The sequence below is a fragment of the Dermacentor andersoni genome, chromosome 7, assembly GCF_023375885.2.
Source record: "Dermacentor andersoni chromosome 7, qqDerAnde1_hic_scaffold, whole genome shotgun sequence".
In the NCBI taxonomy this organism is placed as follows: Eukaryota; Metazoa; Arthropoda; class Arachnida; order Ixodida; family Ixodidae; genus Dermacentor; species Dermacentor andersoni.
The window spans coordinates 142,870,293-142,942,381 of record NC_092820.1 but is presented as its reverse complement, the minus strand read 5'-3'; the positions used below and the strand labels follow the sequence as shown (position 1 = coordinate 142,942,381).

The 72,089-nt window shown below is 47.7% G+C and overlaps 1 protein-coding gene across 1 annotated transcript; it reads left to right on the top strand.

Annotated features, from left to right (window-relative positions):
* The first annotated feature begins 13,624 nt into the window (after positions 1–13,624).
* LOC129385526 (uncharacterized) lies at positions 13,625–66,679 on the top strand. The gene is made up of 4 exons (XM_055072161.2): positions 13,625–15,414; positions 17,643–17,748; positions 21,921–22,004; positions 66,413–66,679. Exons 1-4 carry the CDS (start codon positions 15,254–15,256, stop codon positions 66,677–66,679), a joined length of 618 nt encoding a protein of 205 aa, XP_054928136.1. The 5' UTR covers positions 13,625–15,253.
* The last annotated feature ends 5,410 nt before the right edge of the window (positions 66,680–72,089 follow it).

The window sequence follows — 72,089 nt, the reverse complement described above, 5'->3', positions numbered from 1 at the left end:
TAACAGTGGAACTCCACTCCCCCTTCCCCTTGAGACAATGGAAAAACTGTCTTCGGAGGAGCTCTTCTGCGAAGTAATACTGTGTGGACAAGGAAATCGACGCATAAGGCTGACCCCCAAGTTCCTCTTTTCGAATGAGCTACAGCTTATGTATAACGCCGACTTTCATTATTCACTCACAGTTCTACGCGTTTTGGTCAACTCCTATGACTATGAAAAGGAAACACTTTTTACATGTATCATAGATACCAATTACTCCTCCATCCAACACTTTTACTCGGAGAAGTGCCTCTAATTCTGCCTGAAAACGCAATCACGTATTTAGGCACAACAAAGGCCTACGCGAACTGTAGCATAGTTCAGCGGGATAGTCAGTCCTTCACTTTACGTCCCCGCCAAGAACTTTTTTCATTATAACCTTAATAAAACTTCTGTTGGCGCACCCCAGTCCCCTTGGTTGCCACGCCACAAAAAATTCAAGTGTGGTTTTCTTTTACTTATCACTACGTCAAAACAGTTCTATGAAAACAGACTTCAGCTTTGCACGACTATATCGAACGTGGACAGTGCAAGCGGATCCAATGTTGGAGAAGAGACGGAAAAGCTGTGTTCTCATTGTACGCTGGTTTTAGTGGTTTAATTGTTTCCTTCACCTACTTGTTCCACAACAGTCCAGCAAAAAATAATGCGTCATGTAATACCTGAGAACAAATAATTTTCTACAGATTTAGTTATTAGAAGGCTGCATTTGCACAAAGATTTTGGGCTGGTCAAGTCGCCTGCGCGCAACTTTTCACCCAGAACCCCACCATAGAATTCGTTTTATGGGAAACAAAGACATTCATTCATTCATTCATTCATGAGTATGGGTCGGGGCAAGCTTAGTTGGAGATGAATAGAGTAGTTGAGAAAATCATAATAGCTGCGCCAGATTTCTTTGAAAGCAATATTATTGAAAAAATGTCTCGTATTTAAAGGTATACTCAGCGGCTATCTTATAGCAAAACGAATCGTATTGATAGCCCTCGTAGATTAGAGTTTTGACGGTATTGTACGACAGATTTGAACCTATGCCAGATGCGGTAAAAAAAAAGCGAAAATCCTCGGTTCAACATGTCAGCACGTGCAGACGCAGTCGAAACGTTTCTGTGTTAGCGGCGCTCTCAATTTGTCTTAAACGCAGAGATGATCCAAACCTGCAGTCTTACGACTTCCCGAAGTCTCCGAGCTTTCCCGCCGTAACGAACGGTTGGAGCACCCGTCCTCTACAAGGTGACCTTTCGGTCCCTGACATCACATAGGCGGCCGGACGGACGTTCCAGTGCCGATACCTACTACATCGACTGAGACGCGCGATGCAACTGTGTACACGTCGTATCAGCGCTGACAGCCGCTACTCGAACGTGCCACGCGACCACGCCTGGCTTCTATAAAACATCCTGCCAAGGTATATCCAGTGCGCGTCGATTTGAAAGTGAAATTTCTTCCGCCGCGCGCTTCAACTTCCGACGCCGCAACGGGTATCGCCCCTTTTGTATCGAACCGGAGTGACAAATGCGGCCTTGTTCTGACGCCTTTTGACTTTTTCCTTTGTCGTTCTTCATATCCCCCTTTTCTCCCTGTTCTTTTCTCATCTTTCGTTTCTTTTTTTTTTCTGCCCGTGTCTGTTTACATATTCGGCGTGCTGCCGTTTCTACGCCCCCTGCGTCCCGTATGGAGTCGGCCCGACAGTTAGTAATAACAACAAAGTGCTCCGGCGCGTAGACTTTTGCAGGCCCTTCGGTAAGACACTGCCCCTTGTCTATTTTTTCTCCTTTCCCATTTCTTCTTTCTCTCTCTCTCAACTCTACATACGGCGTGTCCGGAGTACGGAAGTGCAGCTGGAGGGAGACGTTGGGGGTTGGGTGGGGGTGGGGAGGAGGGAGGGCAGGCTAAGCTCGCCCTTTCCCCGCTGTCTGGTGTTTGCGCGGATACATGTTACGCGCGGGCCCGCACTTCAGGGATTCCTCCTCCTCTTCCATCACCAAGGCTGGTTCCCGTGCCCTCCCCCACTTTCATGATGCACTCTTGCCACGCATGAGGGCCACCACGTCCCCCCTTCGCCCCCTCACGACCCCCCGCCCCATACCCCTGCTTCTTGGGCACCCTCCGGACTTCCCCCCCGCCCTCCTGCACGTTATTTCGTTTTTTTCTTTTCTTGATTTCTTGTGTTTTTGTTCCCTATACCAAAGAAGCTGAGAAACTCTCCCACCACGCACTGTCTTAGCGCCCAGCCCGAGCAACGGTTTTTCGATGATACCCGCGAGCGCACTTTCTCCTCCGCCGTGGGTTCGATGAGAAAGCCGGCGACCGACGGGAACCGGGGCTGGGGTCCGACGGCGTGTTTCGAAGACTGCGCGACGGCGAAGACGTCGGTCGTGAGCTCGGAGTGCTTCGTCCTTTCCGTCGCGGTGCTCGTGAACGTGACCGGTGTGCGCGCGAGAGGAATTATGTGTGTGCCGCCCGTGGATTGCGTTTGGCCGGAACGGAATTGAAGAAGCTGTCCTTGGAGAGGTGAGACGCGGACTGGCGGTGCGTCCTCACTACAGTGATTACTCACAGACGCGCGTGCTTTGCTTTCGAGTGGTTTCTGGTGTAGGTAGACGGGCAGTACGTGGTGCGCTTTCGAATTACTGCACGCAGTACGCGTGCAGCTATACGCAGTGCTGCTTGGTGGTTCGTGGTTTTCTGATGATGCTATAACTCACGAGTGGGTTGGTTAACCAAATTATATGGTTTAGTAAGAAGTTACGTAATTATAAAGAAATTAAACAAAGCCAGAAAGACGCAAGAAGAGGAAGTGTGGCACTGAATGGTTCTTGTACAGGAGCTACCAGCAGTAGGCGCAGGGCAGGTGGCGCAACGTTTGGGACCGATAATCATGGAGCAAATGGGTTAGGTAATTCACGAGTAGTTTTCAATGAACGTCTTTGACAATTTCTAAAAAAAAAAAAAAAAAATCTTACGTGCTATCTAATACGGTCACCACAGCAAGACTGTTCTGTGCGAATATGGAGAGACCTTATATACAAGAAAGACAGCAAGCTGGCGCGGCCCTTTACGCTGTAGGGCGAACGTGTTAGTACTACACTTGAGAGAAAGGGTTCAGCAAAAGCTACGTGTTAAGACGTCATTTGGCTTGTTGTCTTGTTGTTGTTGTTTCCTCTGCGGAAGTGTGGGTCCGCTAATTTCGTCCCTTTTCCTTCGTCGTATTGTCTCGCAGTAAACTGAATTACGTGGGGAATGGATGGTAGAAAGGATTTTGAGAGAATACGGACGATGGCTTCGTGCCAGAAGATGACATCGTAGTTTTTTATACGCACTGTGAGGCTGTAGAGGTCAATTGAAAGCGAGGCGCACTTCCAAACAGACAGTGCGGTCCAGTTCATTGATTTGCGCAGCAATCGCCAAAAGCCCGAGAAACACGCAGCCAATTTGGCCGCCCTACCCAAGATGACGTATTTGTCGATGGTTCTAGCTTGTCAAGGAGGTTGCCACTGACTGACGGGACTTCGGCGTTCGATTGCACCTACGCGCCCACAAACTTACGCACAACGGCCTATATATAGGATAAAGGATACTTGAGAGACGATGTTATATGGACAAATTATTCGGAGAGGTCGCACAAACGCAGGCACGCAGGAACACGTAGTAATTATCAGAACACCATAGGTGTGTAAGCCAAGACACCTGTGAAAATCACTCGCTCATACAGACGCACCAACGCACACACGAATAATTGATAGAAGAACGAAAATATTTAAGCGAAGTCAATGTGTGAATCTAAAGAACGTTTGTTGCCTTCGGTGTGCCCGAATGATAACATTTTTCACTTCTAGCCCGATGAATACGACTATTGCGAAAATTTTTAGCGCCAACTGTCGAATCGAATCGAATCGGAACGCTTGTGTTGAAAAACATTAAAAAATATATAACACGTTATTTTGATGAAAGCATACTGAAGTTCGCTGGAGAAAATTACGTCTACATCGACGTAAGAAACCTGCAGGCAGGCTAGGGAAGAAGCATTCTCGACCGGGTAGCTAAACTGCAAAATATCGTAAAAAATTATAAACACATGCTCGATCCGGGTATTCTCTCAGAATCCTGCGCCTCTCAAGGTCGGCCCACGGTTTTCGTGAGAAACGGATTAACAATACGCGTTTGAGGTGGCCTTACAATGTATTTCTTTCTTTTTCATCGCCCAGAAGGAGTCATTCAACAACCATTCACACGCCATAGCATTCGTGCGCGAGCGAATATTGAAAAAAAAAAAGTCTAATATAAAACTGGCGTGTCGAATACCACTGGGACTAATGGCCCCGTGTTCGAAAACCCGGTTATTCGCGCGAACTTACAGTCCATAATCGTTTTCTTGAAACCAAGAGTGACGACATGTCTTCTGTTGGATGCTAAACGAATATTCGAAACGTAAGGAGGTGAAGCCGAACGCGAAAAGAATGGGAAACAATTTGAAACGATTTCGTTTTTGAATCGCGGGTGCCGCCATCTTGGAGTGCAATGGGAACATTATCGCAGTTTCGTGCGGAACGACGTCAAGTTAAAGTATCCGTGAAATGGCCAACGAACGTGTACGATAATCTACGTGCATGATAATAAGTTACAATGCCGTGTCTTAAGGTACTGTGGGTGAGCAGTTAGTATCAGCCACCCTCTGAGGGCTGATGTGCAGCACCTCCATAAGATAGTATGTGAGATCTTTTTTAAAACACTGTGAAAAAGCTGCCCCGTCTGACCATTAAGTAGACTATAAATCCTCTGTAAATAGCCTGTCTGAACAAAATTAGTGTGTAAGACTATTTATGGAAGTGATTAGCCAGTGCTAACCGTCCATGATGGCGGATCTCCAACGCCTCCATAAAATAGCTTTGTAATTTGTTTTGATGGAGCCGTTAAATATCTGTCATTACAAGCTAATGATCTGGATAATCATGCCTAATGAAGAAAAACGGTATTATAATTTATTATTGTTATTCATGAAAATGGCCGCACAAATGTGATGAGCGTTTCAAGTATTCTGGAACGCCATGGCAGTCGGTCCACACAATACTGTGCGAATATTCGTGCTACAGTACAACCCGCATGGTGACCGAGAACCGAAAACGAACACGGCGAAAAGGACAAGTCGGTGGGAAGGCAGTGATGTCTAGCTGGATTCTGTATAGGCCGTGCGCTAACCAACTATAAGTTCTGATTTTGATTAGCCTTATGTCGGCGTCTCCTCAAGAAATGGTATCCTAGCATTGTGTATCCTTGACGATGATCGTACTCGCACGGGTCTTCCGCGTCGCTGGCACGTGGAGCAGGTCCCTTGGTTGTCGGAGAGCTTCGCGAAACCGCTTCACTCCCGCCGACGTCAACCACACGCACACAAGGAAACGGAATTCGTGAGGAACAGGTAAAAAGAAAAGGAAAAGACGAAAGTAGGCTGAATCAAGTGAAACGCGGAGACAAGAACGAAAATAAAAGTGTCACCGAGAGGACTCCGAACTCGGTGACATAGTAAGCCCTCGAGGAGACGGAGTCCCGTCTCGTTGGGCTCGGGAGGTTGAGGGTGGGTGCGTTCGTCGCCGCGGCGGCTAAGTGGGCGAGCAGTAACAATGACATCTTTATGGGACCGGCGATACCCGTAAGTCTACACCGCGGCCTTCTCCAAACATCGGTTGACATTTGCAAGGCCCTGGCGGCGGCCCTCTGCCTGGACCGCGACACGACGGGACGGGCAGCGAGTCTCGCCAGGCCGCTGCAGCGTTGAAACGAGATAGGGTCTCGACCTTCTATAAGTTGCTTCGCGAGGCGCCCGACAGGCGCGATAGTTTGGTTGTTTGGCGTTTTTCTAACACGGTTTTCGAACTCCTCGTTGCCTTCTTTCTTTTCTTTTTTGTTTTTGTGTCATGTCACTACGATTCCGAGACAAGGACTCCCTTGTTTGCTTCAATCGCAAAACGGTTGCCATCTTACCTGAACGATTTTGCGTGCGCGCGCAGAAGAACAGTATGCAACTAGACAGAAGGAAGGTTTCTGGAAACCGGACGGCGATGATGGATGGAAAATACGGAGCGGGAGTAGTTAGTGCGACTCATTTGCTGGTAGAGGTTAGCCAGGTTTCCCGAGGTTGATTGATTGTAGCAGCTTTATCTGTCCTCTTGTCACCCACAAAATCGGTCGTGGCGCGGGAAAGAATGACGTTCGTAGTGCGTAGATTACGAAATGTTCTGAATATTAGCGTTCTGGAAACGGCTCATCGAGGATGTGTTTAATTCTAGATGCATTTCATTGCCTCGAGAAGGAGCGTTCTCTGCTGTTTAATGGCCTGCAGTATATGGATGCAATCACTGATGCCGTGTTCTTTTGAGAAGTGTATCGTCGGCCGACTTAGTGCAGTAACGTCCCATACATGCCTATGGCGTATGTTTCATAACACCAATCTATTCAGTTAAAAGCAAGAAGTTCGCAACGGCGCCTTCGTCAGAAAAAAAAGCAAGGATTTCTTCTTGTGGTGTCCCGCGTGATGCAAAGGCTTATAGCCGATACTTTAGCTGACTTCTACATTAGACGATATTAGTATATGCATATTTATCATACACATTGAAGTTCCACTGAACTAACACTGAACTTTCAATAATCGGCCCTCCTAACCGTTACATTGGACCATGTGTTCAGACCGGTTAATGGAACGAGGTCTGCAGAAATTACACCCGTATAACCCAGGAGGTGAATGCGAAGTCAGCACGGTACTCTGACTAAGAAGCTTCGTGGTGTAAAAACGATCTTTCTGGGCGTTTTAGCTAACGAAAGGGGTCAAGGTCAGAAGTGACAAGGCTGCGGCCCGTTTGTGGTATGACTCCTGCACGGTAATCGTCTAGTTGCCTTTGACTATGGGCGTCGTAATTCTTGCGTTGCTAAAATTATCTGGTGCAAAAGAAGTTGCGCATAAACACCGTGTTCATTTTTCTTTTTTCTGAATGTGCGGCGATCCGCCGGAAAATGACATGTTTAGAAGGCTTCGAAGAAAATTAGTGGGTGGCTTGGTCTGTTATTTTCTTTTTCGCTGCAGCTGCAGTTCAAGCTTTTTTTATCATGTTGCTCTCACCAGAACTGCGCGTTCAATATGTGGCGACATATTAATCACTGGGTACAGTAGGAACGTTAAGCTCACGGCTAAAGTCACTTTCTTTTTTACCCGTTACTTCTACAATTTTTCTCGGGCGGGATAATAAGATTTGCTTGAGAACCATGCCCAGCCGAGGTCTTGGGTATGCTTGCTGGCTAGGTTGATTACATACAATAAGGCATAGTGTACAATACGGCAGAAGAATAGAGTCTTTAAGCTCCAGTGAACATTACTTGCTTTTACATTGACATCTGTAAGATGTCAAGATGTCTTCAAGAGAGCAGAAACCTCTGCACGAACCATGCCAACTCAGCGGTTTAGGTATGGTTACGGCCTGGAAATCACCTCGCAATCCCCCTACAAATGTGGCTGCAAAGAATCGCTTCCACTGCTGTCACTAAGTGCCCAACCATGAGTCACCGCAGAAGATATAGATTGTGGCTAGGCTGCAGTAACATATCTCATCCGTGGCTTCTACACGATGTCGTATGCGATAAACACCCACGAGTGGCCATTTCTCGGCATGACGGCGATTGTGCCTCTAGGCCAGCCTTGCTTCCTCGCCCAAAACTACTATCGGCCTACTCGAATGTAGACCAATAAAAAGCAAAGTAATGTAGGGAAGTCGGGGGTCCGCTTGGATTCGAGGGTGTGCTTTGGCTGCAACTGCCATATGCTTCCAACTGCAGAAAGTTCGATGCCATCAAATGGGATGAGATGCTGATTTCACCAGGACGCAAATAGTAGCGGTAATGTCTGAAACGAAAGTCATCATTAGACGAAAGTGAACGTTCGAGGCGTTCGAGGGTGAAACGTTCGAAGGTGAACGTTCGTAGGTGAACGTTCAAATGTGAACGTTCGAATGTGAACGTTCGAAGGTGAAACGTTCGAGGCATCTCTTGGAACAATTTCAAAGGCCTGTGTACTTTGAGATGTCTTCGACGTACCTACATCACTCAGTGAAGTAGTAAATTGGGTCACGGCGGCATGCGATGACACTCTGGCCGACTGATAATGGGCGAGCATTACATGCAGCATCTCGAAGATATTGCCCGCGCTTTTTGCAGTCGAATTCCTTTTTGCGTAAGACTTGCATTCCATTAAAGTTTTTTTTTTCTTGTCTGACCTTCCGAATTTCGGGGTCGCCGTCGAGGCCTGCCCCTAGATTCGAATTAATACTGTAGATTCCAGCGACAACGACGCGCCGCAGCCCGCTAGAGCTTAAAAGACAGAGTAGAAAGGAAACAAAAAACCCTCGTTCGGCAGTGCCTCGGATGTGCTTTGTGACACGATTTTCGTTCCCTACATGGCGAACGTGCCATTCCCCAGCCCTGCTGCTTCCGGGTTTGTGTCTGCGACTTAAGTTGGGCGTACGTGATTCCTCCACGTCACGCTATAGGTGCGGAGTTCACGGATGATTGGCGTAAGTACGTGGCATGTACAGTCGTGAGCACGCTTAGCGTAAACACGGGAGCGCGTGCCGCCCTGTGCTATCAGCGACGCCTGCCGACGCGAACGCGAAGTTCTGCACATGCGCAGTGCGTTTGCGGCTTGAATATTTTACCACCGCGCGCATCGCGTCATCGGAAAGCGCCTTCGTCGTCTGCTATGTTGCGTGCCGGCTGCCGCACGTTTTATGATAAAGATCACGCCACCATCCAGCATGCTATGAGCAAATATATAAATGGAGACGGTGTTTCTGAACGTTCCACAGGTGACGGCATACTGCCATGGCTAGGTTTCCCGAGGAGCAGAGGCGTGAAACTGTGCATCCTGCATATAAGGGGTGCACCCAACGTCAAATCGGAACATCGGTTAACAGGCCATTGAAGACCGTGAATAGAATAATTCAGGCTTTTAAGCATGAAGGACGCATCCGCGATACGACGCAGGATGAAGATGAAGAGGATACGACGGAGGATAAAGATGTGTTAATCATCAAAGTGATAGTCCAGGATCCTTTCCTAGAGTGCTGACTCCATTTAGTTATTTACACGTTTTGTTGTTAGTAATTGTTGCGGCAAGCAGGGCGAAAGCTGGAACCCACGCGAACGCTCTTAAATAAGGACGAAGTGACAAAGAACGAACGGTGGTAGCTTCAGAAGCAGGCAAGAGATGGTGTAAGGTAGTAACATTGTTTTAAAACGTAATTCAATGGGCGCTAATTTGGTATAGAAGACACGCAAAGTCTAAGCTAAAAGTAAATCGAAGGCCGGTACTGCCGCACAGACCTAGCCAGCTCTTGTTTCATTGATCGTAACTGGCAGATCGCGGTAAGCCGGACGATAGCAGCCGAGGCAAAATATAGCAGACGACGACGGCGCGCTGCGATGATGCAATGCGCGCGATGGTAAAACAGCAACGCCGCAAAAATGCTGCGCATGTGCAGAACTTCGCGTTCGCATCGGTAGGCGTCGCTGATAGCACCGTGGGGCACGCGCTCCCGTGTTTACGCTAAGCGTGCTCACGACTGTACGTGTAGCGTCGACAGTCCTTGAGTGCGGCTACGCAACAGGTTGGCGTGTGCGTGACGGGTACAAATTAGGCCCGCGGTGCCTTTTTTTCGTCGTGCGCAGATAGTACAAATGTGGTTCGCGCACCTGTCAGCACTAGAGCACGTGGTGGGCCAAGGCCGTCAGTTTCGGTATTGATGAGCAGTGCCGAGAGAACGCATAGAACTAGGAAAAAAAATTGTGTGTGTAAAGAAACAGACATTAAATGCAGGAAGGAGAATAGCGCCGAATACAAACAAAGACGTGAATCCGGGAGCACAGGTTCATTCAAGAAAGGTAAACACCAAGAGCGGACAACGTACTGACGAATCTACAGTTATTTCTAAAATATTTTTCGTCATAGGTAGGTTTCCTCGGTTTGTCTCCTCCGGTATGAGCAGTGGCTGCCCGCTGCTCTCACGAACTGTTCTAGCACGTAGCCTCTTCATCAGATGCGCATGTTTAAACATAATTGCGGAACTGTTTTCTGTATGTGTCCGTGTCTGCGAAGGGCACTCAAATTCCCAGATTGTTGTCATCTCATGCGTAAACTGTTGTCGTACTTCCACTTACTTCACGCGTGGTTCTAAGCGAAAATAACAATTTCCTCGCGCACGAAGCTACAATCCAGAATGTCGACCTAACCTGCTTCAGATTTCCGTTTGAAGCAGGGAAGATTTGAGTCCGTAAGAACCGAGCAGAAGTAGGTGCATTACGGGAATTAACATCTATGCAGTACAGTCGCCACGTATACCTTTTTATTTTATATATGTATACCTATAGTTCTCCAGAATTCTGCAGGTATGAGAAAGTATGGCGCAGTCAGACAAAAAGAAAAGAAAAAAAAGATGCCGTGTTTGCGTTTAGGCCTCCGTGGGGATGCTCACGAAAGCTTTCTTTTTTAATCCCGCGATGGTCGTTTCTTCAGATAAGACAGGACTGAAATCTATTAAGTGCCACTGTGAGCACCATTCCAGTTTGTCCAAACTATTATATATATTTTGGTAGCAGCAGTAACATTAATCGTTGAATGTTCACTTTTATCCTAATAGTTTTAATATGTGCGCACATTGCTAGCCGCGCCACTATCCAGATGCTCTCACTGAGGACCTGGTTAAGATTTGCTCGCGCAAAGTGCATTTTTTAGTTTTGGTAAAATATTCGAGAGAAAAGCTTGCGTAATTTCTGCTGAGCAAGCTTCATAAAGTGGCCGAGAGCGCAATTTCGGCGTCAATCGCCAATGTAACAATATTTACCATCATTGAAATAATTCACTTTCTAAACTTGGGACCTTCGCGGCAGGTCTTATAATAATTGTATAATTGAATTCCGCCAAAACTGAAAGCAATAGCTTTCTGTAGAAAACATGTGACTAGCGTATCTTTCAAAAAATACGCGATTATAACATGACGTCAAATGGGGGGCGGTGCTGCCCAATTTACTATTTTTTCCACTGTGCAGAAACATGTTACAGCTGTTACTACCACTGCAGTAGCACAGCAGCAGTAGAACACGATTGCATCATTGGCCGCAACTGCTTCAGTAGGCTCGATCCCGACCGCGGCGGTCGCATTTCGGTGGAGTCGGAATGCAATAGATGCTCATGTACCGTGCATTAGGTGCGCGTTAAAGAAACCCAGATGGTTAAAATTAGTCCATAGTCCCCCACTACGGCGCGCCTCGTAGTAAGATTGCGGTTTCGGTACGTAAAACACTCGAATTTAAATTGGCGACTGCTCCAGTAGGTCGTTTCCGGTTGGGATAGTAGCAGTAGCAGTTAGCACACTACAGCCACCGCCGCCATCACCGCACGACGAAGACAACACCAGCAGCAGCAACAACGTATCAATTCATGATTTTTTTCCCGTTCCATTTCCGCTGCGCACGGAAGGATTAGCGGTAGGAGATATGGGCAAGCTTCTACCACGAGTCTCGTTACTGGCAGGCCGACGCTATCCGTTAGCTTTCGCTGTACTGCGCAGAACTGGTGAGACCAAATGCAGTTCCCACCCGTAACAGGCATCTACAAAACCCTCTCGCCGTGGTGGCCTCAGAGTCTGATGCCAACGAAGACGTACTGGAACAGAGACAGGCGGGGTGAACTCATCAGTCACGCGTGTCAGCAGTGTGTCGGGGTTTCCGCGCGAGCTGTTCGGTACAGCCCGATTATCCATAGATTGATCTCGACAGCGGTGATGGACGCGTGCTCCTTGGATCAGCGTCGATCAGCTCAATCAAATGCAGTTTTGATCAATTCACCTTTATCTGCCGACGTCCCGAGTTTATCCGTGTGGTGGCCTTTCAGCGTCGTCGATCGTGCTTTTGAGAAGAGCATTTCCCATTGTTCAGTGCTGATTGCCTCAAATGGATTACAAGTGGGAGTGACGTCTTCGTGGCTTTTGCTTGACGTCGCAGCCACACAGGGTTTTCGAGCAAGCTACTACTGTCTTTATTTCTGCCATCGGAAATTGTTTCTAAAGCCGTGCATAAAAATTCTTGCCAAAGTTAACGGTACTTCAATTTTATTTTCTTGCGCGTGGAATATTACCACCAGTGGGTGGCTGTAAGAGAAATTAAATCTGAGCGAGCAGCACAAACCAAAACAGTGCTTGTTTTGTATGTGTGTAATGAAGCGTTATCATCTATATTCTAGTTGACATAGTAGCTCCTTCAAGTATCATGAACTGCCCGGAAAGAACTTGCCACTCGGACAAAAAGCAGATGACTTTAAGCACGTGTTTCTTATTCGCATATAGCAAAGAGTGTGTGTGTTTGTTACAAAACATTAAGCAGCGCTACCCAATTGCGGCGGGAGAAAAGTATTGTCCATAAGCTCTCACAATATCATCATCATTATCATCATCATCATCATCATCGCACCCTGTGTTTAGGTGCACTGAAGGATCAAGGCCTCTCCCAGCGATCTTCAATTGCCCCGGTCTTGCGCTAGCTGAGTCCCAACATGCACCTGCAAAGTTCCTAATTTCGTCACCCCACCTAATTGTCTTCCGTCCTCGACTGCGCTTCCCTTGGCATCCTTCTATAACTCTTTATGATCCACTGTTTATCTATCCTACACATTACATGGCCTGCCCGGCTCTATTTTTTTTCTGTCAATTATAATATATCTCCCCTGCTCTCTCATACATACTACTCTCTCCCTGTCTCTTAAAGTTACGCCTAACATTTTTCGTCCCGTCGCTTTTTGCTCAGTCCTTACTTGTTCTCGAGTTTCTCGGTTAACCTCCAAGTTTCTGCCCCATATGTTAGCAACGATATCGTTACTTCACATTAAAAGAGAAATGTCAAAATGTTTGCCATTTTAACAGATCCTAGGGCATGAGCGAATTTGCTACCCAACGTGCCATATTACAGTCTTCTCACGATTAACAGTGCTCACAGAGGCGATGCCTCAGGCTGTAACCTGTTCAGACTGGCTTCAGCCTGACGCGTCCGAGGCATCTCTTGTTGGACAACTGTTGATCACTTCAAGCCTCCATCTTTCTGTAAACCTCTTTCTGTTTGAATATTTTCAAAAAAAAGTTAAAGAACGACATGCTAGTTAAAACTCTATATTGAAGTGACTACAGCGCTGAAACAGACGAAGGAAGAACTACAGGGACAGATGGAAGTTGCAGGAACAGAAGCAGTGCTTGCGCCTTTTCCCTGTGATTTGTACTTCGCCTCCTTTTTCGCTGTCTTCGATCCAACACGCATATTTTCATCGCCAACTCAAAAATCTGAGAAGTACTCATTTCGAAATAGTTCCAACTGTTGCTGTTTCTTTCTGCGACGCTGTCAGTTTTGTCCGCATCGATCTGACAGGCAGATAAATCTCTGTTGTTCCAACTGCCACTGTTTCCTTCCGCGGCACTGTCCGTTTTGTCCGCACTGATCTGACAGGCAGACGAATCTCCGTTCGGTCAGAAGACATCCGCAGGGCTTTGAGCTCGGGTTCGTCAGCCGCGGACGCTTAGTGGATGAAGGAGGGGCAGGGAGTGTTAACCAGGGGTTGAGGGCACTGAGTTGGGCGCTCCTATTTTTGGGCTCACGGGGCAAAGCCAGGCGGCACACGTGACGGAGCCGCCCAGCACGTGCAAATAAGCACTCGCCAGCACGCACCCCGCCCGCAATGGAGGAAGGGACCCTCTGTGGCCGACCATGTGCGCCAGTCCATATATACGTTATACTAGCTGATGCCTCAACTTCGCCCGGCCCGGCCGAGCGTATTGGGGGGCTCCCCGAAGAAAGGGTCCAAGGGCTGGCTCTCGTCTTTTTCCTGGTGATTTTGCCGGCGTGCGTTTCTACTTTCTTTCGTCGGCCTGTGAGCCCCTACGGCAACCTCCGCTTCCTGCCGGATCAGCACTCCTTCCTTTGCGCGCGTGCTCGAAGCTCGAGCTTCTGTGTACAGTAAGAGTCAACAGTGTGTTTCTCTTCTTTTTTTTTCTTTTTTCGCGTAATCCTCGCGTCTTAATTAGCAAAACACCGTCGCAACGTTCAAGCACGAGAATAGATGCCCTGTCAAAACCTGTCCCGTCGAAGTGCGGAAGTTCAGTGCGGCGTGTTTTATTGCGTTGTATAGTGTTCACGCTGGTACGTTACGTGTCACACAAACTCTCCCAACTTCAAGTTCATGTAGAAAGAATCCTGAGCTCGATGGAAGTTAACGAAGACGAAGGCTCCAGTTGACAAAGATATGGCTGATTGAAAAATTGAGAAATTCAACATTTTGTTGTGTTTTACTCTATCGCGCCAATTACTAGCTTCGAGAGATGAAAACAACTCAAAGCACCCTCGATGAAAGTTCTGCGAAGGCTCAAGCCCGAAATGGCTAAAGCAAATCTCTCTGAAAACAATGATGACTAGCGACACTTCTAACTTCTTACTGTACGTCACAAATGTTTTACTTTGTTTCTTTTTGGCTTTTTCTTTATCTTTATTCTTTGAGAATTCAAAGGTTATTTTGGTGAGAGCAAATGTGAGCAAAGGTGAGAGCAAATGGCAAGCTGTTTTCGTTGCATTTTTCTGTTTTAGATTTCACATCTTCGATACCACACTGATTTTTCAACCTCATATATTGGGAGCTATTTCTTTTTCTTGTTTTTTTTATTTATTATATGTTTGTTTGTTTTTATTTCACAGCTTTGTAATTCGTTTTGATCCTGTATTTCAGATATCTCGCGTTGCATGACACATTAAAACCCATTCTGCTTTTTGGTTATGCAATTATAGGTTATTTGTCTAGCTTAGTTCAAAGTGTATCTTTTTTCATTAAGTATGATGAGTTGGTTTCTATACACATTTATTTACAAGTGTACCACGGCTAACTTGCTGCTGGACTTTGAAGGGGGCCGGAGCCTTGTGAGGCTGCAGTTAGCGGCCTTTCTTTCCGTCATACCTATATTTCTCGTGGAGAAATAAAAGTTCCATTGATTGACCGACTGAATAATTAATTAATAAATAATTACTCGATTATTGATTGATTGATTGATTGATTGATTGATTGATTGATTGATTGATTGATTGATTGATTGATTGATTGATTGATTGATTGGTGCCCTCGCGAACTTTGTCCCCCGTCCTCCAGATGGCGCACTCGCTGACGCCGATCCCGCCGCCGCGGCCCGACTATCCGTGGCGGCCGCCAGTTTACGACGAGAGCGCCCTCTGCCCCTGGGGAGCGGCACCAAACGGCCCTCCTCCCGTCAAGCGACCCTGCTACGCATCAATTCGGCGAGGCCCCACTAGGTAAGCAGCGGGTGGGGGCAGCCGTCGCGGAGTTTCCGTGACAGCCCACAGAAAAAAATACGTTCGAACGATCTGTGCAAAGTACACAGGTTTTTTACGATACAGACAACCGCTTGACGAATTTATAACCCCTTAAAAGTTATATTTTTCCCGAGAAGATTACCGTCATCTATTTTGAGTCACTTGCTTTCTCTAGCGCTGTGCGGCTGATGCTTTCCTGTCAAGGGAGTTATGTCACCCTGTTACGTGAATACGTTCGTAACCTAAATGTTCCTGAATCTCAACGTGACCATAACCTGAACGGAAAACAAAATGTGCTTGAAAGATGACCATTATTCTTTGGGGGCAAGATATGCTCTGAAGGCTGCATTTTTGTTTCTTAAAAGGCAGAATGTCTGCACTCTATATGAACAAAGGCAGTGTGGGCACTTCAAATAAAAGGTGTACAATATTTAACGCTCATGAGCGAATACCCAGGTTCCCCGGATGAGTAACTTCTCCTTGCTTGGGAACAAACGAAGAGACGGTACTTCCAAGGGGAGTACGATATATCTTTTAATGGAGTCAAATATGTGGCAATCAGTTACTCCGTTAAGGAAGCTGCCAGCACTCCGCTTTTTCATAAAGTGCATAAGCAGCCTTCGGTGCTCATGGCCTCGAACTTCTGAAGTACAAGTGCGTGCTGCCATTGTGTGAGTAACCTGCTTGGCTGGGGAAAGAACAATGTAGCAAAAATACTACATACACGTTAGCCACTTCTATCGGCAGATTGTGTGCGTCACGCCGCACGGCCAAAAAGACACGTCTCGAAATCTGTCTGCGTGATTTGTGTAAAAAGTTCGAGTAAACTCATTCTTGTAAGAAAAGAAAGGATGGTACAGTCGAGCATCATGCGTCTTAGAGCCGAAGATTGCTGTCTTTGATAACAAAGCCTGCTAGAAGCAGTCTGACGCTACTTCCAGTAATATCGGCCCCCTTTGGTGATCAAAGTTTATACACAGCATACGACTTTAAAGAATACAAAGATACTGTTAAAAAAATTTGCGTTATCCCCACAAAGGCCAAGCACCATTCCACAGCAAAGAAATATATACAACAACGTTTACGCCATATTTATGGCCACAGAGAGTAGATTCCTACGAAGAAAAAAAAAGAAGAAGCGATCAAATGTTTTATTTATTAATGATGGATGGATGGATGGATGCAAAACTTTAATGAAGGTCCTGAGGTACGCGACCCAGCGCGCTGCGGGCCGCTCCCACGTTGGGACAGTCAGGCCATGCCCGAACGCCGCATCGTGGGCCCTCTGGACAGCCCATGAATTACTTTGGTATTTCTAACTATATATAATCACTTGATTCCACGAGTTATCCTCAACTAAAATTTTGCCTTACACTGTAAAATAATTTGCACCCTTAAAAGTTAAAAAAGGTTTAAATGTGTCTATAACTCCCATCGTTAGGGTATTATCTATATAATGCGCACCCTAAGCGCGTGAGTTATAGACACATTTGCACCTTTTTTCACTTTTAAGGGTTAACTTATTTTACAGTGTAGCGTGTCGAAAACGCTACTATTAGTTCTGCATTAATATTACCGCGTTTAAATTGGCATTTACAGTACAAAGCTCGGATTATCAACTATGAATGCGTTAGCATCGTAGGGTCGACAAATTAAGCGTGTCCCACAAACTGCAATAATGTTATTCCTTTCGACGCTTTACTAGATGCATTTCACGTAACTTCTAGTCTATCTAGTCCGATGCACAATTACAGGGTTATAAAGATGAAGTGGCAATTTTTTAGGATGTTTTTGATTTTGACTCGGAAGAATTTTCGAGAGCTCGAACAAGACGCGCATTGCCAACGCTCACTTGACTTCAACCCTGCGTCAAGCGCAAAAAAACACTTTGTTCGAATGCGTAGCTTGGTTTTCTATCTGAATGTCGTAGAGACTTACTTTCTACATCAGTTGCGCCTGGCATAAAAAACGACGTATTGCCTAATATAAAGAACATTGTGCGATTTAATTTTAAACATTTCTGTCTTGCATTTACCGCAATAGGAAAATCGGAAACTGTCGGAGCGTCCTGCGCAACCATTTGTTCCGCTGCCATGATTGGCTGCAATGCCGAAGGTTACGTAAGCTCATCGAGCACAGTTCTTCTCAATGGGCTTTCAGATTCTTTCCTTTTCTCGAGGTTTATTTCAAAACGAGGAACATCGCAGGTTGCCGGAAGTATACGCCAGCGTTCTACCACCTGCTTTCTGGGAGGATGGCCATCAGCGAGCCGTCGCTTCTCAGCTCCGAGATGCGTGGTGCAAGGCGTGCCAGGTAGGTCGACCTTGATATTTCCTGCCTCTCAAGCCACAACGTCCCCTCTCCAGGCTACAGCGCGGCTTGCCAGGCGTCAGTTAATAGAAGTAGCTCTCGCTGTACCTGTAATAGCAGCTTAGCAGCCATACCAATAGCTATAGTAGTAGTAGTTAGTAGTAGTAATCAGTAGTGGTTAGTAGTAGTAGTTGTAAGTAGTGGCAGTAGTAGTAGTAGTTGTAGTAGCAGTAGTAGTAGTAGTAGTAGTAGTAGTAGTAGTAGTAGTAGCAATAGCATAATTCTTTTAGCGTAGCGCTCCCCAACGTTGAGCTAATGGAGAATTTTAGTGCGTCCGGTATTCCGGCAAGCGCGGGAGGTTTGCCGGATGAGCGGGGGCGGCCAGGTTGGTGGCACCAGCTGGTGGTGGAAAGCTCAACCACACAAAGACAGAGCCCATTACTATATTACTATATCCTGCTTAGCTGCTGGTGCAAATTTTCAGCAGTGGCGCAATCGTGTTCACCATGACGCCGCTGCCGAAAATTTGCAGCAGCAGCGAATCTGAATATAGTAGGTTATTGCAATTCTAGCTCTGTGTTTGTCTGGTTGAGGTCTACACCACCAGACGGCTGCACCGCTCCGGCCACTCACGTTTGCGCCCTCGCAAATCCGGCAATCCGCCCAAGCCGCCCCCGTTTGCCGGAATAGCGGACAGGCTAAAAGTCTCTAATGGTTCTCAGAGAACACGCACCGTAGCGTCCCCAAAATACATTAGATAGATTTAGTACTGCGTACGTTGCGTACGCAACGGCGTTGCGTACATAAGATTGCTACGTTGTGCAAAGCGCGCATGTGTGCAGCGCAACACGAACGGTACGGGATGCGTACGCGGCCGCTGCGTACGCACGCATCCGATTCTTGCGTGCCTACGTAGGGAGTCTTGCGTGCTGCTCTCGTGGTTCTCGTTTGTTTGGGGGAGCGCGAGACGAGGGAGTTTTGCAAAATGGCGGCGTCGAAGGCGAACCAGCGGAAGGCTGTACTTTTCAATGGCCTGCGATTTGGCTTTGCTGCGCAGAAGCCATTCCCGGATCCTGCGCGGTGGGAAAGCATAGAAAAAATAGGAACTTCGTTTTTGAGAAAGTGTTCAGTGTGCACCGTTTGCGCGAAAGGCTCGGCTTCCTGTTCGCGCAGTTCGTCGCAAATGGCCGTGCCAACCTCAGTAAGCGAGTGCGTGGTTTTCATTTTTCTCGATACGATTCGTGTATCGAATCCGTATTAAAAGTAGAGTACCTCAAAGGCCTAAACATGGTTCGACGTAGCATGAACACGCCCACACGTTACGTCACGTTGGCGAGATCAACAGTGTCTTTCTTTCGACCGATGGTTCGACGTACTCGCGGACGCGGCCAACGCGTTACGACGCGCCCGGCGTCTGACAACGCTCGCCCGCTGACGCGCGTAGGCATTTCGCACTACTAAAAGCCCTGACTTGACGCGCGCTCCTACGTTCCGCAAAGCGCTTGCGTGCAGCGTACGTATCGTCATCGCGCAGTACTAAAACTCATAGAGTTTCCTACAAAAATTGCTAGACGGAACTCTGGCACTAGTGTCTAAGGGAGCTGCAATGCGAGTGGTTGTCCCAGCATGGGAATTATGGGAAGTACATGGATTTGCCTAAACTTCGTCCTTTTGGCTTCAAACGGCTTTGTGACTTTGTAAACTAGTCATTTTCAACAGTATATTGCGCAATAAATAATTAAATAAACATGAGTGAAATTGTCCGACGGCAGGATTCGAACACAGGGACTCTAGCACAGAAGCCTGATATTGAAACCATTGAGTCACGGACGCATGTATCGACAAGCGAATGAAACGCCCTTATGAATTTGTCGCGGGCATGCCAGTGCCTTGAGACGCTTGGCGCGTTTCGATTTGGCCACCTGGACAAGCTCAATCGTTGCAATTAATAGCAATTGTACGCGTTCCCGGCGTCTTCTGCACTTCGAAGAATATAGATTGCGCTGAAATATACGACAATAAGATTTATATCGCGTAATATACAAAGCCACAAGAACGTCTGAATCCACAAGCACGAAGATCAGACAAATCCATGTACTTCCCATCATTCCCATGGTAGGACAACGACTGCAGCGCTAGAGTTCCCTCTAGTAATTTTTGTACGAAACTCTATGCTAAAGCTGTCGATTATCTAACACTACTGGAAACAAGCTGATTCCAATGTCACATCGTTCATGTCACCCCAGTTGTCTGTCCCTACGATAAACACCAACACTAGCAAGAAAAAAAAAATCATCGGCAATTTAGTATTTTATCTCTACATTTAAATAAAGGGATAAACTGTTACACTAAAGGTGACAAGAAGAAGGCAATATGCTATGCTAATTCTGCTCCTTGAGTACGTCCCCGCCAATGGCAATGCAGCATTCAGCAGATAGTCGAAGTATTCCCAGAGTAACTGCGGTGGATGTTCAAGGTAGCGTGCCGCAGCTATTTTGTAACTACGGCTCCGAAGCACTCTATCCAGGACAGAAACCGAGATAAACTTTTTCTACACACCGAATCATTTGCGTATATGCGAAAATTCATTCATATGTAACTGTATTTGATTGTAGAGCACGAGGAACACACGCTTTTACATAGTGCAGAGGTGCTAGTATTGCATTGTCTCGGTTGTCACATCATTTTCGACCCCTAAACTTAGCATTTTCATTTGTTGAAAGAAATAATTGCGAACGGTGTGCGCACATTCAAAATTTCGAATAAGAATCGAATAGTCCTTGCTAATCTGTTCCAGAATTCCCTATTCGAAATTGTCGAATACTCGTATCTTTCTGGTATACAGTAAAACATCGCTATAACGAAGTTGAAGGAGGAGCTATGATACGTAATATCCATAACATCATTATATCCATTACATCCTTTTATCCATTATTGCATGTACTGCACTATGAATTTATATATGGATTTCAAGGAAAATTTCTGTTACTTCGTTATATCCGTTATTTTGCTATATCCCGTTTTGTTATAACGAGGTTTGACTGCATACGAGATAAAAGCACTTACAGGAGTCTCGAGCAAGACAGAACGATAGATGTGCTGGCTGTTCCGAATGACCATTTTGCAGGATAGCGGTGGATGTTGTGCAGGGACAGCAGTCTTTGAGCGAAATCATAAGGCACGTAACTTAAGTTCAAAAAGAAAGGGAATTCTTCCAGCCATTCTTATCGAACGACTCGAATGATTCCCTTTCTGGTGGAATTGGCCGTGAATCGGGGTGTGCCTCGGTCCTTCAGCACTGTCCTTCTGGCCACGAAGGCTCGTGGTGCAGCACGTTTATTATACAGAAGAAAACGTAGAGTTATTGTGACACTATGCAACGCTCTATAATACTAGGCCATCGACATTATCCGGAAATGGGTTAGCCAGTGGAGACATCGCCGTGTAACCGAGTAACATCTTCGATTTCCTCGATTGCCTGAGGAAACGATGAACTCAAGGCGAGGCAACCATTTTGGCCTCTGCGTGGTGAAATCTACACACTGTGCCCATTTCTGGATGATTTCTCGGATTTAATTTAAACTTGCCTTGATTCGTTCATGTGCACATGAATGTGAATGAGCAGGAATAGAATTCTTCATCTATTATACAGAAATGTTTCCTTTTTTATTTTGACTTATGTTTGTTTGTTTATGTATCAACGGCGCCAGGTGTTCACATTGCAGCGGGAGGGCGCAGGGGGGGCGGGGGGGGGGGGGAGGTGTTATTAGTAAACAGAAATGCAGGTACAAAAATAACGGGCACAACAGCAGTTGCAAAGTAACAGAACTTGTAACAAAGCGCATAAACAAATATATTAATTTGTAGCACTTTTACCACGGTTCGGAACCAAAAAGCAGTGCAATTGTAACGGCAACAAAGGTCTGCTTAGAAGATTTTCGACAAACCGTAGGAAAAAGAGGCGATAGAAAGCAATCATCATAGCGCGATGGCAAAAAAAAAAAAAAAAAATCTATTACCAGCTTTGTTTGCACGCGTTGCTATAGCCGTTCTCAGCTTGTTTGTCCAGCTTGGGCGCGTTTTATGCCTTTGCAGATACGTACGCGGCACCGCCAGTCGTAAAGCGTGACCTACCGCGATATGACACGGGTTTCTTTATCTCCGCCCATGTATAGGCGCGCCTGTGGAAACTGAAGAAGACGTGCCTGGGCCTGATGACTCAAATACGAGAGGAAATCGTCCAGGGCCGCTTGTCCACGGTGAGTACCGATGTCAGCTCGTTATTTTGGCACCACATATTGGGCTACCGGCCTCTCGCTCCCGGCCTCTCGAGTTCGCTAGAAAGCGCTTAGATGACGAGCTAATGCATGATAATGTGTACTTTTACATAGGATTAGGTGTCGGACGTTCAGTGAATATCGCCTGCGGCCTACCTGCCGGCCTGCCTGCCTGTACAACAGGCCATAGGAGTTGGACTTGGGAATCTTGTGGCTTTCTTAATGAGCTTGGGACTTTGGCGACCAGTGGCTGGGTGTTCTTTAGCAGCATGTTCAAAGAAGGCCGGGAAGAAGGGGAAATGCGGGGTGGGTGCATAAGTTCGTGTCGTTTATTAGAAAGATTGCTTCCAAAGGCGCCATCTGAACCGAAAGTTTTCAGGTTTTAGTTTCGAAACGCTGCTTCACCACCGTGGGCTACTTCGAGTACCTATCTGTTCAAGGTTACCTGACTGGCGTGCGACCGATAAGCGGGAAGATAAACTGCGCCGTCATCAATCGTCTGCAGAAAAAAAAATAACAGAAGGAAGGAAAGGAAGAAACAAAAACGAAATAAAATGAAATAGGTGACGAGACTGAAAAGGTGTAGATTGAAAGCGTACCGTTTCTTTCATCCCCAGATGTGCTTTAGCTGTTGTGCTCATAAACCCGCAGTGGTCGCTTGGTAGCCACGGCGACGCGCTGCTAAGCACGAGGTTGCGGGATCAAATCCCGGCCGCGGCGGGCCGCATTACGATGAGGGTGAAATGCAAGAACAGCCATGTTCCGTGCATTTGTGGCACGTTCAAGATCCCCTGGTGGTCAAAAGTCAGCTAGAGTCACCCACTGCGGCGTGCCTCGTAATCAGATCGTGGTTCTTACATGTAAAACTTCATAACTTTCTTGTGTGTGTGTGTGTGTGTGTGTGTGTGTGTGTGTGTGTGTGTGTGTGTGTGTGTGTGTGTGTGTGTGTGTGTGTGTGTGTGTGTGTGTGTGTGTGTGTGTGTGTGTGTGTGTGTGTGTGTGTGTGTGTGTGTGTGTGTGTGTGTGTGTGTGTTTCAACAAGTTTCATTTTGGAGTTTCCATAGTTGTACATGCATGGTTGAAGGCTATATATATAGTCAGCGCATCTCCCCCGCATTGTTCGCGAATCACTGTGTCCACGTTTTGGAACACGGATTCCTTGAAGAATTTGGAAAGTGGCACGATTTAAAAGCCCTTCTTAGAACCAGTGGGGCAGCCTTGACTCCCTGGCTAAAGCCAAGAGCGAGCCGCAGGCCACATGACGACCCTCCTTAGACCACCGACGGGTCGAATCCACTTAACGCAGCCTTCGACACCTGCCTGCCGAAGGAGCCTTCGCGACGTATCACGAGTTTTGCAATTCGAAGCGAGATGCCACACTCTTCGCAAAAGTGACACCCTTTGGGGCGTATCTTGTCCTGTAACGATAGTCGTCATTTGTCTTGCCTGCATTTCCTTTCTTTAACGCAGCGAACTCGTACCTCTATGTCACGAACGGCATGCGCGTTATCAGTGTGACACAGCATTCTCGACGGGAAAGTAGACAGCGCCGAGTTTCCAAGAAACGCAAGCAAGGCATATGACGATTATTCTCGTTGAACAAGTATGCACCCCAAAGGGGGCAACCGCTTTAAGAATGTCCGTTGTATAAGGGAGTCACCAGCACTCCCCTTTAATAGAGTGCCGTCAGTTGTGCTCATAAACAGCTCATCCGCAATTTGGACCAGCCGACCTTCAGTGGACCTTCGCCTGGAGTTCCCTCCCCGGTTCTCCTCCGGCGGCCCCTGCTGCCCGTCAAGATGCTCCCGGCACGGCCGCTTGATAAAAAAGAAAGAGAGCAGGTGCGGCCTGACGCATTGGGCGGGCTGCAATGAGAGCGAACGTGACAGCCGCAGTTGCATTCTCGGTCGCCTGGCTAGCTGGACAGAACAGCCCTTTATGCGGGGGACAGGACGCGTCGGGCGACGGTGTTCCAAGCGCTCTCCGGTCGCATTTTCTGTGCCGATCCCAGAGAAACAGTCGCGGCCTAGGAGAGCGTTTTCGGTGCATTCGACAAGCCGCACCTCCTATTATTTTTTTTTTATGCAACAGCCGTGCACCCGCTAGCGAATCACCCGTGTTATCTATACAGCTCATGGCTTGATGCCTAAACTGTAAAATGACTTACACCAAGAATGGCTTAAGTCTGTCTATAACTCATATCTTTACGTTCTCTTTGGCCGTAAGCGTGGCAGTTGTAGGCCGATGTACACCCATTTTTACTGTTAACGGCATAAATTACCACACGGTGCGCGGGAACTATGTCGTTGCGGTACAAAACAGAACTCGGGGCGTCGTCGTCGTGTGTACAGTCAAGCCTTTCGAGACAACAATAATTGTTTGTTACAGTGGTCCGCATGTATTTAGAAGCTTAACTGTTGATAGATGGCCTGAAGCGCAGAATGACTCCGCACGCAAATGCAAGTGACATTTTGTTCCCGGCAAGGGCAATGGGTATCTAGAAAGAAGGTATCCTGGATGATATCAGGGCGATTTATTCTAAGGGTTTCCTGTACTGTATTCTCTTTCGAAATATTTCGTGTTCTATATATTTCCCCTGATTGCCTAACCACTCTCCATTTTCACCCAAACTACTTTAGTCGAAGGGTGATTTTATTATTTTCTCTGTCTTTATTCTTTCTAGAAGAGAGAGAGAAAGAGACAAATAGAAGAGAAGAAAGGCAGCGAGCTTAACCAGACCCACGTCCTGTTTGCTACCCTGCACTGCGTGAAGGGGTATAGGGACGAAAAGAGAGAGAGATAGAGAGAGAGAGAGCACAGTGTCGCGCACACTTAAAGTTTCGCACCGAGTCTACACACGGTTGCCAAGACCTGTCGACTTGAGGAACTTCAAAAACGCTTTCGTGGCTTTCTGTGCCCCCGACGCGCACGGCCATGGTCCAGTTATCTTGATTTCCGAAAATGGTCTAGAGTCCAGCTGGTTCAATGCTGTCCGGAGGGCTTCACGCTCGGCGTCGTACTGGGGAGAGAAACATACAATAAGCACATTAACGCCATCATCATGGTCGGCGTTCGATTGGCTCGCGTCAGCTGCACATAGCTTCCACTCCAGCTCCAGGTTCTCGGTGAAGAGGAGCGCAGGTGTTGTTAACTCAAGATCACGAGCCACGAAGCTTCTGTGTTCGCGCACACTCCGATCCTCGAATCGAAAAGTCAAGACGCTTCCTCTCCTCGGATGCTTCAACTTTACACAAATTTAGGCTGCGGCATAGAGCGAAGGTGGGACGCCGTCTCTTCTCCGAACACTCTGCTGCTCAGCCCCCTGCAGGGTGGCAGGAAGTGCTCTAAATTTGGTAGTCGCGACCCTGACACTCGGGTTTGAAATCTGGCGCACTCGGTCGCGGAAGTACGGTGGGGTGGGCCTTCGTTAGCAGAGGAATGGCATTGTTCCTCTTTACAACGGGGTGGGAACACCGCACAAGGCCATCCATTTGTGCCTCGGTCCGTAGTGCGCCAGCCGTCCGCAAGGCGGCGCGCGCCTACACGATGGCGTTACGTTGCCGTAAAGTCCCTACACGCTGCCGTGACCCTGCGTCGGGATCTCTGCTTTCGCCTCCATTGTGAATCCTCGCGTGCGCTCGAACGCGTGCCGCATTTTCACGTCTGTTGCCCGCGTCGAAAGTTCAAAAGAGGATTAAGTCGGTAGTATCGTACAAATGTTTATCGTGTTTTTCTCGTTTCGAGCGTGTAATGGCTCAGTGATGGTGCGCATGCAGGGAAGCTATGAGGAATGGGACTGGGCATTCATGAATATAAAGAAAGTGGCTGCCAGTTAAACGAGACGTGTGGGTGGTACATATGTATGCTCGTGTGTGTGAGGAAGGGGGTCGGGTAGGGGTTAAGCATTGTTTCAGTTAACGGTGTGCTTGTCAGTGTATTTTTCTCATTTAACTGAAAGCGGAAAGGGGGCGAGGGTTACCTTACCGAGAACTGCATACGCGGCAAACTTAATCCAAAGTACCCACGCAACGGTGTCTCTCGTAATACAGAGGTGTCTTCGAGAAGCTAAATGCTAACCCATCAGTGCAACTACGAAACGCGCGATTTTCTTCTTTCGTAGCATTCATACTTTGTTTCATATTCTTTTTTTTGCTTACCGGTTATGCGATCGCATTTTCTTCCATCTCTGCCAGCGAAAGCGCAAGCCCAGGTAAAGTATGCCTATACACGCCAGAACGCGGTAAGCACGGCACAACCTAGTCATTACGCTGCTACGTGCATGCCATCGCCTGAGAGAGGCATGGTGTACAAGGACGAGACATTGTGCGTCTTCACGTATATAGGTCTTCCATGGCGACGTTGTAAAGCTTCGCTCACGGCGCTTGCGTAAAACACCCGTGTCGACTACACGCTTCCTTGCGCGGTGATCCTTTTGTTCTCGCCACCCCGCGCTGCTTGCGTTATATCGCGTTGCGCATTCTTCGTTGCACGTCAGCACATCTGGTGTTGGGGTTAAATTATTCTCGGCCGCGCCGTGCCATATTGAACATCAAAACTTGCGCTTTGCAACTGTTCTGTGAACCAATGAGGGCGTCTGGTCCGCTGTTACTTCGTGTAGAAGTCATCGCAGAACTTGCCGGCCATGTCGGCGTTCCTTGCCTTTGTCATTCGTTGCGGTGGCTTGATCAGTGGCTGTGACGTTCCCCTGCTGGGCGCGGCGACTCCGTGTTCGCTTCCCGTGACATGTGGAACTGCATTCCGATGATTGCTGAATTTAGAAAAAAAAAATTATCCTTCACTTATGTTCAGGCATATGTTAAAGAGTCCCAGGTGCTCAAGACTGATCCGCAGTCCTCTCTCTCTGGTGGCCCCGGTTTTGCTACAAAAGTTTAATCCTAATAAATAAGAGAATGAACGAATGAACAGTTAATCAACAAATAGAGCCAGCAAGCAATGTTTCATGCATTCGCGTCTTCCCTCTCACGCGACCCCAAGGCGTTGATATCGAGAGTTAAGAGAAACACTGAAGCATCTTAGGCCTGTAAATTCTCACTGATAAGAACATTTCTGTTTCCTCGTTCATAAACGAAAATATTTATCGGTGGTGATGAGAAAAGTCAGAATTCGCGAAACGTCGAGAAGTAAGTGTCTTTAATGTAAGCATACTTGCGCTAGTGCGAGATTGGATGTCAGCGGTTCGAGCTGCTATGGTGTATGATAATCGAATAACTTCACTTGTGTCGCATTCCTGTGCACACGTTTAAGTGCGGCTCTGTAGGCTATCGGAACCATCGTCACGTGAAATATGTGCATGTATGACCCTGCACTGAGGCGTTCTGTGTTTCTCCTCTAGAAGGTAAAAAAAAAAAAGCAGTAATTAATAAGCCGTCGACGTGGGTGCACTTACTTTACAAGATGACTAGAGAGAATCTTTCACTTCTATTTAGACAAAATTGAAGCTATGACAGTTGCAGCAACAGTTGCAGTGGTCGGATAGCCTTTAGTTTCGTACCATTTGTCGACAATCTGTGGACGCACACACTTGCGCGAAGTGTTATCAATCTAGCGAGTGCAGAAAGCTCGTGTCCAGCGTATAAACTACCACTGTAGACTGCGGTAAATGGGTTGAACGTTCAGCCCAGATACACGAGAACCGTTCAGTATACTTGCGAACTCCTTTGCTAGAATGCCAGAGAAGATCAAGATCACGCGTAAAGGCCTATATACAATGGCTAAAGATGTTTCAAATGCCTGCCCTCGGAGCTTTCGGTGCAGGGTGCCGTATGACTCAGCGGTTACGGAATTTCCATTGACATCAACAAGTGGTGCGACCCGACAAGGGGGGGGGGGGGACGTGAAACCCGACGACCGTGGGTATAAATGTCACCGGCGCCTTTGTTTATACGAGCGGGGTAGAAGAGGCCCTTGACTGGTACCGCGACGAGAGGGTTGCCCTGGGAGGCTTTTGCTCGCGGTCACGCCGCAGCCTCCTCACCCTCTAGTGTTGTGCCGGGTCTGTCGGCGTGTAACGCAATGCGACATCGTGATGCAGGCCGCTCGGATCACCGATTATATATGTGCGCGGCTGTGAACTGTTCAACGGTCTCTCGCTCTCGACTTCGTGAGCGAGCGAGCGAGAGAGCGGCGCTTCGGGAACGCTTTGCACGACGCAGTCGGAGCTCCGCTCGGTGCATATGCGTCGACCTCTCTGAGCGTGTCATCAGCATATCCGTTTGGTTGCGTTTCTTGCGCCGACAGAGACGCCGTGCAAGCACGTTCTACGTCGTAGTGAGCTCTGCGTAATGGCCTTCCTTTGTTTTATTTTGTTGTTGGTTTGTTTTGTTCTTCTCCCGTGTGCTGCAAGGAATACTACGACCGTAAAGATCGCTGGATGCTAGCATTATGTCATCGTGTGGTGGCTTTCATTTTGTCACACACACGCGCACGCAAACACGTACACAGCTTCCATACTCGCAGCTGACATTGTTCTTAATGTATCCACACATAATAGTTTGCTCAGATCTGCGAACGTTCTTATTTTTTTCTGTTGAAGGCCAATTCGGTACTCGGAGTAAGCTCATGTGTTAAGTGAAATGATGCCATTGTTACCTTGTGTTCGGTTTTGTTTTGCAGCTTTCCGCGCGCTGCTAGTCTTTGGCCATACCAACTCCTGCCCTGAAATAGCCGGAAAGTATATACCCATTCGTGGACGGCGAATAAGTTTGCAGAGGTATCGCTGCAGTTTTTGCCCCCTATTTTTTATTAGCCAAAATAAGCTACATACAGGTAATTACGAATATACGTGCTAGTATACGTGCCTTACGCTATTTTTCCACATGGTCCCCACACCGGTTCGGACCCCATTTGTCCCACCGCAGCACTAAATTTGAAATGCCCTTGTGGTAGAATGCAACGGACACGGCCTCCCTGAAAGCTCATTGTCATGCAAGTCTTCACGGCCTTTCGCGAACTCACAACACCGCCACCTCAGACTTTCACACTTCTCAAAGCGAGACACCTTTCCCCATACGTGAGCTCCATTTCTCCGTGGATTTCGATTGGCGTTCATCCCCTGCTCCATAAAAAACGAATCGCTCTTCGGTGCTCGTACGCCGTGGACGAGTGAAGCACAACCGCCATCTTCAACAACTGACATGACAGCAGCGCCGCGCCGCGGAGCTACCGGCAGATAACTCCGGGCCGTCCAACAAAGGTCCGCCGCTGGGAATGGATATGTTGACTTTGCATTTGCAACCGTAATTTGGCTAAAAAAAATGAAATAGGGGCAAAGACTTTCTGATACGCCCTCGTATAATCACTTGTTTGACCTTTTCTTATATTCCCCGTATGCATAGCAGCAAATCCTCCTGGAAGAAGAAAAAATGAAGAAGAAGAAACTGCTTCCCATTGCGAGTTATTGTGAGTTTGATCTCTGAGAAGATCACGTTCGCTCTCGTTCCACCACTTCTCGATCACGGCGGGGCTGGCTCCCCGAGTTGAGCGACCGCGGGAAGCCTTGGAGAAAGAATTAAGGCGTCAAACTGTGGGACCCCCGTCCGCCGCGACCCGGTTATCGTCTTCCGCGTCTCTTGCGAAGCTTCGTTTAGCGCGAGGAACAATCCGACTGAGGCCGAAGGGATGACGGCGGTTATTCTCGTCCATTTCTGTCAATACGCCCAACACTTCCTGGGGCGTCGCTCGCTGACGTTGCCTGCACGAAAACAATGACGCCCGTGTCTGCTGCATATGTCCGCTCCACTGCAACTCATACTTACTGTTGAATCTGCATTGTTTGTTTCTTTAATTACAAGAGTTATTCTTTTTTTCTTGCCTGGCAGCAGCAACACGTAAGGGTACGGTTTTCATGGCACCCGGCTTATAGGGTTCTGACCCCTATACAAAATGTTCCTTGCTCTGCAGCATCGAACAGATGCAAGCGGAGGAGATATAACACACTCAACTTGCAATTACGTATACAGTATACCCCACCACGGTAAAACAACAAGAAAATGAATATATAAAGAAAGAATGCAACAGTTCATGTACACCGTGTTCTTGTTTTTGTTATTTAGACTATATACAATTTCCAAAATATAGCCAGCGACAGATAGCACAATTCTAATCCATGAACTGGATCACTCGAAGAGGTGGTGCACATTGCTTCCACGAGAAATGACGCAAGCTACTAATTAACAAAACTGAATTAATTACGTTCCTTAGTGATTAAGGTTGGGCACGTATTGCAGTTTACGAATTGTAACCCGTGAGTTCGTGAGGCACATTCACTTGTTCTTGCCCTTGTCATATTTCACTTTGGTTCGCACCTTTACACATCGTAATCAGTATGAACCTAATGGCCCAAGAAGTAGTGATGCAGCAGAAGATATACACTATATAAAATGCAAGATGGAATAATCACTAGTTGAGAATATACGTAGGTAAGGAACAAAATAACCAAGTGGTGGCGAGAAAACAGTAATAAAGATTAAGAAATAAATAAGAATAAACAAATACAACACTAACCAAACACTAAATTTGGCTAAAAAATAAACATATTCAACTCATAATTTAGCAGGTAAACTTGGTGAGAAAAACGTGTCCAAGTCAGCTCTAAACTGAATGAGAAGAGAGACCATCCCATCACTAGCTGTGCCCAAGAGTCGAGAGGCAATTTGGGACACTTAAACCTAAGCGAAGAAACCAGAGCAGTGTTTCTTATGTTCTTTCTCGCAATTAAGAAAATGGTTGACAAGCATCTCAGTAAAGAATGATCTATAGTCTCTTAAACTCCCACAAGAAGAATGAATGTTTGATGTTAAATGGCGCAAGGACCAGGTATGGCCAAGCAGCGCCCACAAGAAGAACAATGTGTTTACGTAAACTCCGACGCGGTGCCTATAACAGCTATGGAGTTGCGCTGCTTAGCTCTGCAGGTCGAGGGTTCGATCCAGGCCGCGGGGGCCGCATTTGGATGGGCGCTACAGATGCAAAAGCGTCCGTTTAGTTAGATTTAGGCACACATTAAATAATCCCCGGAGGTCAAGAAATCAATCAGGAGCGTGTCTCTATATAGCGTGTCTCATAATAAGATCGTGGTTCTGAAACGAAGCAACCAAGCGCCTCTTCTTTGTTCTTTTTTTTTTTTCGCGCTTCGTTTGCATGTGCATCGACCCGAGGCAACCCGCGCACCGCGATCGCGAAGTGTGGTACATTTTGCTGTCCTGTTTTGTTTCCTCGTTGAAAGGTCGGCGATGCGAAGAAAGGTGTGTGTGCGCTGTGTGTTTGCCGAAACGGGGTCCCTGGGAATCAGTGACGCGAGAGTTCTGTCACCGTGTCGGCGGCCATCACCGCGTCGTTACCGTGTCGGACGTCGTCCGACGCTGACAGGTATCCGTCCCCTGTCAGCAGCAAGAACAGACGATTTCCTTTCGCACGTGACCGTGCATCCGGGATTCGGCGCTGCCAGGTGTTGAAGCTCAAGAGAGAGAGAGGGGTGGGATATGAGGAAGGCAGGGTTGTTAACCAGTCAGGAGTCCGGTTGGCTACCCTAAACTGGGGGAAGGGAGAAGAGAAGAGAGAAGGGAGAGAGAGAGAGTATAGAGACGTGCACAGATACTGCTTGAGTCAAAACCGCTCGTACAAACCAGCTGTTCTCAGAAAGCAATAAAGTGCATTCACTGTTTTCTGAGCCCATGATAAGTGGGTACGGTGTTCTAGTACCTGAAGCCCAAGGGGTGATAGCTAAAGGTGGCAGCTGGAAACACAAGGCCATTGTAGAAAGTTTTGCGCACATTGAACGAAGACAAGAAAAGGACACAAAGACCAGCGCAGACTAACAAATTGTGGTCAGTCTGCGCTGGTCTTTGTATCATTTCCTTGTCTTCGTTCAATGTTCGCTTGTTGTCAGTCTGCGCTGATCCTTGTGTCATTTTCTTGTCTTCGTTCAACGTGCGCAAAACTTTCCACAATGAAGTCAAACCACCTAACCCGCCTTTCAGTCTTATAGCAACACAAGGCCAGCTTGACTAACGGTTACCAACCGAATCGAGACCCGCTTAACAAATTCGTGGTTCTCTGTCAAGACAGTAGTGACAGTAAAATAATATCCCTTGTGAGGTCATTACGATGTGAGCTGACATGGTAACCTTCACTATTACACAACAGCTACATGGCGACTGTTTGCACGGCCGATTGGCTGTGACACACTTTTGGCTAAGCAGCGTCATCTTACTTTTTCATGTGTTCTTGCCTGTGTTTTAGGCACGGGATACTTTCAATCTCTGAAGAGCCATGTACAATATCATATCATTCGTGGATCTTCATTGACCTCGAAAGCGGAAAAAAAAGAAAGAAAAGTGCCGATCGTGATATTTGTAGCAAAGCTGAACAGTGCAATGTCATTTGCGTAACAAAGATAATAAATTGCTGAACATTAGGAATTTTGAAAATTCCTAATCCTTCCAAAAGCAGTAAAAGATGCATCTTGTAAACACGCTGACTCTATTACTGCGACTATATTTGCTGATGATGAATCCTATTACTTTATTGGCCACGCAGCACAGTTTCGTCACCTTCAGAGTGTGGGTGACAGAGTATGACTTAGATAAGCATCAGCCGTTAATTCCATCTACTTCCCTCTCCAGTTCCTTTCGCAATCTTCTTCGCCTGTGCATAGCGTGGCGCGAGATCCTTGAGAGCAGCCGGGCACCGTGAGTCTGCATTGAGAGACGGTTCGTATCTGAGACCACAGACACCGGAAGTTTCCCATAGCACCCTCGGTATCTTCCGTGTACCTTTTTTTCTTCTTCTACCTTTCTTCCCCTCCGTCTGCTGCTTGGCCCCTTACTTTCCGTCGACACCCACCGACCTTCCCTTTCTACGGACGTTTAGTTCAGGTGGGCCCTTGATCCCTCCTGCTTCAGCGGGACCCTGTTCTTTTTGTTGTTCAACATTGCACACTCAGGGCGTATAAGCGCTGTCCCTCCCGTTATAGCCTAACGTCTTCTCCCTCTCTCTCTCTCCTTCGTCTTCTCGCCACTTTCGCAGGCCGTCCCTCCCCGTCATGTTCTCCTTGTCCCGCATGCGCGTGCGAAATAGAGATCCACATTTGACAATCTGCAGGAGACGCGGCGCCGCTCGCACACCTCGCACAACTTTGTGCACGTCTGCTGCTTCCACCACGCTGACAGAGTGGGGTGTCGATGTGCTTGCTCCATTTTAGCTTTTCGCTTGGACTCCGGTCTGCTGGCCGTTTACAGACGTGTGAGCGAGACGGCCAATCGGCGTGAAGTACTTGACATGGGGTGGCGCTGCAGGAGGGAGGTGGGTGAGGTGCGGAGGTGGGGGGGCACTCGGGAGGGGAGGGAGGGTGGTCGCACGCCTGTTTGGGTCCGAGACGAGAGAGGAGACCCCGCCGGCGTACGAGCCTTCTGCTTCCGTCTCGTTTCTTTCTTTCGTTATCTCTTTCTTTCTGCCTTTCCTTCCTCCCTTCTTTACAGCTTTCTTTTTTTGTAGGTTGTATCCCCCAACGGTATATTCCCCGACGTAACTCTCCCCTCGCATATCAATATACAGCCTACCTTCCCTCCTTCCAACTGAAGCATACTGCGAGTGTGGGATCAAGATTGGCGGGGGGCAGAGAGAGAGGGCGAGAAGGAATGGGAAAGAGAGAGGATGCATAACTGATGAACGGCAACGCGGGCAGGGGTCACGGCGAGGTCGTCTGTTTCAAAAGAGCGGCGGCGGCGTTCGTCCCCCGGTCCGTCTTTCTCCGTTTCTTCTTTTTCTTTTCTTTTTTTCTTTTCTCTTGTCTATTCAGACTGTCGCGGACATGGTGCATCGGCTTCCTTTGGTGCCTTTGTCAGCGCCGATGCTACGATGTCTCGCGAGGTTGATTCAGTGGCACCGCCGGGCGATTCCTGGTATTCAAGCGGGAGCTGGAAGCTCCCGTCGCGTCCTTCTCTACATATTTGCGGGTGCTTCCTCTTTTGTCGGGCCCTGCGTGTGCAGGAAGACCAAGGTCTTCTATATAGAGGGCCGGTGCTAAAAAATTCGCTGTGCTGTAGTGAGTGGTGAAGAGCCGAATACTCCACGTGGTAAAGACGTTTGCTGCTTTTACGGTCCGAACTCAATGAAGAGAAGTTACGACTGCGACATGATTACACCTTGTTTGACACGACCGTAGCAGTCCACTATATCATATGCAGTAGCTGAACTCGTGGGAATGTGAGGCTAACAGTAGAGAGATGTTCCGTGTATGCTTCTTGAACAATGCTCTTTCATTACATGAAATTGCAGAAAAGTTTTTTTTTTTTTTTGCGAACCTACATGTAACAGCAAGCATGGCTAGGGCAACCATAGGAGTTAAACGTACAAGAAAAAAATAATGCCGTGCCGACTGACTGTTTTGACGTCCTAAAGCGAAATTTAAACTACCTTGGCCGTCGTACTGAACCCTCCGTCATAACCTTGATCTTCTCGGTGTTTTTGATCGCCATTTTGGTGCGCGATCGCCCTTTTTTTTATTCCGTTCCTCACTAGAATCTTGGCACCCCGGTCTGGAGTTCAGCCCGTGCCTTGTCCTCTGCAGCACAAGAACGTCATAGCAGCTGCGCCTTCACAACAAATGTGCTCTCAGCAAAAGCATAAAGTGAAACACTGAGATTATCAAGATGGATTGTTAATTCCGAGGGCGGAGTTAATAGCGTCCGTACGGCCTGAGACGTAAATAATATAACAGCTGGCCTATAGTGTCAGACTATTAACGTCTCAGAGCATGGCCACGCTATACCTAGCCTTTGACGCCACGAAGACAATGTGTGTATTCGGTTTCGGGCCAACCGGCTAAATACGAGCGCCAACCGACGGCCAAAAGCGTGACTTCGACCCCGATACGGCGCGCGTGACCCTTACGTCTGTAGAGTTGTGCCTCAAGTAGTCAGATGACTTTTTTCTCAGGGTGGCACAAAACCAGATCGGTGGAGCTTTATTTCTTTATCTCTCTTTTTTTTTCGCTAAATGGAAGGAGATCGCAATGACCTCTTCGCTGTGCGAAGACGTATCGCGGAAAGGAAGTCGTGACGTATCTGCGCCCGCTAATGGTCTGGTCTGTCTCGGCCAGCCGATGACGCGTCTAGAACCGTAAAGGGCAAGACGTGCACTTTGCTGGCCCGTCTCCGTGCATTGTTTGATCTGCGTAGTGGTGATGGTGGTGCGTACGCGTTGACGATGCCGTGGTGTCCCGCCCTTGAAACGACGCGTCGTTTCCCCGTCTAGGTCGAGGGTTCGAGTGGACGGTCGCCCGCGTGTGTAGAGCGCATCTTCGCGTGCGTTCGGTGGCTTCGCTTTTTATGTGTGTTTTTTTTTGGAGAAACTCGTAGGCATACTGAGTTAAGCACCCGGAAAACGCGTGTGCGTGGGAGCCGGAACAATCCGTGTAACAAGCAAGTGCGTCGACCCGACTAGCCTAGGGAAAGGCTAGTCAAAGTCGTCGTGGGCACGCAGTGAATGGTGTGCGGTTGGCTATTTTGTACCAAACATTTCCCTAAACAAGTCCGCTCTATTAGAAACCTTATTGCAGTTTCTCTGTTCAACGGGTTTTCAGGCCTTTTTCTCTTCTGAGTTTCTTTTATTGTTTTTCTTTTGCGTCCCTTTAGGGTCTGAATGGAGAAATTTATTTTTCCTGCATCGGAATGACAAAAAACAAAAAAATTAAAAAAAATTATGCGCCGCTGTTGAAGCATATATCCTTAGCTTTTTTTTTCACGAATTGCCAACAAATCAAGGCATTGGGGGTAGCGTATAGTTCTTCTAACTTGGAACTTCACAGCCATAACGTTGTGAAATGTATGGCGACAAAATATTGGAAAACCACTTCTGTGCCATCCAATTGAAAGCAATGAACCTAGGGAATTTGTGTACTTAAAAGCTGGTTTTACGAAGTAAAATTGTCCTCCCAGTGGATATAACGTTCTACATTTGTCCCCGAAACCAACAAACGAACCCGGCCCTTGCATGCTGAATCCATCGTTTTCCGTGGGGTTCAGCGCGCATCCAGTGCGTAAGTTCAAAAGCTCGCTCCTCCCAGCGTTGAATACGGCGTCGAGCCACAATGGTCTTTCTCAGCACTGCTCGCAGCTGCGCGAAAACAGCGGCCCCTTTTTGTAATCCGACACTCCGCTCTCCCTCTCTCACCCGCCGCGCATGCTGACGCTGCCAGGCCTGGCCTCCGAGATCGCACCGCCGGCGACGCGATCTCGGAGGCGAGGGAGGCGTCGGCCGTGCACAGGCGACGTGGCGAAGTTTGTTGGCCTCGAAATTGACGCCATTCACACAAACACGGCGGAGCCACGTGAGAGCGGCACATCAGCCCGGCTATAAGCTGCGTCAGTCGGCGCGCCGTGTCTGTCGTCTGTCACGCGACGCTCGGTCGCGACGGACTCTGTTCGCGTTGCAGCTTGCAAGCTGTTTTTGTTCCATAGCGTCACCGTGTCGCTGGTTTCACGAAGCTGTAGATGAGCCAAGTTTACAGAGGACGCGGAAGACGATCGCGTCGGAACGGAAGGTTGCTATCGTAAAGAGAAACGTGTCACGGGCTAAGAGGTAGTGCGTTACGCACGTCGAAGGTTATTTCGCTGCTTTATTAAAACTTCATCGCATACACGACCCGTGCAGTTGTTCCGCGGGCCGCAAAGTCGTCTTCTGCTGTGCATGTTCAAAAGTTGTGCGCCCCCATTGGGCATGTATTAGACATGCCACCACTGGCACCAGCACCGGAAGGACGGTCTAACATAGGCATTTGGGAAATTCATAGCATCGTCACGTAGGGAGAAACAAGGAGGAAGAACCTTGAGCCATTCCACTCTGTGTCGGTGTATGACGCGAAGCTGTTTAGCACACGACACAGAGGTGACATAGAATTTCGAACAAAGGTACGAACGTATTTATCGTCCTGATCAGTGGTCATCGTGACGATAGATATGCACACACATTCCCTGATATTAAACGCGTCCGTCACTTAAGACAATGAATGGCTCATACCCCCTTAAGCAATGGTTTATACTAGCGTAAATAAAACAAAAATAATTCAACGCGGCCGCCCCGTTACGACGACAGAAGAGAAATGAAATTCTACGCTGGAATTATGAGCGGCAATGGAGCCAACTGTGGAAGAAGACGACGATGCTCGAGCCATTGCTGCTGCTGCTGATGATGCTGCTGCTGATGCTGATGATGATGATAGTTTCATCTTGCCAATAAATAGGGAGCCTACATGCAAAACAGCGCTTGCGTGTAGGCTCCCTACGAATGAATGGCTCGTACCCCCTTATAAGCAGTAAGCTGCAACAGAGCCAGATGTGGAAGGAGACGATGACGGTGACAAAGACGAACGAATGGTATTCAGATAGGTAGAAACAAGGCAGGAGTGGAGATCTTCTCTGAATCTCTTCAATGATCCTACTCCCTTCGCCTTCCCGACTTCACACCTATATTTCAGGCAGAATTATTAGCGATTATATTAACTATCCCTCAAGAGGAAAGTGTATAACAGCTGTGTCTTACCAGTACTCACCTACGGGGCAGAAACCTGGAGGCTTACGAAAAGGGTTCTGCTGAAACTGAGGACGACGCAACGAGCTATGGAAAGAAGAATGATAGGTGTAACGTTAAGGGATAAGAAAAGAGCAGATTGGGTGAGGGAACAAACGCGGGTAAATGACATCTTAGTTGAAATCAAGAAAAAGAAATGGGCATGGGCCGGACATGTAATGAGGAGGGAAGATAACCGATGGTCATTAAGGGTTACGGACTGGATTCCAAGGGAAGGGAAGCGTAGTAGGGGGCGGCAGAAAGTTAGGTGGGCGGATGACATTAAGACGTTTGCAGGGACAACATGGCCACAATTAGTACATGACCGGGGTAGTTGGAGAAGTATGGGAGAGGCCTTTGCCCTGCAGTGGGCGTAACTAGGCTGATGATGATGATGATGATATTAGCATTACGAAAACTCCCCCAAAAAGACCCATTAGCTGTTATCGTGACCGGCTCGCTATATGTATGCACAGCACTAACTGCATCTTTAAATTCAGCAATTCAAAGAACATTTCGTTCGATGGTACCTCCGTGCTTACGAAAAGTATGTTTGCTTTGGGTACCGGGATATCATGGGTTGCACTTGAATGAAATGGCCGATTCACTCGCACGAGCATCCCTGAACGGCCCTATCATATCTGTTTTGCCGACATCAGCTTATGTCACCGCGGCTAGGCACAGAAATATCGCTATATGTCAAAATTCTGCAATATCCATGCTAACTCCGTATTCTGAATTCCACCATCTCGGCTTCCCATGGAATGTTAATTGGTGTCCTTCAAGGCAATTGGGAGTATCTTTTAAAAAATTGAGATGTCGTATACCTCCTCTTAATTTTTACTTACACAGGTCTGGTCTCGCTATGTCCCCTCTATGTTCTTTTTGCAGTGCACCTGAAACTATTGAACATTATTTTCACTGATGCCGCCGCTTTCTAAGACAAAGAAAAATATTAGAATACTCGTTTACCAAACTTGGCCTATCGCTAACCTCGACAACCATTCTTTCTTTTGGGGCGACTTCACTGGGCTCCAGCCACAGGAACGCTTTTCTTGCAGTTTACAATTTTATCAGAGATACAAAAAGAGTACCTTGCTGATTTTCTACAATTATCCATAGTTTCTATTATTTCATTTCTTTACGTTAAATTATTTTATCAAAATTCTTAACAATATTTTCATTGCAAGTCTAAATTACAGTTCTATCGTCCCACACTCCACTATTCACATCTGGTTTCTCTATACTTCCAACCATACGGAAAACCACCTGCTTATTGGCCGATCCCCCATAGTGGGTACGCTCCACTGTCTGGGACACAAGACAAGACAAGACAATCCCCCACTGTGGGTGTGCGCCACAGCGGCCCAGGAGTACAACAGCAGCAACAACAACAACAACATGCACAACTCCTAAGAAATACATGCGGCATCCACAATTCCGCATAGACATACTAGCGGAAAGCAGTACAAGGAATTGGCACTCAGGGACAGTCCAAGAGATGGCTGTCCATGGACGACAGAATCGCGAAGGGCGATGACGGCATGCCTCGGCTTATCAAAAAGGACGTCTTTTGTCGTTGTTGTTGTTGTAGCTGCTGCTTGAGCTGTTGTCATCGTTGTTGTCGTTGGCTTTTTACTTTGTAATTGTCCTCATTTCGCTATAGAATTCGTGACTGCGGGTAAAACCCGCTCGTGATAACGATGAGGTCGCCGTATATGGAAGAGTGGGTTAAACAGTGACCGCCAAAAAAGAACACGCCCTGAAAAGAGCCCCTCTGAATCTGGTCCTTTGAGAGCACGTCCCTTCCATTGTGCGCTGCTGCCGCTGCTCCTGCCTTGACTCCTGTAAAGTGGCCGTTTCTGTGCTCAAAGAGCTGAGAAAAGCCTGTGGCTCGGTGCATAGCCGACGCCCCCGAGCTCCTAAAAGAGCATTCCCAGAACCGCGCGCTTGTATCAAGGTCGACGACGCTTCGCAGGCGTACACCCGAAAAGAAGACGCCCGTGCGCGTTGCGCCGTCCACGGGCAATGGAGAGACCTAAATGGAAACCCAGCGCGGGAACGGCGGGCAGATGCTTGGGCTCCATCGCCCGCGGTCTTCTACGCAGTCCGCGGTATACATGGCAAGCGAAGTCGGAAGGACGGGAGGCGTTCCCGGAACTGTACGACTAACGTACATGCGTAAGGACTAGCTGTAACAATTACATTTAGGGTGTCCGTAGACGTATGACAGTTCCTTAAAGTTCTCTCTCTCTCTCTCTCTCGCTCACACACTCTCTCGCTCACACAAACACTCGCTCACACACACGCGTGCATACGCACGCGCGGACACACAAAAATATGATAAAGACGGTCAGGATGAGCGTCATGTTTCACGGAATACGGTGAGATTGGAGAGACAAACGTGAGGGGCATTAGACAAACGCCCGCAGTTGTGCCCATCTTGCGACTTTGTCGTCAAATGAAGCGTGCATAACAGTGTTTGTGACAATTAACTGTGCCTTGCTATTGCACGGTTGGAAATGCGCCCTGCCGTAGCAACCATAATTAGCATCTAATGAATTTCGTTTTCTCGATTTCTTTCTGCTCGGACAATGCTGACACAAATGAAGAACCTTCCTGATGTATTCTGGTATGAAAGCACCATAAAAAAAAAAGTATACAAACACTAGATGGTACTACCATCGTTGCCGCTACCGCCGACGAAAACGGAATACGTTTACGAACGCACACAATTAACTGACAACTTCCTCACTCATCCCTTTGGGGGTCAATGACGCAAGTAACGGCCCCGCAAAGAAGTTCCCCAAAATGGTCGATGCCGTATATTGATGACGCCATCTGTATATGTTTCAAAACTGCGCCAAATTTTTGTTTTCATTATCTGTTGCCCAACAAGTACTGCTACTCCGCGTGAGTACAAATGAATTTCTTTTTCGCTCCGTATTCTTTTGTTTTTATTTCCACTGCTTGCTTCGGACGGTGAGCCGACGACCACTCGCGCTCGCATTCGCGGGCGGTTAGTTTTGGTTTCGTCTCGCTGGCTGTTTCCCGTTTGTCGCGTTCGCCGAAACTGATGTCTATCTGATTTATAACCGCTCAAAAGGGTCACCGCCACACGCTCGCTCGTTCATTGCTCACAGAGATGAGATTACATCTGTTCACAGGCGGGCGCTGGTACTTGCAAGCGGTGCCGCCGTAGACGGAAGATATACGCCGGCGTTTGTTTTCTCAAGACTCGCGAAAAACTGATTGCCCCTCGTTTACGATGTGGCGAAGAAAAAAAAAACTGCAGGTTTCGGACTCGCTTAGCTTTTAACACGACAGCGTTAATGAGCTCGCGTCGCAGAAAATCTGGTATCGGCGTCGCACGTCGTTTCGGCAAAAAAAAAAAAAAATTTCCCAACCACACATAACTAGGCCGTCCATGTGGCACAAGGAACTGACTGAACTAATTGTATTTCTCAAGCTAAAATACGCAGAAGAATTATAAAGTACGACTTACACACAACCTACAGATATGCTAGCTCTCGGATTGTAATTTCAATATACGAGAAAACATAATTCTGTTACGTGAAAACTCAAACAAACCCCCTTTTCCAGCGTTTCTACAATTCGGAGACCGCCGACGGCGTCCGCCGTTTGCGCGCGCCGGCGCGCGAATATCTCGGAGTCCACGTAGCGGCGCGCCCGCTTCCTTGAAACACTTCCAGATGGCGCTCGCCTCCACCGCATCGCGGCCCACACAAGAGGCGGCGTTTCTACAAGAAAGCCCGCCTGCGTTCATAGCGTTCGCCGCGAGAGTTTCCTGGTAAACATTGCGGTTACATACGCTACAGTTGCCGGGAAGCGTGAGAAGCAGTCAGGAATCTTTGAAATGCTATTGTGTTCCATTCTTAAAGGGACCCTGAAACGATTTTGACGATTTTCTACAAACGTACTGAGTCGTTAGAGTAGGTCCTTCTGATCATTAATTGACACATCTAAGTGCTCCGCGTAAAGCGTGTAATTTATTATAAGCTTTTAAAAATGCACATCGCTGCCGATCGGAGCACGCTGCTCGGCGGAATTTTAAGCCGCCCCTACCCATATGACGAAAATCATCCATATGACGTCAGTGGGGCGAGCTATCCGATTGGCTGACCAGGGCGCGTGATCAATAATTTTTCCAACTTTATGGTAAACAAATGATCTTCGTAATAGTTGGAATGTTAGTTCATTTGTTTTTATAAACAGAAAGTAACATAAAGAGAATGCACAAGAACGATTTTTCAATACAATTAAGCGCTTCCGGCACACAGCAAGTGTCGTCTGCTTGTGTTACAACGTACTCCATTTTGACGAGAGCTCCGCGGTCAGAGTCGGTCTCAGTCTTTTCGCGAGCACTATGATTCGACTTTGTTGCTTTGTGGACTGCAAACGTAGCGACTGGCAATATGTCAAGCTGCGACATCGTGTCCCTCTGCAAGGCAGCATACGAGCGAGCTGGCTGCTGCGCATCGGACTGCCGCTATCCGATCGGCGCCAGGGTTTGCGCGTTTGTGGCCGTCACTTTACACCGGAAGATTACTAACGCAATAGCGTTTCGCGAGTCCGGTATTAGGGCAAATGCAAGCGCAAGGGGACAGGGTCTGGCCGCTTGACTGTGCCGTAACGGGATGAGCCATGGGATGAGCAGAATCGCAAATGCGAATGGTCTGCACGGTGCAGCCACCTGGTGGCACAGAGCTCAACCATACACAGTAGCAGTAACGAAGTGTATTCTTCTTTGGCTGCTCGTGTGTATTTTTCGCAGGAGTGTAATCATCAACACTTTGTTTTTATAAATGTTTAAAATGGTTTACACTTGGTTAGAGCAATATTAGCGCTTTGTTTGGCTGGTAAAGCGCTGCGCCAACAAGTGGCTGGACCGTGCAGACCGATCAGGCCGCACGTACGTCTACGCTAAAGTTCCTTCATCAGCTTGAGTTTATGCCTCCAGTTTATGCATCCAGTCATTTGCCGAAATGACCAGCTTGCCTGTGGTTACCGGAATACCAGACACGTTCGGCGCTACGACAGAATGCTCGCAACGCACGCTGCTTCGATAGCTCTCGCTTGGGGTCGACGGCCAAGCGGCTAGCGGAGAAGTTTCACGCGGGCGGGGGCGGGCTCCAAAACAACCGGAAGTGGATGATGTGACGTCGCATCGTGACGCGAAACCAGTGAACGCGGAGCTTAGCCCCGATCGCTCGGCGAACGAGTTGAGGAGGAAAAGCATGACTAGGGAGGAGGGCAACTTCTAATCGCTTGTAGCTCCATTAATACGTAACGCTTCACTTAAATTGTGGTGTGAATGTTCTACTTAAGCTGTACCCTACGCGTCTACAAAATTTGTCCGAACCGTTTCAGGGGCCCTTTAAGAGGAAGCTTTAACTCGGGTGCTCCTATGTAAATGCATGTAAAAGGAGAATTTGTTTTTCTCGGCAACCACTGCACCAATTTTGACGATGTTTCTTGCATTTAAAATAAAAACTTAGTGTTGGTTTCCAAGTTTCTATTTAGATCCTCAACTTTTATAAAATATTCGCACAAATCAAGAATTTTGAGAGAAACGATACTCTCACCTTTAAACTGAGCAACAAAAAATTATAATACAATTCTGTGAATTGCATCTAATAGTACACCTAAAGCGGATAATATTCATATGTTACACATGAATCGCAAAAAAATATTAATATATAAATACAGCTTCCGCAAGACCCGTGTAAACAACGTAACAAATTCACGTAAGATATAAACTGACATGTCCTATTTGTCCGATTTCAATGGTCTAATGGATGCCGTTCACAGAGCCGCGATATCTGATCTTGATACAGAGCTATGAATTTGTAAACTTCGTGCTTCTACTCTTTTCAAACTTCCAAATTTTTGAAAATTCCTGTAACGAAATTCAGGAGATAAATCAAAATTCCGCTTCCATCAGTCACTAGAATTTAACTTTCATTCTCAAATGCAACAAATTTCATTAATATCGGTCCACAGGTTACCTCAGAAAAACGTTTTTGCGTCTTACGTGTATTTCAATAGGACGCGTCAGAGTTGGGCCCCAGCTAAAGCTTCCTCTTAAAGGCGAAGGTTAAGCGTCCTGCAATTTTTTTCTGACGGGTGTGCAACATCGAGTTTTCTTGCAGGCACTCACGTGCACGGTTCGATCACGCTGCGGGCGTTCGCGCTTATCGCTATTCTGCAAGCAAGTCTTGCGGCGATGGTTTCGATGAGGACTACTGCCCAAGGGCTGAATCAGGATATGTCTATTCCAGCCTATCGACTTCTTTCATTCTTATTTTAGGTATTCCTGCAAGCCCATCTGTATTCGTGAACAAATAATGCGTGTCTTACCGTACGCAAAATATTTTCTTGTCAAGTTATGGTTATTAAACAAAATTGAGTAAAACTTTTTTTTTTCGAGATACGTCACTCGGAAAATTTAAACCTGCAATTTCATGAAGGAAGGAAAGCGTAGGAGAGACCCAGGCCATCACGGACGTGTTGGAGAAAGTGTGGCGGAAGTCACATGCTCTTTTTCGCAAGGTAGCACAGGGACTGGTAACCCAAACGTCAACGTTGCCATAGCAACCACGCTCCCGATGCTCTCGTTGCTGCTCTAGTCTTCTGAAAAGTGAGATGTGATTATTGCGGCCCATGTCTTTCTCTCAGCAAGGCCTATTCCCCAGACATGCTGACTTCGGAGTAAGCTAGAAAGTTGTGTTTAGTGTCTGTGAGTGTGAGCGCCAGCCAGCAGCAAAGACACTCAAGCAGTCACAGCACGGGTCTTCGTCGTCGTCTTCATCGTGCCACGGAAAAGCGCAGGAGCACGTCTGCTTCACTCAAGCTGTTACAGAATTTTCCTAAGCCTCGTTCTAACGCGCATCGGCAGCACGCACTTCCGGCGGCTCGCAGTAATGCAAGTTCAAAGCTCGCGCCTCACTGCTCCGGCGAGCTGACTGCATCGCAAAGTCAGGTGACACACCAACATGGCTGCATTTCCGGCTTCAAGAGCGTCACGTCAGGGCCTCTCCTATTTTGTTTCTTTCCTCCGTGGGTGCTTCTAAAGTGTGCGGAGAAAAGAGACGCGCCCTTTCTTGTGAAGAGGACGCGACACTCGAACATAGAAGAGAGAGCGTTAACCATCGGACGATCTCTCGGAGGGAAGGAATTACATCTCGCAATGCAATCGGAAAACTGACTATTTCTGCAGAATGTGTAAACCACAAACGCGTTGCTAAGCTCCTTTGGCACATGAGGGCTGCACAACACAGGTAACAAAGCCTATTGCACGATCCTCGGCATTCAGCCGCAATTTTCTTTCTTTACTTTTTTTTTCATCTCTGGCCTTTGTAGCCATATATATATATTTTTTTTCAGATCTCTGAAGGGAAAACAGTGGGTTGGTTATATTTTTCTTTTCGGGGGGTGAGGGGGGAGGGGGCAGTCTTCGTATTGCCTCACGAGGAATAGCCGTATTCACGAATACTTATTGCAAGAAGACACGGCGAAAGAAGCAAATGAAACAAACAGGCGTTGTATTGGTCACCATTCCTGCCTAAACCGACAAGCTACTTCCAGAGTCCGTCGGAAAGTTCTCTGCAACTACCTTGACGAGGAACAGCGGGGGGTGAATTTCGAGAGTCCGCCCCTCCGTTGGATCACGGCGAGCGACGCAGAGTGAGCGATGGCGCTGCCGAGGCGCGACGAATTTGACGAGTGCGACGCATCACAGCGGAGACAGGCGTGCAACTCGCGCTCAGACTCTCAGCCCGAGGGCAGGCGGAGGGCTTGAACCGTGTCGTCGCTGGCGGAGAGAGAGAGTGAGGGCAGCGACCCGACGTGCGCGCAACCACCGGAAGGGCTCGGAGGACGCGAATCGCAAACAGAATGGCGTCGGGAAAGGCGTCTCGTCGCGCGAGGCTTTTTTGGACAGGAGGGGAAGGAGGAAAGGGACACGGAGCAGATGCAGCGGGGTTTCACGGCTTTCAGAGTTAAGATAATAACAATTAAGAAATGGTGAATACACGCTCGTTTATTGCAACTGCAGCCGCATCTCTCTCCCGGCTGAAGCTGCCGTCTTCTCAGGAAAAAAAAAAAAAAAGACTTCTTTCCGTGAGGCACACGGTGCCCTCCCCCTCTGCCCCCCCCCACCCCCAACCGCAGCCAGTCCACTATATAGTGCTGCCTTTTAAGGCCTCCGGTTATGTGCCCAGACACGACTTGCTCGTGATGTGACTTCGTGCTCGTTTTGAGAACTCGCACTATGAATCTTTCTTTGGTGAACTTTGTTCATCGCTCCGTGCAAGGTGCGCTCCGTAAAAGGTGCTTTTTTTGTCGTTTTCTGCATCGTGACTGTAGTGACAGTGACCGTGCTAGTAGCGCATCTTGTTGCATGGTCCTTCGCGTGTCGCCAGTACAGCCAGCAGTGACTGTGTGCGTTGTATAGCTGCTTTTGCTATAAGTATAAGAGGTACTCTATTCCTGTGCTATTTTGTCTTCCTGCAATTTTTCGTTTCATCTTTTGCTAACTTTATTAATTTTTTTCCCTTCGTTCCTTAGTCGCCTGAGTTAGTTTTTGATAGCTGAGGTAGCCGGCCCGTTTGTGACCCGTGCGCCATTTTCCCGTGATCTCGTCATCTAATAAAGAGCCCGCCGTGGTTGCTCAGTGGCTATGGTGTTGGGCTGCTGAGCACGGAGGTCGAGGGATCGAATCCCGGCCACGGCGGCCGCATTTCGATGGGGGCGAAATGCGAAAACACCCGTGCACTTAGATTTATGTGCACGTTAAAGAACCCCAGCTAGTCTAAATTTCCGGATTCCTCCACTACGGCGCGCCTCATAATCAGAAAGTTGTTTCGGCACGTAAAACTCCATAATTTAATTTTTTAATAAAGAACTGTGGCAATCACTCTGCCAATCCCTCAACACGCGCGCCATATCCCACATGCAGGAGATCCAAATTACCGAGATCCAAAGTTGCGCAACAGCTCAGTTAATTAGCGGTACGTCCGTGGACTGTAGGTTGATGCGGGCACACGAGTTCGATATCCATGTAGCGGTGCTCAGAAATGTTTCGCTCTTCTTCGCCCTCTGGCAAGCCGTCGAGCTCAGTACGAGGAGGCGGCCTGACGACAACGACAACGACCATAACGACGACAGCCGTTGTCGGCGCCGGTGTGACAAACGGACAGACACAGCGAAGTCACTTGCAAGCTTTAACTATATGTACGTTCACAGTAAAGAAACGTATATATAAAGAAAGACAACCTTATTCGCTGGGATTTCTCGAATGGCCTCCGAGTGGGCCAAGGATCGAGTCCTTGAGGGCTGAAAGTTTTTGAGAACCGCAAGGCGTCGCGATGTAGTTCTCTAGTCAACTCCGCGTGAGAAACGCCTTCTCGCATTGTCTCTGTGCGTGCGGGTTGCCGCGTGCGAAACGTGCAACCTTGAACCCGAAGCGATATCCATGCGCGTCGGGTCGATGATGGGAGCACAGGAACGGCGTGGGTAATGGCGGACCGTGACGCAGTTTGTGCGAGGCGACAGGGGTGTCCAGAGTCCCTGACCCGAATGTGGAGCGCGTGGGGTCGGTCGAAGGAATCGAGAGAGATTAGCCCGCATTGTGTGTAGTTTATGGGGTCCATTTTTTAACTGCCGTATTATTGAGTTCAATCGTGAGTCGGAGGTGTGAAACCACATCTTCCGAGAGTTCCGTGGTCACGATCCCGTTGTGTTACAATTAGCTCCATTACCTCGGCTTACGTTTGGGAGCAATGGGTGTTTACGCTACCTTATGCACAAAACGTTAAATAGCAAGAAGTGTCTTCTGCAGGTGCTGATAAATTTAAAGCGATCAAGCAAATGGAGCCAATGATTCTACATGGGGTCTTCGGCACCGTCTCAGAGGCAGTCGTCGTGTCGAAGGCGAGTATCCTTGCCGAAATTTCGGCTCCGGGCCGAGGCTTCTTCGACTTGTTCCTTTTTATTCGAGACTATTTGCAAAGGCAGTTGACTTGGAAGACATGGTAATAGGCATACGGTGCCTGATAGGGCCATGACACCCTTACAACAAAATAACTTAGCAGCGACGCATAAGTAAGCCAAGCAATGACTTCAAAACTATAACGGTTTTAACGTAACAGTTATATAACACTCTTCCCTCGCGCGACGATTGTACGTTGGTCGCTTCGATTCACCAGATTCCAACAAACGTCGCCTTCTATGCATGGCGGCTCGTGACTTGCCTCGTAGCAACAGCTTTCTGTCGATAAGACCCGTTCACTACCGATTCGCCACTCGCAAGCTTCACCGTAAAACTCCGCCGGCAATTTTTAGCCACTTCCGGCTTCCTTCGCTTCACTTGTGTGGGACTGGCGCGCTTCCATTTTTACCCCAAAGATCGTTCTCCCAAAGCGAAAACCCGTCGCTGGCGATCGATTTTGTCAGAGACACACACAAACGTACGCATACTTCCCCGCCACCACAACCACGTGCGAATCGAACCCGATACATTGGGGTCAGTAGCGCAGCGTCCAAGTCGTTTCCAACACCACCTCTGCTCTGCTTCCGCAGTGCTCGCGCGTATTTTCTTTTTTTTTTTTCACGCAGCTATCACCCACGCCCCCACAGGGAAAAGAAAAACGCACGCGGAACGACGTCCGAAAAAAAGAGAACGCCGGAAAGGTGCCGCGTATCACAATCGGATTCCCTTTCTTCGTCTTCTTTTTTGTTTCTCCTTCGAATAAGACAAAAGACATTAGATCTAAATCGCGTGCAAAGCTTTCGCCACCTCGCCCAAACTTTGAGGAGCGGCCGCTCCCACACTCAACGGCAGATCGCGCATTTAACAACAGCGGCACTTCGCGTCGTCGTCTACGACGACGCGCCTGAATGGAGCGAGCGCGCGGCGGGACGACCCTCCCTCCCATGATGGGACCCTTCTCCGACGGGGACCTATCCCCCCCCCCGTTCCCTCTCCTCGCCGCTTCGCCCTGCTGCCGTGTTTGTGGCATGAGTTTGCGTTCTTTCTTTCTTTCGTTTTTCTCTCTCCACCCCTCCTGGTGTGGGTCGTTGATGTGAGACGCGTATAGCGACCGCGCTGGGCCACATTGCGCCGGGCCGGCACGTCGTGAGCGAACGTCGGCCGTCCGCGTCGCGTGTTGTCCCGTTCCTGGACGGACCGATCGGGAGCGGGCGAATCTGCACGGAGTCCCATTCCGGCTTTCGAGTCGTGACTGCGACAGCCCGTTTGCTCGGCCATAGCCCAGCGTTCGGCTCTTGTTGACAGGAGGAGAGACCGCCGGGAACGGCCCGTGTCATCGTCGTTCGGGAAGTGGAACGGGCTCGGGCGGGCAGCCGACCACGAGTTGTGTGTAATGTGTGCGTGTGTACCGTGGGTCTTTGCGGATGTCGCTCAAACGTGTCCTTGCTCTCCTCTTCGCGTCCTTGCACTGATCGGACCTGTGCCGTCCACTCTGGCGTCCCCGTTCTCAGCGCGACTTCGAGCAGTGTTCGTCAGTGAGTCGTCGTCGGCGCGCTGAGGATATACGGTTGCCAGAGGTTGTAATATCGGGATACCGGGAGCCATCTTCGTTATTTTGTTTGTCTTTCTTGCAAGCATCCGAATCACTGTGCGTGTGGTGAAATGTGTTGTCGCCAACAAACAAACGCACTCTCCATGGCGGTGAATAACGCGTCGTGCAAGAAAAGAAGCCACACTGGATGCACGTGTTGTGAGTGATTCAGGAGTTGTACAGTGTTGCCGCGGTGATGAGACCAGGAAACGCATTCCCCACGGAATTCTCTCGGCTGCTTCGAAGTTATTGAACCACGCTTGGAAGCACGTCGTTAGTCCGGTACGTACGGCGAGTTTCTCATTCCCTTCCTTTCTGTGGGTCGCACGATCGTTAGGAAGATGGGGTCAATAGTAGCCGAAGAATGGAAGCCTCAGTCCTTAACCAACGTTTCGACGAGAGGACTTGGATTCGTCAGGACAAGGCCATCTCGACCAGTGTACAAGTTCGCTTGTCGAAACGTTGGCACCATTGATCATTTTTGCCTGTATGCATCTTTCTGTGGACCCTTTATAACGGTTGAAAGGAAGTGAAACAAGCAGCGCAATACCACCAGATCGCGGACACAATGAGACAACGTACGCCAACTTCCAAGTGAAGGTGATTCACAGGAAACATTGCCCTTTAAGCGCAGCTTGCCATCACACTATGAAAAAAAAAAGAATAGAAAACCAATCAGGAAAATTCCCGGAGGACGCATCTGACGACGAATGCCGACGTTAATGAGATTAACATCAAGTCAATGTAACGACACGCCGTATTGTTGCCGCAGACAAACGAAGCGGCAATTTCGCTACCATCTGCGATGCCATATGTTATTGTAATCACAGCGCCCCAGTTAAAAGGCCGCAGTATTCCTATAGCCGTCCTGGTTGCAACTTACTCGCAATGGCTCTCCGTCAAGAGGCTGCGCTCGAAGCAGAGGTGTCTGTTCGGTATGGGGCGCTTTATTATATTTAATGCTACGTGTCCCTCGAGTCACCTCGGCACATTTAGTATGCGGAAGTGACCCCGAATGGGCACTTACCAATATCTCGTACGCAGTGTCGAAGTTGTCTGTTCGTTCACATACCCAATGTCACATACGCGGCGGTTCAAGTTGTCAATAGACCAGGCCGCTGCCAGGAGCAAGTTGTCCATTCAGTAATTTATCCAGTGGCACGCCTTATCTGGTCGGCCAGTCAGAAGCCAGCACATACCTAGTCGCTCAACTTAGTGGAAATCTTGGGTCACTGGGTGTAAGAGGTTAGATACACACTGGTTAGATAGGTAGGTTAGATACATACCCTTTTCAAAGAATGCTGGTCGCATTAAACACAGCAGCATGTCTGATCACTGCCACGCGGCACTATAGGAACTACTTTTGACGCGATAAACGTGCAACAAACGTCGCGTTTTTATTTTTCGTTGCCGTCCTCGTTGTTGCTCTGCGCCGCTCGTTCGCCTCCGACATGAGCGACCAACTATAGCTCGAAACGGTCGTGAAGTTGTGCAAGGTGGCTTTGTGTGCGTGCGTGCCAAGCTAAGCTAAATATAGTCTTGCAGCGAGGTGCGTTAATGTATGGCTGGATTAGCTATACTGATTATAAGCAAGAAAAATGTCAACTTCATGCGACGTTGATACGTGTTCGAGTATTACTGGGCCTACACCTAACGGGCCTTTGAGTATTGACAGTCTGCGGTAATATTATAGTACAGGGAATTCGATTGGCGAAATAGTTTAAATCTTTTTTTTTTTTTTACACGAAATGATTTGACCAGACAGTGGGCTTTTTATTGTACTACGTAGTCACCTCTTCACACAATTTAGGGCATTTTTTTATATTGTACATTGCTTCTTATAAGAGCGCAATATGCAAGTCATTGTCGAATAAAACTCGTTTGGAACTTTGCCCTTCATACCATCCTGTAACCAATTTTCGGAGTTGACTACTTCGCCTCACTGATCCAACCGTAGATCTCCCGCAGACAGCTCGCCCGGACATTAACATTACCGAGTGAAATCTTTTTTTCTTTTTTTGCTCCACTGCAGCAACTAAACTGTAGAACAATGGCGCAAAACCAAGTCACGGACGGAGGAGGAGAGACACACAAGTGATAACTCTCGACAAAAAGCTTATTCGAAGCAGGACACAACATGTATAGACATCTCGCGCAATGCCGACATCTCACGTAATCGGTTGCGCAAGCACACGGGTAAGCCAATGGCCACGTATAGTGACCTATCAGGACCTGTTATCTGATCAGAGAGTATTTTGTCTGGGAAGTTCTTTGTCGCAGCTAATAGCCGACGGCCATTCATCGCGATGTCATTTGCACCTCACCAGCTGCCTGTGAGCGCTATCGCGGTGGCTCGCCGGTTACGTTCTTTGTCGTTCCACTGTACGGGGTCTTTCGCCTTTGATGACAATGCGCTGGCGCGCAGACCTTGAGGTCCGGCGCAGTCATGACTCGTCACCGCTGGTAGTTACTAACTGATGAGCTTTGAATGCGAAGCATTCTTTGCCCCATTCTTGACTTCTTGTGGTAGGTATGTAGGTAGTTTTCTGTCTCGCGTCGCTTTAATGAAAAGGAAAATTATGCTTGATCGATGGCGGAATTGAACATCTCCCGTGGAGTACCGCAGCCCGGCCTTTTAGGCACTAGGCCGTGATTGCACGCATATATGCGTACTTCGTTGCGAGTGCAGCCAGCTCTTTTGGAACAATCGAATCGTGCGTTATACGTGCCAGTTTCTCGTCTTCTTTTCCCGTGACAGCTCGCGGTGTTGAAGTGCCGTGCAACAGTGCACTATCTCCAGGACCGGCCCACTTTCCACAGCAGTTTCCTGGTGACAGTTTGCGCTGTACGTAGGAACTGTGCGACGTTCTGCCAGCTTCATGGTCGCACGAGTTAATCGCGTTTTAACGTTTCTTCGCCGTAGTACAAATGCCGTCGTCGTTTTAACACACACCGCGAGACGTAGCCGCGCAGGTACGTACGATCGTATAGCGCGTAATCGCTGATGACGTCGCAATACGTGTTTCTCTCGCTTACGCCTCGTCTTTTGCCCATGTGGCTGGAAAGCCAACAATCGTCAGGTCGAAAGGTCGCATCGAACGGCCGGCTTGTAGATAAATATGTCTTTGCTGCCGACAAGTCGCTGGTAACTTCGTTAGACAGGATACCAGTAAGCTATCGCAGGAGACCAAAGATCTGATTAAGAAACGCCAGTGCACGAAAGCCTCTAACCCTACAGCTGGAATAGAACTGGCAGAACTCTCCAAGTTAATCAACAAGCGTAAGACAGCTTACATAAGGAAGTATAATACGGATAGAATTGAACATGCTCTCAAGAGTGGAGGAAGCCTAAAAGCAGTGAAGAAGCTAGGAATAGGCAAGAATCAGATGTATGCGTTGATGATGATGATATGTGGTGTTTAATGGCGCAAGGGCCAGGTGTGGCCAAAGAGCGCCATAGATGTATGCGTTAAGAGACAAAGCCGGCAATATCGTTACAATTATGGATGAGATAGTTCAAGTGGCTGAGGAGTTCTATTGAGATTTATACAGTACCAGTGGCACTCACGACGATAATGGAAGAGAGAATAGTCTAGAGGAATTTGACATCCCACAAGTAATGACGGAAGAAGTAAAGAAAGCCTTGGGAGCTTTGTAAAGGGGGAAGGCAGCTGGGGAGGATCAGGTAACAGCAGATTTGTTGAAGGATGGTGGGCAGATTGTTCCAGGAAAACTGGCCACCCTGTATACTCAATGCCTCATGACCTCGAGCGTACCGGAATCTTGGAAGAACGCCAACATAATCTTAATACATAATAAAGGGGACGCCAATGACTTGATAAATTGTAGACCGATCAGCTTACTGTCCGTTGCCTACAATTTGTTTAGTAAGGTAATCGCAAATAGAATCAGAAACACCTTAGACTTCTGTCAACCAAAGGACCAGGCATGATTTCGTAAAGGCTACTCAGCAATAGACCATATTCACACTATCAAGCATGCAGCTGATAGAAAAATGTGCGGAATATAACCAACCCTTATATATAGCTGTCATTGATTACGAGAAAGCGTTTGATTCAGTCGAAACCTCAGCAGTCATGCAGGCATTACGGAATCAGGGTGTAGACGAGCCGTATGTAAAAATACTGAAAGATATCTATAGCCAATCCACAGCCACCGTAGGCCTCCATAAAGAAAGCAACAAAATCCCAATAAAGAAAGGCGTCAGGCAGGGAGATACCATATATCCTATGCTATTCATGGCGTGTTTACAGGAGGTATTCAGAGAATTGGATTGGGAAAAATTGGGGATAAAAGTTAATGGAGAATACCTTAGTAGCATGCGGTTCGCTGATGATATTGCCTTGCTTAGTAACTCAGGAGACCAATTGCAAGGCATGCACACTGACCTGGAGAGGCAAAGCAGAAGGGTGGGTCTAAAAATTAATCTGCAGAAAACTAAAGTAATGTTTAAAAGTCTCGGAACAGAACAGCAGTTTAGGATAGGTAGCGAGGAACTGGAAGTGGTAAGGGAATACATCTACTTAGGGCAGGTAGTGACCGCGGATCCGGATCATGAGACTGAAATAATAAGAAAAATAGGAATTGGCTCGGGTGCGTTTGGCAGACATTCTCAGATCATGAACAGTAGGTTGTCATTATCCCTCAAGAGAAAAGTGTATAACAGCTGTCTTTTACCAGTACTTACATACGGGGCAGAAACCTGGAGGTTTACGAAAAGGGTTCTACCTAAATTGAGGGCGACGCAACGAGCTATGGAAAGAAGAATGATAGGTCTAACGTTAAGGGATAAGAGTAGATTGGGTGAGGGAACAAATGCGAGTTAATGACATCTTAGTTGAAATCAAGAAAAAAAATGGGCATGGGCAGGACACGTAATGAGAATGGAAGATAACCGATGGTGATTAAGAGTTACGGACTCTCTTACGGGGAAAGTTAGGTGGGCGGATGAGATTAAGAAGTTTGCAGGGACAACATGGCCACAATTACCATATGACCTGTGTAGTTGTAGAAGTATGGGAGAGGCCTTTGCCCTGCAGTGGGCGTAGCCAGGCAGATGATGATGCTGCTGCTGATGATGATGATTGTCTTCGACGTAGTTGTCGCTCGTCGTTTTGCGATGTGTGGGTCGCTCGTCACCCACGCACACTCAGTTTACAGGCAAGCAGGCTGGTTCATCTGGTAACGGTTCGCGGGACCCCTAACAATGCTGGATAGCCGGGGAGCTGCAAAATGTTTCGCGTAACATTGGTTCGGACAGTGAGTGGAATCTGGAACTTTTTTTGCACGTTTTCTAGACGCAGGAGCTCGAAAGCCTCAGCACAGAGCTTTTCTCTACGGTAGATATTGGCTGTGAGCACTTCATTTATTAAATTAAAGGTTTGATCCCCTCATGACGCCTCTTAACGGCACTGTGCTTTTTTTCTTCCGAAGAGCTAAATTCAAAGAGATATTCAGCCAGATGTTTGCCCATTGTCAGTGCAACTACTACGGTTATGTGAGATGAAATAAAAGTTGGCTGGTATAGGGACGGCGGCTTAAAGTTGGCGATTTTTTAAGGTGGTGAAAGATATTATGTCGAATATATATTTCTCCATTTGGATATATACGTAGGGCCATAGAGAAAGAAAAAAAAAAGTTAAGAGTGGACACTCCCATACATCCCAGCGGCCCAATCGACCCTAGCGCACCTGGCGGTTGATGAGATCAAATGGCCTGCACTTCCTGTTTCGGTTTCACTGGCGCGAAATTTGGATTACCCCGCGTAACCGACGTACAGGCTGTAGCGGAAGCTTGTCATCTCAGACCACTCATCGTCACCCAAATGGCAACGCTTTTATTTGTCGTTTTAGTTTAGCGATTCTCTATTTTGTCTAGTTCAATATTTGGAGTGAATTGAGGCCGTGACGCAATTTTTATTTCGATTAAATTATAACAGATGGAGATAGAGGTAACCATAATTCACTGCACGTGTTTCACAAAACACAGAAGTTTCTCTTCTGTTTTGTGGTGCAAGCGGTCATATGTATCAAAGAGACAGAGTTTCCGCAATAGTTTTATTTCAAGGCAAGATAGGCTTCTTCCGGGTTCTGCCGTTGTTAAAGCACCACGACACACAGCTGTAGCTGTCGTAGCTTGGACCGCCGGAAGGCATGCCATCAGCACGATCTGAAAATTTCAATAAGTGCAAGCTTCGTTAATTACCAAAAACGTATGTACATGTCATAACTGTACCAGTAAACCGCTTTGAATGAACAGCGAACCGATGCACAATAGAAAAACAGCGACACATTCTGACCACTCACCCATAAAACTCGGACTTACAAGGATAAATGTTAATACCCCGTACAGGGGTGTTCAAAAGTTCCCAGGCCACCATCCTATGTAATCCCCTGGCATCGCTGCCTTTGAACTTTTGGACACCGCTGTACGTACTCAGTATAAGGAGTACATTGGTAGGCAAAATAGCAGTTTACATAAGCATGGTAAAGATAAATACGAAACGTCCAAATACGAGGCCTTTGTTCAAATGCGTGCCACGCCACGCCTACGCGACAATACGTTGTGCAATGTATTCCGCCACGAAAAAATGATAAGGAACCGAAAGTTACTAGAATGCGCAGTACTTCCCAACACGGCCGCCGCCATAAGTACATGCAGCAGTAATTGGAGACTTTTCCCCACCGTTACTTTTCTGTATAAACAATCCGCACGGAGGTATACACCAGCGTCCGTCCGTGCGCCGTAGATACACACCTCGCTGCAGTAGAAAGCGCAATAAGCTACACTCGCTGTTTATGTCACATGCCATTGTTTGCAAGCAATATTAGCCTATATTAGCCTATAGGGGAAACGAGCCAGCAAAGCTTGGCTGCAGCGGGCCTAACGCCCTGCTTTTCTTTATTTAGGTAGCGCCCGTCTCCGGAACGCCGTTTTCGGTCTGAATCGGCGTGGCGTCTTTTATGTTCTTTCCGGCGTTCGTCAGCCTCTGCAACGGGCCAACGAAAGGACCGTCAACCGTCACGCGATCATGTGAACGCCGGTTAGGAATTAAATTTTCTCGAAAGCGGAATTTTCCTGGAATGTGCAATTCTTGATATTGACCTTAAGCGTTGTCCAGCAGATCGTTTTTAGTACGCCAACACGAACTATTTCGATGGAACACCAGTACCGTGGTTATCGCAAACAGCGCTGGGCAAGAACGGTTTACCCTCGCAAACCGAGACGCAGCGTCTCGATGGCGTCCGACAAGCTGCGAGTCGCTGCGCAGTGCACAGCCGTGAGACGGTGCAAGTTAATGGCAGCTTCGCGCTGTTTGATGATTTTCACGGAACGCAACCAACAGAGATTATTCCGTTCTCGGCGGGGGTAGCAAGAAAGTACATGGTACCAGCCCTGTCGCTACGCGTTTCTTCAGGGCGCAAGCTTTTTGCATTGTTCGCGTCTAGCCGCCTCATGTAAAGCCGCAAACTGTTTTTTTTTAGCGAACCTCGTCGCCCTCGCAAGTCAGTTACTCCGAGCTTCCCTTGAAAACGTGACTCACCTGTCTCACACACGAAAACACCGCCGCAGGCGACCTTCACGAAAACTTCCCGCTGGCACGGCGCTGATACGCGAATTCTTGATTTTTTTCTCGATGGACGAATGGTGATTGGTGTTGATGGCAGTACTGATGAAGAACAAAAAGCACGGTAGGTGTCTCGGGTAAATTCTGTTTATATGCATAAGAAACACGCCAAATTTGGGCCTATAATTATTGTTCTGTAAAACGATTGAGCAGAATTCGTTGCAACATTTTTTTTTTTTTGCGCCTGCGTCCTCTGGCGTTTGGTGAGAGCACTAGTTCGTTACGTAGCCGTGACGTAGCCGTGACGTAGTTACTGAGGCCAGATTTGTCGGAGTGTCCGCTCTTAGTCTTGTTCTTTCTCTATGGTAGGGCGAAGACAGATAGAGGCATAATATTTTATTAGAGGAACAGCGGGATATTCCAGCCGGCTGCGCTGCTGAGACGGAAAGCAAGAAAAAAAAATGTACCAGGTAGGCTGCGACCTCGCGAAATCAAAACCCAATTAGCTGCGATAGAGTTTATTTCCAGCAGCTGCAATATGAGTTTCAGCTGCCTGCAATTAAACCACATACTTTAAAACGTTGCCCGATATGACTGTTTCATTTGAGACCTTGTCAGCATATAACGCTTTAGAGTTCTTGTTTGGTAACGTTTTTTGCAAAGGCAGTAATTCACCCACACACATTTTACTTCGCCGGAACATTGTTGGCAGCGTGCCCCCCCCTCCCGTACCCGATCACTCGCCCCGATTTCTCCTAATTTTGATTTTGGTTGCGCTCACAGTTGTTTCAGGACAGCGAGATCCATTCTGCGTTGTTTGTATACAACATTTGGAAACCTATGCATTGCTTCCATACGCAATTGGGTGCGAAGGCCGTAATTATTGCCCACACTAAGAACTTTGCCCGTATATTACCTATAACGTGCCCCTTAATTTCGCCAAATGTAAACAAGGCGCCTGTTTTAGTCCAGCTGAGAACATCCCAAAAACCAACTCCCAACATCGTATACGCAGCGCATGAAAATAATAGAAAAAGAGATTTGGTTTAGTGATTATTTGGAACGCTTCTAATTCGATCAGGCGCTTGAAAATTTTGTCGCGCATTACGCTTGTCATGAACCTCCCTTCCCCAAATACACGAAATATGAACGTGATACAAGCTTTAGTTACGTCCTCATATGGGGAAGCATAGCTAATGGCGGCTGCATGTCACTTTGTAACCTTGATTAAGGGATTTTTTGCGAAGGCTGAATTCCATCCACAGGCAGGTAATGTCGCACAGAGATTTGCCATAATGTTCGACACATTTCTGAGGAATTTGATTTCGGGGTCATTTGTAATTCTGCCAGGGTAACGGGCTAAGCTCTGCGCCGTTGTTAGGATACACTATACGAGCGGTGCAATAACCACCCAAATAACTCACCTACTTGAAACTTTGCCTACGCGTCACCCATTGCCTGATCCTTACTGTCACCAAACGCAAGGAGAGTACCTTTTTTAGTTCTTCGAGCACACCGGATGAACCGCGTATCGCGCATAAGAAAAGAAAGAAGTTTCGATAATTATTTCTACCGCTCGTATTTCTCGTATTTAAGCCAGGAGCGTGAAAATTCCGCCACAGGTTATACTTGAGATTCTCCTCCCATTTCGCTAAATTTGAAGTTGTTATTTTGTGCAGTGTATAGTTGTACGGGGTTTGGGAAACATGGAGGACCACGACAGTATGACACACTGGCGTTCTTTAATCTTTCTTGAAACCTTTCACAACTGTTCATACCTCAAACTTATTTTCAAAGGTTGTTATCATCATCATCAGCAGCAGCAGCCTAATTTTAGGTCCACCGCCAGGACGAAGGCCTCTCCCTGCTATCTCCGATTACCCATGTCTTGCGCTAGCTGATTCCAACTTGCGCCTACGAGTTTCCTAATTTCATCACCCTACCTCTTTTTCTGACGTCCTCGACTGCGCCTCCCTTCTCTTGACACCCATTCTGTAAGTCTGATGGTCCACCTGTAATCCATCCAACGCATTACATGGCCTGCTTCATTTTCTTCTCTTAACGACAATCAGAATATGGATTGTTATGAATCTAGATGAATTAAACATTTATCGCTTGCAGTTCACATCGTGTTTCGTGCTTTTAACGAAATATGAACGCCAATCCTCGCCTTGTTGGACGAGAAGACCGCAGAAAAGTAATAGAGACTTTTAGCTTGACCGGTATTCCGGCAAGCGCGGGTGGATTGCCGGATTTACGGGGGCGTAAACGTGAGCGGCCAGAGCGGTGCAGCCGCCTGGTAGCGTAGAGTACAACCAGACAAACACAGAGCTAAAAGTGCAGTAACCCACTATATCCTGCTTCGCTACTCGTGCAAATTTTTGGCAGCGGCGTAATTGTGAACACGATTACGCCGCTGTCGAAAATTTACACCAGCAACTAAGCAGAATATAGTAATTAGCTTTGTGTTTGTGTGGTTGAGCTTTCCGCCACCAGCTGGCGTCACCAATCTGGCCGCTCAAGTTTACGCCCCCGCTAAACCGGCAAACCGCCCGCGCTTGCCGGAATACCGGACACGCTAAAGGTCTCTAATTACATGCCTTGCATAACGCATGAACGCTGGGAGAAGGCGAGTATCCAGTAATTAATTTTCAAAGCACACAATTAACCTACAAGCTTCAAATTTTCAGTACACGTCACCAATTGAGTTGGGCTCGAAATGCGAAAACACCTGTGTACTTAGATTTAAGTGCACGTTGAAGAACTGGTCTAAATTTCCGGAGTGCCCCACTACGTGGCGCCTCGTAATCAGAGAGTGGTTTTGGCACTTAAAACCTCATAATTTAATTTTCATTTTTTAAAACCAATTGAGTGCCCCCACCCACATCTTTTCGAAAAAAGAAATGAAATGTCTACCGTTTTTTGTTCTCTCAAGCAAGAGCAAAAACTTCTGAAGCGCTTCATTTAACGTCTCTAAATGAGCCGAACACGACGGTTTAACAGTTTTCATTTAACCCTTAAATGACGCAACCACTTCAAAATTCGTCTGCACATTTCGACTGGTATTCCCCACTCTGTCTCAAAATACAAACTTTGTGAGGGATCTAAGTCTTCTTCAGAAAGCCATGAAAACTGACAAATGGCGTGTTCGGGTCGATCTAGAGGCATTAACAGTTTCACTGCAAAAAAAAAAGGGGGGGGGGGGGGCTATGAGGAGTGAAGAGGAGGACAGAAAGAAGGATGAGTCTACATACATGCTCGTGTCCGATTGGCCCTACCACAGCCTTGAATCAACCTGGTGCTAACTAAAATTCTAAAAGCCTTAGTGGCTCGCTTGGCTTTTGTATCCGAAGTGCTGCTACCAACCACCCAGTAGTGGTTTTTCATTTAACTGCTGGTTGTTAATTGGCGCTAATGAAGCTGTGAATGCGTGCCATAATTTCTTTAGGGAACCGCTGACTACGCAAATGAGGTGAAATATTCTCTGCCGAAATTTTGAAATATATTTCGATATACTTAACATCACCATGTTAAGATTCTGCGTACTGCCTCTGGGCATTCTTGTGGAAGACGCCTAGACCATTTTGTGTGTATTTAATTAGAATGCCGTTTGGGGGTAAAATATCCAAGCTTTATTATTATAATCGCCGACATATTGAGTCAATACCGCTTTTATAATTGTATTAGTACCATAATACTATTAACAAACATTATTAATGATACTGCAATGCCTTCCAGAAAGCATAGTTCTTCAGACAGCTGGCTGATTGAGAGTGGCCAGCAGAGGCTGTGCCGATAGATGTCAGGTCTGGTAGGGCGGAACATCTTCAGTCACGTGCCCCTGTGTTGTAGCTATAAATTAACACGCGAGACTTTACAACTGCAACCTCTCTGTGCTTGCTTAGTGAAACGAACTGCATCTCCAGTAGACTTGCAGACGTATCGGCTTTTAAACCTTGCCCCGCAATTTACATACACACTAAAGCGATGTATATGGTTTTACCCTATGTATAAACACTCCGGTTCCGTTTTTACAGCCGCTCGCCTCCATTATCAGATTCTCAATCGGCCGTTCTACTGACCTTGCCCGCTGATTCTCTTTGCTGAGCCTCGTTGAGGCGGCCTCATTACAAGCTCGCCGCTCTTTAAAGCCTCGCCGCTTTTCATCCCCGGCCATCATATCTCCTCGCTGCTCGAGAAAGGCGATACGGCGCATGCGCGGGCTGGCGGCGGGCGGTCGACCGGAGCGTCCCGTAGCGGCCGTAATTACAAGCAGCGCGCGCCGCGGTCTCATCAGCGCGATGGCGCATCTGCCGATGACGAATGGCGGACGGGCCGTAAATGATTGGTTCCGCAAGCCTCGCGGGTTCGTCGCTTTATGAGGCGAGCGTTCGCGCGTCCCGTACGTACACACGTGCTCGCGTTCGGCCACCCCGTGAGCGAGCGAACTGCCCCATTTGCCGCGGCGGCGGCTGCTGCTGCGGGCTCCCCGAAACGTCTGTTAACAACAGCCGGGGCCGAGTTTAATGTATGCGTCGCCGGTTAAATCGGTGCAGCGTTGGGAAGGCTGAATGAACGTCGCGTCCGTTGTGCCACCGTGGCTGAGTGGCCATTGCGTCCCTTTCTTCCCCCCGTATTTCGTCATCGCCGTCAAATTTAATGTCCACTGCAGGACAAAGAACTCTTCAGCTATCTGTAATTACCTCCGTCTTGCGTCGGCTAACTCCTTCCCGTGCCAGCCAATTTCCAAATTTCGTCACACTACGTAGGTCTCTGCTGCCATCCTCTTTTTTTTTTCTTTTCTGCTTCTGTATTGTATCAGCTGGGCGCGTTCAGATATGAACTGTCAGAAGGAAGTCCAAAACTGTTCGTTGATTTCAATAAGATGTTTACATGTTATGTTGCAAATCCCTGTGCACATTGGAACCGAGCTAAATTTTTCAGCGCATGCTTGCGTTTCAGCTCGAAAAAGAAAGAAAAAGTCTTAGAGGAGGCAAGGTGGGACACATTACTCGTGCAGTTGCACGACGATCTGAATTGGAGTGAGAGTAAAAAAATAAGCAAAATGTTCTATGATTTCACGCTTTATATACATACCTTACGCAATTTATACATTATATTATATACATACCTTACCTTATACCTTATATACCTTATATATATATACATACCTTATATACATACATACCTTACGCAACTCTTTCAATGAAAATAAAATACAGTCAACTGTTTCTGCAAGCCCATGACACGAGCCAAAAATGGCATACTTGGCTTTCGAACGGCAGGATGGAAAGTAGACCTTCTTTTGGCAATTTTTCGTGTGTATTTCACCCGCGAGTATATTTAGAGATTTTTTACGCGCGTACTTTGCTACGTGCTGAACGCGGAGCATAGTGTGTTGAGTCTCTCTTACGTACCGGTGTTTTTAATGTAGGAGGCACATTTCGAAAACTTGCAGAACCGTACCACCCTTTTTCTTTTTACCGCTCTGGTATACGGCACAAACTTCGGTATACACACACACCCACGCACACTATATATATATATATATATATATATATATATATATATATATATATATATATATATATATATATATATATATATATATATATATATATACCTCCGGCTCGGCATCGTTATCGCAGAGCCAGGTCACCTTGAAGACGCGCCTGGCTAACACCTTTCCGTCTGTCACAGTAGTAGTTCGTTCTCTACTAAAGCAGTACGTAAATACCTGTTTATTTCTCTATTATTATACTAAAGCACATTTTCTTCAATCATGAGGACGTGCCATTATATGTACTATCATATGAAACGTTAATAGTGGCAGCGGGCCGCTAACGCTGGCGAACAGACGACAATGTACCCGCTTTCGAATGATACGAAAGTGGTCCTAGCCGAAAGGGTCGCTCCTCGTGAGGGGCCATCCTAGGACTCGGGCCTGCCAGGTCATAACTGAACAGAATCTCAGTAAAGTTGTTACCACCACCCACTAAGACCACCAACTAAGGCACAGCGATAAAAAAAAAATGTGTGTTTGTGTGTTAGTTTGTGTGCGTGTTCGCATGTGCGTGCGTTCGGGAGCACAACGACGGCTTCGCTGGAATTCCACCTTCACAGAGTCGATTGGCACCCTATTCTTCTTTTTATTTGGAGAAAGCCTTATCCGTGCAGCCACGACCAATGAGTGTTCTTCACCACTGGTCAGTCACTTATGCCGTCTCAGGGTAATACATATATATAACCCTGAGACGGCGTAAGTGACTGACCAGCAGAAAAAGTTTATTCAGAGTGCAGTAAGTGAGGGTGTAAATGTCACTACAAGTCACAACCTTTCACCGTTAAGCGTGAACAAGGGTGCGCGGTACAGACCGATTTACGTCATTATTCACTCTTAAAGGGCGGAAACTATATCCCAGTGCGGGTCCGTCCAGTTAGTGGGGACATCGTAAGAAGCGGCCTCTATACAGAGCGTGCCTGGCGCCGCTAACGTGGTGCCGCACCATTTCGCGAGGCGCACAGTTCGCGCTTTGCGATCGTGGACACACCGCTAAGCCCGCTCCCCCCTCATCTTCCCCCACCTCCCTCCTCCTCTCAACCAGCACACCTCCGCTGTTCTGCGCCAGCTGTTTGCGGGATGCACCCGCGATTCGCGTTGAAGCATGACCGTGTAAAACGCCCTTCAGGCACGTCTGAGGGTTTGCTTGTGTATGTGTTTGTTTGGTCGCTATTCCTTCTTTTATTTTTTTTTTGGCGGCGGCGATTTAACCGTGACTAGCGGAAAGAGAGGGTCATACCGGAGCAGATGTCGTGGCCCGGCTGACGCAGTTACGAAGAGCTCGCTCTTTACGAACGGCCACGTCTCAAGCAGGTGTCAGAAAGCTTTAGCACACCGGAGGGGTAAACACAGCTGAAGCTACAGCTGTAATTTGTGGAGTTATTTACGTGCCGAAACCCCGATCTGATCACGTGGCACGCCACGGTGAGGACTGCGGATTAATGGAGAATATTTTTTTTTACCACCTGGGTTTCTTTAACGTGCACGCAGCGAACCGCACACTAACGTCTGTGCGTTCCGTCTACGTCGCAATGCGGTCGCTGCGGCCGCGAGTCGAGCCTCCGACCTCGCGCTTAGGCAGCGCAACGCCATGGCCGTTAAGCAACCGCGCCGAGTATAGCTGAATCGTAGGTGTGTCAGAGTAATTCACGTGAAAACGTTCAGTATATATGTATTTGCTTATTTAATTATTTGTGTAAATAATTTAGCATTTTCAAATTCTATGTATATATATATATATATATATATATATATATATATATATATATATATATATATATATATATATATATACAGTACACACGCGGTGAAGGTAATAGTTTGCTGACCGGGCCGCAACACCGTTAGGAAATCCACATTGCAAGGGATAGAAAGGATAACAGTTAAGAACACTATAGACGAATGGAAAGCAAAAAAAGTATAGAAGTGCAAATACAGCTTCGCATGCAATCAATTTCAAAAGGCACGTTGCTGACAAGTACAAGCAAAGAAAACATAAAAACATGTAATCCATGTAATCTTATCTTGGGTATATTAGGAAAGCCAACTAAGTGTTAGTACTCTCTAACAGGCACAAGCACATAAATCGGAGTTGAATTCATGAAGCATAAATATCTTTTGCTTGATACAGAAGGTACATGAAAGGCCGAGTGCCCTGGAAAATGAAGAGAAAAAAAAAAGAGCACAGCGTAAACGTGGAAGTATCATTTCTCGGCGCAGTCGCCTAGAGGTATAATGCATTTGTTCCAAAGGTACGCAGATGCATAAATTCCTTCCGAGCAGAATTATTTTCGTTATAACTGGCAGCCATTCGTCCACCGCGGTTTTCACCTATTCGCCGCTTCGGAAAAGCTCAAGGACACTTCTTCGATGCCGGCCACGGCGGCCGCATTTCGACAAGGGTGAAACGCAAAAACGTTCGCGTACGGTGCTTTTCGTGCACATTAAAAAGATCCACAAGAGATAAAAATTAATCCGGAGCCTCACAACATACTGGGCAGCTTCGGGATGTTATGCTGTACAATTGAAACTTTATCTATCTATCTATCTATCTATCTATCTATCTATCTATCTATCTATCTATCTATCTATCTATCTATCTATCTATCTATCTATCTATCTATCTATCTATCTATCTATCTATCTATCTATTTATCTATCTATCTATCTATCTATCTATCTATCTATCTATCTATCTATCTATTTATCTATCTATCTATCTATCTATCTATCTATCTATCTATCTATCTATCTATCTATCTATCTATCTATCTATCTATCTATCTATCTATCTATCTATCTATCTATCTATCTATCTATCTATCTATCTATCTATCTATCTATCTAATCTCGTGTGCCGCCGACTGGTTGTTCCTGCTCCCTTCATTTCAGTGCTCTTAGTAGATGGTTGTCCCGTGTCCGTTAGCGCATTACCATTTGCGCAATACAGTTTTTCCTAAATAGGGTGCACAGCGACAAATAACGCTGGTAGCGACATCTGGTGACACGGTGTTTAACTAGAGGACAAGCAAAACTAATACTGCAGTGACCACAATATTTCGCTTCACTGTTGGTGCAAAACATTGGTAGCGACACATCATTAGCGTGCAGTACTTTCATGATTCTTTTTTCGACAGTAACACTGACGTCACGCGAAAATTTTTTACGCACTTTAATTCAACAGAAGGCCACAAGATGTCGCTACCAGCTTCACTACTGCCGTCCACAGGACGGCTCCGGCAAACCCGTAAGTCGCTAACGTAAGGAAGTTAAAATTAAATTACAGGGTTTTTACATTTCAAAACCGCGATTTGATTATGAGGCACGCCGTAGTGGGGGGCTCCGGAGTAATTTGGACCATCGGGGATTCTTTAACGTGCACTTAAAATCGAAGTCCACGGGTGTTTTGGCACTTCGCCCCCATGGAAGTGCGGCCGCCGTGGCCAGGATTCGATTCCGCGACCTTGTGCTTAGCAGCCCAACACCATAATCACTAAACAACCACGTCGGGTTGCTTAAGAAGTTAATAGACAAACTAAAACTCTCAATGCTATCGTATGCCCTGCGTTTAGGTCTCCCCTGAACTCGTCCCATCGTCCTCTTACTTGTGTACATGAATAAAAAAAGAAAGACTAGAGCGAAGTTGTACGAAGAGACAGAAGGCAACAGATCGAGTGCTCAACCGCACTGCTCGTCTCGTCGAATAGGTGAACAAAACGGGCTGTCTATGACGTGTTTCCGGCTCCTGCATAGCTTCTGACGTATGCAGACAGCCAAATGAGTAGCTGTGGATGCTTATTTCTGTTTAACACAGCAAGTCGTTACTCAGGCGTTGATTTAGGACCCCACCTGTTCCTCGTATTTGTGGATGCTACTTCGTGCTCGTCAGAACTTTCGTATTCATCGACACGTTCCTCCTCAACCAACCAACACATTACTTTGCCCGTACGCGTTACGTTAATTTTCTTTCTTTCTTTTTCGGTGGTTTTCCCCGTTCGATCGCGTATCGCGAATTGCCCGGCTCTTGACGATTTTCCTTTCTCGCACGCAGGGGGACGAAACCGTGTCCTCCCTGGTGGCCTCGAGGCTGGCCCGGCTCGACTACCACTCCCCTCTGGTGGAGGGTTGCTGCGACCTCTGCCACTCGCACGGCAACCAGCTGCGCCGCGAGGCCCTGGACATGGTCCAGTCGCTCGAGCACTGGTGCCCCGCCACGGGCATACCTCTGCACCAGCGGCCCGCGTCTCCACCCCGAGTTATGCGTCGACTGGCCGAGAACTGTTCTCCGGCCGGCCGAAGGGCACCGACACCGTGGTGAGTGATGGAGCGTTCGTGTTGACGGAGTGTTTAACATGGATGGGAACGGCCAGGTACACGTGTCTCTAACTCTTGAACAGCTGGATTGTCTCGGCTCGAAATTTCGACAGAGGTACCATTTTGCGTGAGTTTTAGTTCAATACCATGTTTGTGGGCATTACTAGTTTCATCAGCAGCAGCAGCCTGGCTACGCCCACTGCAGGGCAAAGGCCTCTACCATACTTCTTCAACTATCCCGGCCATGTGCTAATTGTGGCCATGTTGTCCCTGCAAGCTTCTTAATCTCATCCGCCCACCTAACTTTCTGCCGCCCCTGCTATGCTTTCCTTCTCTTGGAATCCAGTCCGTAATCCTTAATGACCACCGGTTATCTTCCCTCCTCAGTACATGCCCTGCCAATGCCCATTTATTTTTCTTGATTTCAACTAAGATGTTACTAGTTTGGTTCATGATAAATCGGAAGTTGGTGTCGCCTGTGGCGATGCCATTCAGAAATTTTCAGTTCTGTTGCAATGGAACGGTGGCGCGATTTTCCGCGTGAGTTCTTTTCATTTTTTTTTTATTTTGTGTTGTCCTACTTAAAAAAAAAATCTTGTTATGAAGTAAGCTGACATCTAACTGAGATGGGAGCGCAAAAAGTACAGTGAGTGTACAAAAGCATATAACCTATATTGAGCTCTACAGAATTTTAGGTAAACAGTCATTCTTCTCGGGACCGTTCTGCATGCACTTCTACCGCAGCTCTTCGCAACGCTGATCTGTTGCAACGATCGAGGCACATATACAACAGCGGAAGCTTTTACTTTTTAGAAATGTACAGTATTTTTTTTTTTTAACCTGGGCGAAGAATGCGCTAAAGTGCGCTTTCCGTCTGCAGTTTTCGCGACTGCTGTTCTTATTTAGTTTCGCATCCGCGCGCCGACTCATCGCGAGGCAGATGTGAGGCTCCCTGCTGGCGCACGGCGGAGTTGTGCCAGTCGGCGTTCCATTGAATGCCGCCAGGGGCCGCCACAATGCGTCGTGCTGCTAAAACGTTCTCGCGCGCTTCGTAGTCCGCGCTGGCGGGATGCGATTGCGGTCCGACAAAAAAGTTAATGGCTTTTGTAAGAGAGCAAAATTGTCTGCCAGCTTATAAAAATTCGACGCGACTTCTGCGATCCCGTGCTGTCTTGACAACCATTATTAAGATTACAATGCCGTAAGCAGTTGCTCTGAGAAAATATACCGCTTCTCACTTGGCTTTGTCTTCAGGTCGCATGCGGGGACCAGGCCACGTCGTTTGAGGAAGTTCCATAACGATATGTTTACTGCAACGGGCGCGTTTCCTCGTGTGCGCATGTATAAGTAATGCCATTCGGTTTCTTGCGGTAGTTCACAGTAACCAATTATGTCAGTCACAAATTTGAGCAATGACGATCTGGAACAAAATTTGTGAAGTTCAAAGACATTTTTTGCTCGCTAGACGCGTTTAAGAACTCTTGCGAGTACTATTTAAACAGAGGCAAACCACTTCGATCATCACAAGCCAAGCGCAAATCCGGTAAGTGTAAGCAAGCAATATGGCCGACATGGCGCTCTGCGGAGGAAGCGCAGTTGATATTGAAAAAGTGAAAGCCCTAGTTGCCTCTTACATATGTTACCGAACGCAACGAAGAAACAAGGAGAGGGCACTGCAACTGGCAAAACAAGCGCAATGAAAGATCAACGCAAGCCTGAAACTGAGATTAGTAGCCAATTCATTCGCTATCTGCTATGATGGCTACCGACGCCACAGTTTACCGTGAGCAATGGGCATTCGAACGAAACGATACGTTGGTTCGAAGAGACGCTTCCACTTCTTGGGGAGTATAACTTCAGACAAGCTTTCCGTGTCTCGCCGACGACATTCAGGTGCCTTGTGGAGTCGTGCAGGATCGCGTTGGAGCGCCAAACGATAAACACGAGAGACCGGTTGTCCGTGGAAAACAGAGTGGCCGTCGGGATGTATCGGCTGTGCTCAAGCGCTGAAGAGTGAACGATCACCCATGTGTTCGCCATCGGCCGGTCAACAGTGAACGTCGTATTCCGGGAGTTTTGTAAGGTTGTCACCGAACAACTTGAAGCAGAGTGGCTTCGAATGGGCCGGCGCCACGAACTGGAGAAACACGTGAGGGAGTTATTTTCTTTCCCTGGCTTCCCAAAGGGAATCGCCGCTCTCTATGGTTGTCACTTTTTGACGTGCCATGGCACCGCACGTCAAACACCGATGAACTACCACGAGAGTACACAACACCACTGCTGTGGTTGCTAAACAAACACATCCAATATGGCCAACCGCCGCGACAGACTCCTGATGCAAAGAGTAATAGCGCTTGAGCACAGCCCGTGGTGAAGATATCATCGCGGCAAAAATAATTATTCCTTTTTAGAAGTCTAGCAAAATAATTTCTGACTTTGCTGATGCACGCATTATTTTTTCGCGTTGCGTGTCCCCGTTGTCTATCTGGGGTCAAGCGTGTACATTTGGTTCGAAATCGAATGCGAATGAGTTCCCCTAACTCATTCGATGGCAAATGTCATTCCATTCGAATGACATTAAATTTTCCCGTGTAAATTCCGATTAGTGGGATTATATGCGAATGCCATTGGATTCGAATGACATTAAATCTTCCCGTGTAACAGGGGTATAAGTCGTGCTTTACAGATTTTGTGACGCATTTTACTATGAGAAATTGGATTAGTTCGCTGACGCGCTTGGCGCCAGGTGGGGAGGACGTACTAGAATGAGGGTCTATGCAGCGCTTTGTGCGAGTGTGACGAAGGTGTACTTCCGATGCATCTGTTGCTGCGACTGCAATCGACTATGAAGCAAACACTGTTCATAAATTACAGTCACCTATCACTTCATGAACGCGGGTTATACTCCAACGTCTACTAGATAGCACAAGGGCGTGATTATGAGGCTCGCCGTAGTGGGGGATTCCGGAAATTTGGACCACCTGGGGTTCTTTAACGTGCGCCTAAATCTAAGTACACGACGTTTTCGCATTTCGCCCTCATCGAAATGCGGCCACCATGGTCGGGATTCGGTCCCGCGACATCGTGCTTAGCAGCCCAACACCACAGCCACTAAGGAACCACGGCGGGTGTGCACTTTGAAGCATGGCGTCATGCTACCTTGCTCGGCTGCCATAGAATATTGGGGGCCAGCTCCACAACTGGAAAAGCTGGCGCCACCGTCGGCGTGACGTGGCATGAGGGATCACGTGGACACAACGGCCACGTCGGTTGCTTCGGAAGCGCCGAAGCGAGCTGAAAACAAAAGCTTAAAGTCCCATGTGTGCTGCGGTTTTGATTAAGTGGTGAGGCTTTACCGGCTTGGGTGTCTGCTTGACAACATCTGAAAGTACTATAACAGATAGTGGCTGCCTTAGGAGGCCTGCAGCATGGTAGGCTACGGCTCGGTGCCCGGTGTCAGCATTCATACGTAGCCGCAGGATAAGGAGCTGCGTGAAGCTTGGCTCACGAAACTTAGAACCGGCAGACAGCCACTGGCTGCAACTCGGGTATGCAGCAAGCACAGACGCGAGGGGGATTTCTGCTACGGCGCCGGGACCACGATGTTCGGTGAGTAGCATAAAACGCTTACTGAGACATGCGTGCGCGCCCGCTGCCCGGCTAATGTCATGACAGTTTGGTCTATGAACTTGATGCTAGATACTGGCAACGGAAAGGGAGCGGTAAGACGCACATTAAAAAAAGGCATGTCATATGGTCATGTATGTGTTACGAATTAATGCACTGGATTCCAAAAAAAAAAGCAGAGGGAAATCGCACGCTGAGAAGACGGATAAACATAAAGTGCGACGCAACTTGAGAAATAATAGTAAAATGTCCAAGAATTTAGAAGACAAAAAAAAAAAAAGATTGAATCGTCGCGACGGCACATCACAGTCGCCGAAGGCGTCGAAGTCTCTACAACAAAATTATTTTTGACAGTTCTGATAGCGTCCACGCAACAATGCTTGCTAGTGTACTGTCAAATGCTCATATGCTGCGGCCTAAAGCTCACGGCACGGTGTGAAAACGCGCTCACAGCGAAAGCAAAACATCGTGGGCGGACATGCATGCAGACGCGCAGTCGGTCGCTGCGAACCCGTGCGATCACTGCATTGAAGCTTCATTCTGTTATGCCACATTTGGTCATACAGACGACCCTCTATAAAAACATATTGCACATAGCTTGCGCTCAGCGACTGCCTACCTTTCACGCAAGAAGCTGGTTCGGGAGACTCCAACGCGGCGACCACGCGCAGTGGCTTTCACTGTACGTATTCGGCAAAGAGATAGCGTTTGTAAACCATTCTGTGCTTTCAGGTTTCCCAAGATTATTATTTCGACAGTAAGAAAGTTCGCTCGTTTTGAGAGTCCTTACAGAAATGTCCAGGAGGGCTGCCGCCTGGTGTTTTCATTGAACACCGTAAGCGAAACCTATGAGGAGCGCGCCGCGGTATCCCTCGTACTACGCAAGAGAGGTGCTTCCGACAGATGGCGACTCCGTAAGTCCTCGCCCCCAATAATAGGATCGACCCTGAGTAAGCTGCAGTGATTTTGACGTTACCGCTTTCGTCACGCCGGGCTTGACAATGGAAATTTCGGTCTCAGTAGCATGATGTCATAAAGCAGAGTGCACAGGCCAACTATCTAGGAGGCGCTGCTTACGCGCAAGCGTACGGACGCTGCGAACATTCACCGCGGCGTCGAAGCACAAACGGAAAGGGCGTGAACGTGGATGGTACATTGATCTCAACGGTGCGACGCCTTGTGGTAGTGGTGCTTGTGTAACGTCGGCAACAGCTTCGCTGTACATCCGCTTTGACAAGGCGGAATGGAGGCGGTATATTTAGAGCGCAGCTCCTAGCCGGCCGTTCCTGTGTTGAGCGTCGGCGTCTCTCGGCGTAACCGAGTAAAGGAGCACAACGAAGGATGAAAGAGGGGACGTGGAACGCAGCCGGGGATGAAAGACAACGACTGCTGCGAAATCGCGCCAGTGTAGCGCGCCGTCGTCTGTTCACCGACGGCATGCGGCGAGCGCGTCGACCGATACCACACATGGAAACAAAGCGCTGAATGAGCGAGGTCTGTCTGCGGCGGCTGCTGTGAATCGCGCCCACGCGTCACCCACGCGCTGTGCCTCTCGCGATCTCGGGATTAGCGAGGCAGTTGCGCCACACTTCGCACCATTTGCAACCTGCCGCACGAGACAGATTGTCCATGCCAGCTAATATGTCGCGAAATAAAAACACATATATACAGCTGCGCTCAAATTTCGCATTAGGGAGTATCGTAATCGTCGGTGAATTTTTAGAGCGTAGCTCTTAGGCGCCCGTTCCTGCGTTGAGCGCCTGCGTTGAGCGCCGGCGTCGGCGTCC

Bases quoted from the DNA above. Each gene is read 5' to 3' on its own strand.
- LOC129385526 (XM_055072161.2), top strand. From the start codon at position 15,254: ATGGCGCACTCGCTGACGCCGATCCCGCCGCCGCGGCCCGACTATCCG. The intron at 17,749-21,920 runs GTAGGTCGACCT...GCCCATGTATAG, and splicing joins CGTGGTGCAAGGCGTGCCAG to GCGCGCCTGTGGAAACTGAA. The intron at 22,005-66,412 runs GTGAGTACCGAT...TCTCGCACGCAG, and splicing joins TCCAGGGCCGCTTGTCCACG to GGGGACGAAACCGTGTCCTC.